At 42.4% G+C, this 60,948-nt stretch overlaps 1 protein-coding gene and 1 pseudogene across 2 annotated transcripts; one reads left to right on the forward strand and one right to left on the reverse strand.

Moving 5' to 3' along the window:
* The first annotated feature begins 10,991 nt into the window (after nucleotides 1-10,991).
* On the forward strand, nucleotides 10,992-24,649 carry LOC104588876 (G-type lectin S-receptor-like serine/threonine-protein kinase LECRK3; annotated as a pseudogene).
* A 2,587-nt stretch (nucleotides 24,650-27,236) lies between these two features.
* LOC104588858 (uncharacterized) lies at nucleotides 27,237-37,166 on the reverse strand. Of its 2 annotated transcripts, none has more exons than XM_010246980.3 (3): nucleotides 36,711-37,095; nucleotides 36,508-36,596; nucleotides 27,237-27,690 (listed from the first exon to the last, which is right to left on the reverse strand). In XM_010246980.3, exons 1-3 carry the CDS (start codon nucleotides 36,871-36,873, stop codon nucleotides 27,559-27,561), a joined length of 384 nt encoding a protein of 127 aa, XP_010245282.1. In that variant the 5' UTR covers nucleotides 36,874-37,095; the 3' UTR covers nucleotides 27,237-27,558. The 2 variants fall into 2 exon arrangements, with proteins under 2 accessions (XP_010245282.1, XP_088744525.1); XM_088888399.1 differs by lacking the exon at nucleotides 27,237-27,690 and adding an exon at nucleotides 33,369-33,650 and having other exon boundaries at nucleotides 36,711-37,166.
* Nucleotides 37,167-60,948: the final 23,782 nt, after the last annotated feature.

Raw genomic sequence — 60,948 nt, forward strand, 5'->3', positions numbered from 1 at the left:
CTCATACTCTCTCATACACTCATAATCTCTCGCTTTTTAATTCTCAACTTTATTTCAAATTTCAACAAGAAGGAGGCTTTACTCAAATGTCTTAAATTAGCAATTTGAGAGGCTTAGAAGATTCATCAATTAAAATCAAATTGAAATATTTAATCGATAAACCGGTAAGGGGTAGCTAATTTTCATTTTTTCTAAATTTTAGATTTTTAATATTTTACATTCAGTAAAATGATCCTTCTCAATCTCTCTTTGCCTATGGTTTCAATGAAGTCCAATCGCAGTATGATAGTTCCAATGTTGGTGCCAATGGCACAATTGACAAAGCTTATCCTAGTATACCTAGGAATGGCAAGAGAAGGACTAGTGAAGTTTAGAAATTGTTCACTATAGTGGTGGAACCAGCCATTTAAAGAGACATGGTATCACACTTGGAAAGAAAAAGACAATTCAAACCAAACACAAATTGAACATGCACTTGTTTTTCTTTTTTTTCTTTTGTAATTTTCAATATTCACATGAAATTTTTTTTCTAGAAAATCTACAAGAATGGATGCTTTAAAAATTCTTTTCTTTCATATAAAGTATAATTTATAAACAAAATTTAATTTCTACTCTTAAATCATAATTCTAAAATTGCACTTGCTTTAGATACTTGGGTTTCAAAGTATAACATTAGTTGTATTTATGTCACTTGACATTTTATTGACAAATCATAGAATTTGCAAAAAAATAATCTTAAGTTTTAGAAGACATGAAGGGCCACATACGGGTATTGAAAATAATTTCTTTTCTATTAGTTTTGATAATACAAGTAATAACAATAATTCTACTACAAATATTTTAAATCCTAATTAAAATCAATTTTAAAAGGAAACTTTTTTTCCTATATTAAGTGTGCATACCATATTTTATTACATATTTCGTATGTAGAAGAAGTTTTAAATATTATTTTGTCATATATTTCAAAAATTAGAAAATGTATTATGTGATATAACCGTTTCTGGTTATGTACCAATTTTTTGTGATGTATCAATTTTTTTTGGTTAAGTACCTCGTCATTTGACCTGCTCCCAGGAGAGGATGGTGGAGCTTCCTGGTGGCGAACTGCCTGGTGGTGAGCTACTTGGTGATGAGCTCCCTGGTGGTAAGCTACCTAGTGACGAGCTCCCTGGTGGAGAGCTACTTGGTGACGAGCTCCCTGGTGGTGAGCTCCCTGGTGGAGAGCTACCTGGTGACGAACTCCCTAGTGGTGAGCTACCTGGTGACAAGCTCCCTAGTGGAGAGCTACTTGGTGACGAGCTCCCTCTGCATGAGGTGATCTCCTCTCCTTTGTAAGCAGCGGGAGCTGAGAGACCTATGAGAACTGAATCAGAGGACCCGGGGGTATTTACCCTACGGGGACTCTCTGATGCCTAAGTTAGCATTCTGATTATAGAGAGCTTGGAGAGAAATGAGAGAGCTAGAGAGCAGGGATTACCTCCATTTTTCCATTCTCTCCCCCCTTTGTCTTTGGGGGTCAGAATCCTTATATAGCGGTGTCCAGTCAAATCAGGCATAATCGCCTCTGTCAAGTCAAGCATAACTGCCTCTGTCTCTCTACCACAACCGTTACTACCAAAGCTGAGGTGGCGGGTGCAGGCAGCTATTGCAGGGTACGGCTCTGCCAGGCAAGGGACAGCTCTCAGGGCTGGCAGGCACGGCGCCGCCTAGCGAGAGACGTGGGCACAGGTCTCCGGATCTATTAGGTACGGTTGTCAGGCAGGAGATCTTCCTGCGATATGCCGAACTGCTCTTCTGTACCGAGCTACCCGAGCTATGACGAGCTGCTTGTAACGAGCTCTGCCGAGCTGCCTGTGGTGAACTATGTCGAGCTGCCTGTGGCGAGCTGTGGCAAGCTCTGCCGAGCTGCCTGTGGCGAGCTATGGCAGGCTCTGCTGAACTGCTTGTGGCGAGCTATGCCGAACTGCCCGAGCTGCCCAATTGTCAAGAGGCTACACTTGGTTTGCATGAGGTACCAGGTGTCACATTTTCACTGGAGGGCCAAATCCGCCCTCATCATTATTTATGTTAAAACTTTTGATAAAGAAAACAACAACTTAAAAATTTATGTCATCAATATATAAAAAATATAAAGAAAATATATTATATATTCAACATTGGTGGAATTTATACAAATATGTATAGTACAAATTTCTTAGGATGCCACCATTAATTTGAAAGTAGGACTAAAGTCTACCAAGAAGTAGGGAACAGGGTGAAGACACGCTAAACTGGATGGCGGGTAAAATCATTATCACAGATGGGGGGAACGGTGTTGGTAAGTAGTGTACTGTCTGCTCTTCCTTCATACACTATGTCAATTCATTCACTGCCAACCCAAACCTGCAATAATATTGAAACCATCATATCATGAAATCTTTCTTTCTGGAATGGGAATTAAAGTATGGGTACAGATTGTGTGCCAAAAAGGTGTGGAGGGTTGGGCAATAGGAGATTGGAACTCTTTAACGATGCCTTGCTAGCCAAAGTTGGGTGGTACAATAATGACAAAGAAGGAGACCTTATGGACCAAACTGCTAATAGGAAACTATGTGAAAAAAGTTGATTTCCTAACATTCTCAATTGGGACTTGGGAGTAGCAGTTCGCCATTTTGGAAAGGCCTCTGTAAAGCATTAACTATATTACGAGATGGATGCTATAAATGTGTTGGAAATGGGATTTTAATGTTGCAATCGCATACTCTGGTTTTGTAGATGATTTGTCATACAAAGAATGACCGGTTCAGGGGGTGGAGGAGCTTTTAACCGGCCCTGAACCGGTTTAAAGAAAATAAAAAAACTGTCGATTTTGTCCAATATGCCCCTACCGATATATCGGATATATCGATTTTTAAAACTTTGTTCAGTATCTTTTAAGTAATTAAAATTATTTTGAAAGAAAAAAATACATACAAACTAAAACAAAATACAAAGGTTTGCACACTATATTTGTATCTATACTCTTTTCAAATACATTGTCGAATCAACACGGCATTCTGACTATTAACAGTATGCAAATGTTTCTCAATTTTTTTTTTTTCAATTATTGACTTTTATTTTAAGAGTTTAACTTTTGATAGGACACTATCGTATCACAAGGCCACAATAGAAAATCATGGCCTTAAATGTACTACAGTGGCCCCACCAAGAAGTCAGATAGACTGCACTTTGTATGTTCGGTGTCAACTAAAATTGTTTACATTGACTGTCACTGTGTTGCGTAGTTTTGGAGTCGTGGCTGGGTCATAATCAACTGTAAGAATTTTGATCTTAAACTTGATAAAATCCTCTACGGGAACAAGAAAAAGAAAAGTACTTCCTGAGATTGTCATGGCTGCAGTACTCCTGTTTCTTCTCATTTCTGTATCTTGTTCACTAGCAGCTGCTCAACAAAGATCATCCAACGTAAGCTTGGGTTCCTCCTTCTCCACCGAATGAAAAGAGGAAGAGCGAGAATGAAGGGACGAGCAACAGTGGGTAGAAAAGAAAGAAGAGTAAGTCTCCAAATAGGGGAAAAAATAAGTCAAGAAGCAGGTTCCCCTCGCGCGGCCACAAGTTAGGTCGGCATTCCAGGACTCCGCCAATAGAGAGAACGAACTACACACCTCTGAATGCTAAGCGAGGAGAGATCTTAATGGCCATTAAGGACTCCTCCTTTGTCAGATGGCCGCTCAGGCTAAGGGTAGACCCGGCAACAAGAATCTTGAATATCTACTATCATTTCCATTGAAATCATGGACACAGCATAGAAAATTGTCGGAATCTCTATGACGAGATCGAAGAGCTTATCCGCCATGGGTACCTAAAGAATTACATCCTACGAGAAGAGAGAGGGCAGGCAGACAAACAGACAGGGGGATCGTCAGGGGGACTAGAGGAGAAATGCCCCCGAGACTAGCAGGTAGAATGAGCAGCCACCTCGGCAGCTAACAGAGGAGAGAGCCAGTTTGTGGAGTGATCAATATGATCACCAGCGGGTCCATCATCGCGGGATGTACATCAGTAGCTGGGAGGACTTTGGTCTGTGAATTGGAGAGCGAAGACGAAAACCCACCAAAGTGACCTCGGCTCAAAGAACCTATCTACTTCACTGAGGACGACGCATGCCGGATCCAATACCCACGTGATGATGCTTTAGTAGTGAAGCTTAGGATCAACGACTTCGAAGTGAAACGCATTTTAGTGGACTTAGGCAACTCAACAGACATACTCTTCAATGAGGCCTTTGGCAAATTGCAGTTGCAGCAAAGCGACCTGAAGCCGGCAGATACACCCTTGGTAAGATTCAGCAGCAAAGAGGTCAAATCTCTTGGTCGAGTCACAGTACCCATGGAGGCAGGCACGTGGCTGAACATTGTACGATTTGAGCACACATTCTTGGTGGTCAAGACTCTATCCCCTACAATGCAATAATAGGTTGGCCTAACACACACGTTTTACGTGCGATAGTGTCCACTTACTACTTATCGATGAAGTTCCCAATTGACTATGGTGTGGGAGTCGTGTGAGGTGACTAGCTCGAATCCCGTAAATGTTATGTGGCCGCTCTGAAAGGAAAAGCAAAGCTAGTGAAAAGCGTCGAGCTCGAGCAACCAGCGGAGTACGCCGAAGAGCGAGCTGCCCCAAAAGAAGAAACGGTCCACATACCGGTCTCTGATGCCGAACCGACCAAAACTCTTCAAATCAGTGCCTCGATCAGTGAGCCACTTCGAACTCAACTAGTAATTTTTTATTTAAAAATTTAGATATTTTTTCTTCGTCAACAGTAGAGATGCCCAGGATTGACCCAAAACAATAGCTCACAAGCTTAATGCCGACCCTTTAATCAAGCCAGTAAGACAAAAGAAATGCAACCTCGCCCCGAAATGATGGAGGGTTGTCGATGAGGAGGTCGGGAAGATCCTCGCGGCAGACTTCATCAGGGAAGTCCATTACCCGAGTTAGGTGGTCAACCCGGTTCTAATGAAGAAGGCCAACGGCAAGTGGCACATGTGCATCGACTACACCGACTTGAATAGAGCCTGCCCGAAGGACTACTTCCCACTGCCCAAGATTGACTACCTAGGGGACGTGACCTCAGGGCACGAGTTGCTGAGTTTTCTAGACGCCTATTACGATTATCACATTTGGATGGATCCTGCTGACCAGGACAAGACCGCATTTGTAACTGAGCTCGGACTATATTGTTATAAGGTTATGCCCTTTGGATTGAAAAACGTTGGGGCAACATTCTATTGCCTTGTAAATAAATTTTTTGAGCCGTTGATCAGCAATAAAGTAGAATGCTATGTTGATGACATGGTCATGAAGACCCAATTTTTGAACTCTTTGTTAATTGATTTAAATGATGTTTTTCAAATTTTAAGAAGATATAATATGAAGTTAAATCCGAATAAGTGTGTCTTCGGAGTCTCTTCGGGTAAATTCGTAAGCTACATATACATAGTCAACTGACATGGCATCAAAGCCAACCCGGAAAAAATAAAGGCAATCCTAGATAAGAGACCACCTCAAAAAATAAAAGAAGTCCAGAGGATGACTGGCCGGGTAGCAGCCCTAAGCCGCTTCATGTCTAAATCGGCAGGCCGATGCCTCCCCTTTTTAGAGCAATAAAAAAGAACAAGAATTTTGAATGGACCAAAGAGTGCTAGCTCGCCTTTGACGAGCTGAAAAGGTACATAAGTACCGCACTGGTTTTAACTCGACTTGAAGAGGGGACAAGTTAAAACTATACCTCTCCGCAAGTGACGAAGTAGTTAGCTTGGTACTGATCAAAGAAGTAGATCGGGTCCAACGACCTATCTACTATGTTAGTAAAGTTTTACAGGATGCAGAGACTAGGTATCCAGAGATCGAGAAACTAGCATACGCGTTGGTCATAGCAGCCCGGAAACTACGCCCATACTTGCAGGCCCACACTATCGTTGTTTTCACCAATAGACCACTGAGGCAGATTCTACTTAAGCCCAAGGTGTCTAGAAGACTAGCAAAGTGGTCCATCGAGCTGAGTGAATCCAACATCCGGTTCAAGCCACAACCAGCAGCCAAAGCCCAAGTCTTTGCAGACTTCATAGCAGAGTGCACATTCGATGCACCGACCCCTAAATTGACCGAGCTCGCTCACACATCAGAGGTGTCAACTAGTGCGGCACTGAACCCGGTCAAAGTAGTACTGACCTAGGACAAGGAGCCCTGGATCCTCCACGTTGACGGCTCATCCAACCAGCGAGGAAGCGGTGTGGGACTGCTACTGTATGGCCTAAGCGAGGTGAAGTTGGAGTATGCTCTGCGGTTCGGATTCGAGGTGTCGAACAACAAGGTAGAGTATGAAGCGCTAATCGTCGGGCTGAACTTAGCAAAGGAAATGAGAGCAAAGTCAGAGAGATCCTGCATAGCTTAAGCTCCTGTTTCATCAGGCAATTTCTAAGTTCTGAGAACGCTAAGGCCGACGCCTTATCACGCCTAGCGAGCACGAGCTACAACACTATGCGAACTATGTACATAGAGGACCTACCTTGGCCCAGCATTCTCGGGGGGGGGGGGCAGAAGAGGTTGCTCCTGTGTTGCAAGCGGAACCAATTTGGATCGATTCGCTCGCTGATTACCTGCTCCACGGGACCCTACTTGCAGAATGCAATGCAGCTCAGAGGATAGAGCGTCAATCATCCAAGTACGTCCTCATAGATGGATGGTTGTACAAGAGATCCTTCACACTCCCCTACCTGCACTGCCTGCGACCCTTAGAAGCTGAGCTCGTACTTCGCAACACCCATGAAGGCTTGTGCGGTGGACACTTGGGGGGCAGAGACCTCGCATAGAAAGTGTTTAAGGCAGGGCTACTATTGGTCTACAATGAAGGAAACGCACTTGAGCATGTCAAGAAGTATGACAGATGTTAGAGGCATGCCAATATTCACCATCAACCTGCTACCAATTTGAATTACCTTACCAGCCTGTGGCACTTCGCGCATTGGGGAACTGACATTCTCGGTCCTTTCCCGCCAACAACTGGGCAAAGGAGGTTCCTAATTGTGGCAGTAGATTACTTTACAAAGTGGGTGGAAGTCGAGCCCCTGGTAACCATCACAGCTCGTAACATACAGAATTTCTTCTGGAGGAGCATAGTATGTCGCTTCAGACTACCCCAGGTGCTGATATCCGACAATGGGAAGCAGTTCAAAGATATTAAGTTCCAAAACTGGTGTGTCGAGATGGGGATTCAGCAAAACTTCACCTCGGTGGCACGCCCTTAAGCGAATGGACAAGCAAAAGTAAGTAATAGGGCGATACTTCGTGGATTGAAAGCCCGCCTAGCTACCGAACTACTATCAAGACCATGACAGGTGAGACCCCCTTCAACCTCACGTATGGTACAGAGGCGGTGATCCCGGCAGAGATCGAGGTACCCACATTGTGACTTGAGGCCTATGATGAGAAAGCAAACGACGACGAGCTTCATACCAACCTGGACCTGGTAGAGGAGGTGTAAGACCTAGCCTACATCCAGACTGTGGCATACTAGCAAAGAGTAGCTCGGTACTATAACGCCCGGGTCAAGAAGTGATAGTTTCTTATCAGCAACATAGTTCCCTAGAAAGTTATGGTACCTGAGCCCGACGTTGGTAAGCTCGGATTGAACAGGGAAGTCTGTACCATATAAGATGGGTGCTCGGGGAACGCACGTATGTTTGGAAGGGAAGCAGGTACATCGAGCATGGAACATTGACAACCTAAGAAGGTACTACTTATGAGTCCACGACTCCAAGGTAAAATTCCCCTAAGTCCATGGGACCACCGAACTGGTCAAAAAGACAACGAGCTAGAGAGAGGACTATGAGTCACTCTCAAAAGCCTAAGGGCCACGGTGTCGAGCTGACAAAAGATCTCGGCAGATAAGTCCTAGTCTTCTCCTCGACATAGGCACGACAAGTTCCAATCACCTCTTCAGCTTGGGCAAGAGAGTAGCTCGTGCATAGATAGGTTGGGTACGTACCCTACAATGTCCATCCACCTCGACATACAACAATACTGGGTTATTCCTACTTGGAGTCTAGTTCCTTAGCTTGGCACTTTGGAATAACCAACACTTAGAAAAAAAAAAATTCACACAAAAGGTTCTTTGAATCACTATGTTTCATTAACAAAAAGTTCCAAGTACATGGCAAAACAAAAAAAAAAAAAACTACAACCGAACTCAGAGGCCCGGGACATACACTATATATAGGGGGTCCAAGAAAAGAGGCAAGAGGTATCAATCAATATGGGGCCCTTTGTCCCTAGTAGCAACATCAGTAGGCTGATCGGTCTCCAGGTGGTCGGCGGCGGTGTCACCTCCCTCTTCCCCTTCCACAGTTTCTTTTCCAAGGAGGTTGTCGCTCTCCTCCTCCTTGGAGTCGGGGTCCGTAGTTTCCTTGAGGGCAATCTCCTCAGTGACCTTTGATGTTGTGATGGAGCTGAGGTCGAGGTGAGGAAATTCACATTGGGTCAACCACCTATTGAGCTTGAAGTCTTTGCGGTAGCCCACCGTTCTGATCTCGAAGAGCAGCTCATGTTGTTCCGGTAAAGACTTATACTCCTAGACGGCCTTGATCTTCTCCGCCTCCATCGAACGAAGCAGGATGTCAGTCCGCTCCTTCACCAGCTCCTCGATGTAAGCTAAGTTCAGTTCAGAGTGAGCCTTGCAAGAAGACTCCTCGGCCTCGAGAGCCCGCTTCAAGTTCATCTCGGACTGGTAGACTAGGGGGTGGATCGAAGAGTTCACCTGACAAGAGAAGAAATGAGACATAAGTATTGAGAAAATAATCCAAGTATAGAAGGATTGAAGGTTTGGTACATACCACCATGCAGTGTGTCGCTGCTCTTCCCCCAAGTTGAGCGGCCAGTAGTTCGACCCACTAAGTGACCTCTTCAGGGAAGACTACGTCTTTTTTCTTGAGGAGACCAAGCTTCAGGCTCAAGACGCTCTGAGCTGGGATATCGTTGCCCGATGGGGCAGCCTCCTGAGCTTGTTGGGCCTCATAAGATGTAGTTTCCTCGAAAATTGGTGTGGGGAAGCCCTATCCTGGTCCCCCTTGACCAGGTCGATTACCAAGGGCTGTTCAGTGTCAGCTGGGAGTTCAAAGGTGGTGACACCAACGCCCGAGGTGGGAACCTCCTCTTGAATGTGGGCCTTCTTGGAGGCCCTCTTCTTCTTCTTGCCCTTCTGCATGCCTTTGAAGAGCTTGTCAGCAGAGAAGTCAGCCATGATGACTACAAGAAAGCAACGAACAAAGTCAGATGCAACATCAAAGTAAAACAAAGTAAGAAAAAGAGTACAACAGTAGGCCGGCCTATGCGAGCTTCTCTTCGATCACGAAGTTCTCGAACTTCAAGCCTAGCTTCGCCCAAGCCCGGACTTCCTCCCGCACATTTTTATCCAACCTAACGTCAAGGTCCTGAATGGCAAGTCTCCAATGGGTTGGAAAAGGCCACCCTTCCACGTTACGGACTATGAAGTAACGCCTCTTCTAGGTCGAGACTTTGTTGGGGAGCTTGTATAACAACTTGTACCTGGGGTGAGGAGACATGTAGTAACTACGCCTATGCTCGAGTAGAACACAGGCAGAATTCTTCTTGATAGAAAGGATCAAGGAAAAAATGTCGAGGTCAAGAGGTCAATTATAGTCATGAAAAGGGGAGATGGTACCTACAATATTACGAACGGAGTTCGAGTGGAGCTGGTCTATGGCGATGTCAAAAAATTTGACGATCTCAATTATGAAAGGGTGGAGTGAAAAACAAAGGCCATCTACGAGTTGTTCCTCGAAAACCACGATCTCGTCATAACCATGATCCCAAGGAAAATTGCCAAAGGGGATACTATAAACGAGGTCGTTACGAAGTCTATAGCGATCAACTAAGGAGAGGAGCATGTCTGCTGTCATCGTAGACGGACCAAAGCTATCTGGCAGGCAACCTCGGTGTGAGGAGGAGGCCGATTTACCAAAATCTTCTCGCTCTCTCCGAGGTGAGTCTACCACGAACGGATTGGGGTCCTCATCCTATGCCGAAGTGCCCACCTCGACAGGATAAGGCTCCACAATCTGTACCGAGGTACCCACCTCGGCCCAAACGGACTCACCACTCCCAGCTAGAAGGCTATTTAAACAAAGGCCAGACATAATGAATAAAAAGGAAACAAACGAACTCACTGAAAGACGAAAAAGGAAGCGAACTACCCCGGATACAAGACACGAGCTGAAGAACGGATGCATGACCTCAACTCTCGGACGCACTTCGAAAGACAAAGGAAAGGGGACCTGGGTCCCCCTATTTATAGCCACCATATTCGGGAACTGACGGTTCAGATCGATGCGATCCTATGGCTCTTGTGAAAACCGGCCACACTCTTTTCGAGGAAAGATTTCAATTGAGCGCAATTTTTGGCATCCGCGGAGTTTATAAACCGCATTGTGTCCACGCGTCCCCAACACACGACCTAGTTTTTCCATTGAGCCACATGGGTTACATCGGTCCGTGAAGGGATGGGATATCTATAACATGGATGCCCAAGTCTTGCGGAATGGATAGGGCGAATTTCAAAAAATTTCTCCCATCTTTGCAGGGAATCGAATTACCTATTTTAGAAAACATATTTTCAAGGATCAATCTTGAATCAAGAACCAAATCAGATCTGAACCAAAAGGAGTAGGAGGGAGGATATACCTGATACGGAGAAACAGTATCTCCCAATGGAGGTGTTCACGCCCAAGCAAGGATCCAAAATCTGCTCCCACTGAAGATGGCGCAGTGAAAGATGGAGCAGTATCAGCAACGTTCTTCCAAAAGAACTTGACTCCTTGCAAGAATCAACTGGATGGCTTGTGGTACAGCTCTAACCAATATTTTCCCAAAAGATTGGAATCAAGATCAGATTTGTTTTCTCCCAAGAACTGGAGATTGAACTAAAGGCAATGGCGACGGCAGGAAGGAAGCGGCAGGAGAGAATTCGCAGGGTGCAGAAAATCTCTCTTTCTGTGATTTTCAGCTCTAAAGAGAATTGAACATCAAAATCACTAACTGTATTCGCCCCTTTCTTCTTTCATAATCTTAAAGGGATCAGCTCCTAATCTCATTAGGAGTTGCTAATCCAAATCATATTTGGATTAGAAGTCCCTTTAAGTGATAAGGGATAACCCTTATCTTATCTGCAGATCAGATCAGCCATCTCCTAATCTAATTAGGAGGTTTCTAGATCTAAATCTCATTTATATCTTAGACTCTCTAAGTGGATAGGGTCTAGGCCAAATCCTATCAGCTGATCCATCTCAGAATTCGCCCCCTTTAATTGACTGTTCAAATCAACCCAGTTCGAAATGGGCTTAAGGCCCATTTAAGGTTATGTACTCAATTAGCCTTCCAAACTGCTGCCCAGTTGGGCTTCCTTGTATGGCGTGGGACCCAAGCATTGATCTATACATCAGCTACATGGATTCAGCCCAGCCTTTGTTACAAGGTCTGGCCGAATACACTATTATGGACAGTGCACCCCCTGAAAACCCATCTTATGGGCTCTATGGGCCCAACACTTACCCTAACTGGTCCCTGGGCCAAGCCACCTTGTAACACGCAGGGACTGTGGGCAGATGCAAGATTAGCCCATCAGGTATTATCCTCAATGGTCTTACACTTAACCTCTCAGCCCATAATGATCATACACTGCCCGACAAGAGAGGACCTCTCCCTCGGCTACAAGGAACAGTGTTGCACTCTCTAAGTATATGAATCCCGGGAATTAAAACCTTTTTGCAAACCATTTTGAAACCATAACACACACACACACACACACACACACACATATATATATATATATATATATATATATATATATATATATATATATTTTTTGCAAAACAAAATCTCAACAATTGAAATCGGTTGCCGGCAGTCTTGGTTTCCATCAAAGAGAGTGCATCCCCGATCATTACCTTTGTCCGACAAAGGGGCTGATCCTATCACTATGATCACCCACTTAAATGAATTCTCAGACTGTCCCAACAAACTCAGGTTTTGACCCCCACTAAGGATCTCACTGATTGGTACATCAAAGACAGTCCAATTCGACATCTAGTGTAGTATCATAATCGAGTCTAGGGGTTAGGTGTAACTTTCAAGTTTTGCCCATCTATCTCCAAGGTCCAGGGCAATACTGGAAATCTTGTCCGGTTCAAAGGTTCTATTAATCCTACACTGTATGTACCTAGGGTCTCACCCTGGCAGTTGAGACAGGCCACCCCAACCGACTTGGTGGCACCACAGTGTCAGCCTTGTCAGGATAGGTCTCCCCAGACCGATCCACTGGCTTTGAACGTTCTAGACTAACACGAGTCTCATTAAGTGTCCAATTTAAGGATATTACACCAAAACATACCAAGGGAACACGAATCAAATATGCACTTTTATTCATTTACAATAAACTCATAAAGTACATCATTCTTGATTGAAGCTAAGGGCATACAAAACTGTCTAATAGCTCCCTCTTGCACTTAGGTCCAATCAGGTACTAGCCGGAGTCCCATGCTTTCCACGTGTTTCTCAAACACTTTCTGTGATAGTGGCTTCGTCAATGGGTCTGCTACCTTCTGAATCAGGATGTCCCCTCTACCAACAATCTCCCGCAGTACGTGGTACTTCCTCTCGATGTGCTTCGACTTCGAGTGGGCTCGTGGCTCCTTAGCCTGAGCAATGGCTCCATTGTTGTCACATAACAATGGGATGGGTGATGTGCTGAACGGAACTACTCCCAATTCATGAACGAACTTCTTCATCCACACGGCTTCCTTGGCAGCTTCACTTGCAGCACTGTATTCGGCCTCGACTGTGGAGTCTGTTGTGGACCCCTATTTGCTGCTTTTCCAGCAAACAGCACACGATCCTATTATGAAAACATATCCAGATGTAGACTTTCTATCATCTGGATCCGATTGGAAATCCGCATTTGTATACCCTTTGATCTGTAGTGAACTACCATCGAATACCAGACAAAACTCTTTTGTCCTTCGAAGGTACTTAAGTATGCATTTCACAACAGTCCAATGCTCCTGCCTTAGGTTGGCCTGGAATCTGCTTACTACACTCACTGCCTGGGCGATGTCAGGACGAGTGCATAGCATGGCATACATGATGCTCCCTACGACTGAGGCATAGGGAACATCTTTCATGCTCTCGATCTCCTCAGAGGTCTTTGGAGACATCTTCTTGGAGAGATTGACTCCAAGCCTGAAAGGAACATTTCCTTTCTTGGAGTTTTCCATACTATATCTCTTGACTACTTTGTCAATATAAGCAGATTGGGATAGACCTATTATCCGCTTTGATCTATCTCTATAGAGTCGAAGACCCAGTATATAGGAGGCTTCTCCAAGGTCTTTCATGGAGATTGCTGTGATAGCCATACTTTTATCGTACTTAACATTCCTATATCATTCCCAATGAGTAGAATGTCATCTACATACAGAACCAGAAACGTAACCTTGTCACCATTGGTCTTTCTGTAAACACAGGGTTCATCCGGGTTTTGCTCAAAATCAAACTTTTTGACCGTAGAGTCAAATCAGATGTTCCAACTTCTAGAAGCTTGCTTCAATCCATATATGGATCTATTCAACTTACAAACCATGTGTTCCTGACCCGCAGCTACAAAACCTTGTGGTTGCTGCATATAGATATCTTCAGTAAGCTCTCCATTCAGGAACGTAGTTTTGACATCCATCTGTCAAATCTCATAGTCATAGTAAGCTGCTACAGATAGTAGGATCCTAATGGAGTTAAGCATGGCCACGGGCGAAAAGGTTTCCTCATAATCGATGCCTTCTTTCTGAGTGTATCATTTTTCCACCAGACGATCTTTGTAAGTCTCAACCCTGCCATCGGGGCCCTTCTTCCTCTTGTAGATCCATTTGCAACCAATTGCTTTTACCCCGGAGGGCGGATCCACTAGAATCCAAACTCCATTGGTATCCATTGATTCCATCTCAGCTCTCATGGCATCTACCCATTTAAGGGAGTCTATGTCCAACATAGCTTTCGCATATGTTGCGGGATCCTCTTCACTAGTCAAGGTTTCGACCAGGTAACTATCCTGATCGTAACCAAAACGGACCGGTGGCCTGGACACCCGGGTAGATCTTCTAGGTTGGTCACTACTTGGAACTTGTGGGACACCTCCCACTGCATCTGAGCTCTCCTCATCAAAAACAATTTCCTGGCGTAGATTGTCCAGGATGTAGTCATTTTCCAAGAATTGTGCATTCCGACTGCAGAACACCTTCTGCTCACTTGGATCATACAATAGGTAGCCCACTGAGCCCTTTGGGTAGCCTACGAATAGGCAACGGCTGGTCTTGGATTCCAATTTGTCCGGATTCGTTCTTTTAACGTGAGCCGGACAATCCCAAATCTTCAAGTGTCGTACACTTTGTTTCTTTCCGGTCCAAAGCTCATAAGGAGTCTTAGGAACCGATTTGGTTGGAACCCAGTTCAGCACGTATATCGCAGTCTCTAATGTGTATCCCCAAAAGGATGTGGGTAACTCTGAATGGGTGAGAAGTGACCGGACCATATCCAATAAGGTCCCATTCCTCCTCTCTGAAACACCGTTAAGTTGTGGTGTAGCAGGAGGAGCCAACTATGATACTATCCCATTGTCCTTTAAGTAGTCCCTGAATTCGTCAGAGAGATACTCGCCACCTCGATCTGATCGAAGGGCTTTAATTTCTCTCCCTAACTGTTTCTCGACCTCTTGTTTGAACTCTTTGAACTTTTCAAAAGATTCAGACTTTGTCTCATTAGGTACATGTAACCATATCGTGAAAAATCATTGGTGAATGTAATGAAATACACGTGTTGGTTACAGGTCCTAACATTCAGGAGACCACATACATCAGTATGTATAAGGTCAAGCGTGCTTGTACATCTTTCAGGCTTACCGTTAAATGGCCTCTTTGTCATCTTACCCTGAAGGCAAGGCTCACAAATGGGAAGATCTTCTACAGTTAGAAAATCCAAAGGACCATCCTTTGCCAGTCTTGTGATTCGGTCAATACCAATATGGCCAAGTCGGTAATGCCACAGGCACGTGGGATTAACTGTATCACGTGCTCTTTTCTTGGGGATTTCGGCCGACGTAGTTTCAGCTATGTTAGTTTCTAGAGAAGGATGTAGAACATAGAGACCGTTCTCCAGTTCCCCATATACGATGAATTTATTGTTTCTTTTAATAGTAATCGTATTACTGAAAAAGACAGAATATCCATCCGCACAAAGTTTTGAGACAGAAATCAAATTTCTTCTTAGATTTTGCACTAAAAGACAATCTTTAAGTACAATATTTCCTTCTCTAAATTTCAATTCTACGGTGCCTATTGTCATAGCTGCAACGCTTGCAGAAGTCCCCAAGTAGAGCATCACTTCTCCATCATTCAGCCTTCTGCTTACCTTGAACCCCTACAGTGAGTTACACGCATGAGTTGAAGCCCCGGAGTCAATACACCAGGACGCAGAAGCCACCAATAAGTTAGTTTCTATGACGCAAGATTCGAAATTACCTTTCTTGGATTCCAGGTACTGAGGACAGTTCCTCTTCCAATGGCCGGTTTGTTTGCAGAAGTGACATGCATCTGCTGCCCTGTCCTTCTTCTGCTTCTTGGGCTTTGTAGTCTTCTTCTAAGGCTTCTTTGCCTTCCTCTTTTTCATGCCATTTTGTTAGCTTCAACAAGCATCACCACAGGCTCATCCTTCTTAAGTAAGTCCTCGACCCTTTGCAACATATTGCTTAGCTCTTGGACGCTGACATTCAGCTTGTTCATATTGTAATTTAATATGAACCCATTGAAGGAAGAGGGCAAGGAATTCAGAATGACATCTACTTGAGTCCCAAGATATAGCCCGGATCCAAGGGCTTCCAACTCGTTAATGTAACCCATCATCCGAAGACAATGGTCATGAACTTTCTGCCCCTTGGACATTTGAGCGGTCATGAACATTTTCAAGACCTTCTGCCGAGTAAAACGGTTCTACTCTTCATACATTGTTTTTAGACTATCCAATATGTCCTTAGCGAGTTCAATCTGATCGAACTGCCTATGTATTGAGTTGTCCAAAGAAGCAACGACATAGCAGCGGGCTAGGGAGTTTTTATCCTCCCAATCTTGGAATTCTCTCCTACAGGCTTCAGAAGCCCTATCACCCGGATGTTCCGGGGCAGGAGACTTGACTACCTTGTCCAATTTTTCAGATGTTAAAACCAGCATTAGGTTACGGTACCAGTCGGCATAGTTTGGGCCCTTAAGCTTGTTGTCGTCAAGAAGCTTTGCAAATTGTCCGTTTGCCATTTTCTGATAAAACAGCAAATATCAGTTCACAACCTTATTTGATTCATGTTCAAGTCACAGATATGGATTTTAATCTATGTTCCATTCCCATTTTTCATCTCTGATTTTTCCCTCCTGCTCAGGGATGGAGACAGCGACTTGTCTCTGGAAATGTGGGAAACCACATAGGGTGCATGGAGCCAACTGTTTCAGCTGCAAAACCCCACCACCTTTCTGTGAAAGATCATATCCACTCATCATATGAGTTTTTCCTTTGGCCTCTGTCAGACAAGGTTCAGAGTCGTTTTCAGGTAAACCTCTCTGTCCAGTGAGTGCTCACCCATCATATTCGTGAACGCCAAGGTACCGTGAGAGTTCTCATTTTCTAGTGAAGCCTCTCCCACATCGGTCTATGACGCCCCTATCATCTTATGAAACATTTAGACAAGCCCAACAGCAAATGGGTAGCCCATTTTCTGGTGCGTTTCCTCATTACTGAAGGACCCATCCTCATGCTAATGATGGAAGGCCTTTAGAGAGTTCATCACATGAATCTCCCTATCACATGCACTCATACTTACTGGAGGGAACAAGAATTACGCCCTAGTTTATTTTAGGTCAAACCAGAGTGGCTCCCACTAACTTTCACAAAGCCAGATTTCAGTGGGTCTAAACCGGCTAGGGTTCCGCACGTAACCTCTTCAGGAGGTGTAGGGCCCACCATTGAGGGAGGTTATCAAATGACCAGTAGGGACACCATGGCAATGATGTGCATTCAGCCATAGTGTGCGCAAGAGCCACTATCGAATCTGCATGGGCCAAGCACTTATGGCCCATGAACGTAGCACATCACACACATCCATACATCACATGCAGGGAGGAATTGATCCAATCAATTAATTATCTGTAATAGCCCATTTGAAGCCCATTTTAATTCATAACATTAACAATTAATATCATATAGGAATATGGGCTGAATCAGGGTTACCCAGTTCAGCCCATATAGCTTGTTTCTTTGAAGTGGGCTTTTGGCAGTTTTAACAGTTTAAAACTGGGCCTTACAGGTTGGGCCGAATTAACCATTTAATTAAACATCAATCCTTAGGCCAATTTGTGGGAAAATTAGGGCTGACTTTCAGCCTTGAATAAACCCTAGATTCGGTCCAAACAAATTGAAGCAATCTTGGTACGAATGGGTCTAGGGTTTGATCTTTAATTAAATCTTTAACTCAAGAAAATAATCTGAAATTAAAGAACTGATAAAAGAAAACAAGAATCAGTTAATCCAGGGCTGTCCGTACAATCCATCCTGCAAAACAGAGGTTAGATCACAGAATGCAGTTTCATAGACTGCAAATCGCAGGTAGCGAATGTCCCATCTGTGAAATCTCCTTCCCTGCGCCGCCATCTTCGATCCAAAAATAAATTAAATAGAAAACATAATTTCTATTATAATTACATCAGATCGAATATCTAATACATTGAGTCTAAAAATAAAAAAAATATTTACATAAAAATGTAATGAATAAATCAAGAAACTGCAAATCTTGCAGGTTCCCTGTGCAAACCAAGAATTTGATCTCCTCTTGTGCGAACAGCCCATAAATCAAGAAAATCATAAAGAACTATTCTAAACAATAATCAGATTTATATAAAATTAATTTCAGATTATTTGCCCATTAATTTTGGGAATAAATTTCCCAAAACCCATATCTACGCAAATCGGGTAGAACACCTTCTGCCCATTTGCGCAGGTTCAGATCTGAATTAAAATGATTCAAGATTTGAACCATGGCTCTGATACCACTGAAGGGATGGGATATCCATCACATGGATGCCCAAGTCTTGCGGAATGGATAAAGAGAATTTCAAAAAATTTCTCCCATCCTTGCAGGGAATCGAATTCCCTATTTTAGAAAACATATTTTCAAGGATCAATCTTGAATCAAGAACCAAATCAGATCTAAACCAAAAGGAGTAGGAGGGAGGATATACCTGATACGGAGAAACAGTATTTCCCAATGGAGGTGTTCACGCCCAAGCAAGGATCCAAAATCTGCTCCCACTGAAGATGGCGCAGTGAAGGATGGAGCAGTATCAGCAACGTTCTTCCAAAAGAACTTGACCCCTCGCAAGAATCAACTGGATGGCTTGTGGAATCAAGATCAGATCTTGATTTCTCCCAAGAACTGGAGATCGAACTAAAGGCAATGGAATGGCAGGAAGGAGGCGGCAGGAAAGAATTCGCAGGGTGCAGAAAATCTCTCTTTCTGTGATTTTCAGCTCTGAAGAGAATTGAACATCAAAATCACTAACTGTATTTGCCCCTTTCTTCTTTCATAATCTTAAAGGGATCAGCTCCTAATCTCATTGGGAGTTTCTAATTCAAATCATATTTGGTTTAGAAGTCCCTTTAAGTGATAAGGGATAACCCTTATCTTATCTGTAGATCAGATCAGCCATCTCCTAATCTAATTAGGAGGTTTCCAGATCTAAATCTCATTTAGATCTTGGACACTCTAAGTGGACAGGGTCTAGGCCCAATCCTATCAGCTGATCTATCTCAGAATTCGCCCCCTTTAATTCACTGATCAAATCAGCCCAGTTCAAAATGGGCTTAAGGCCCATTTAAGGTTATGTACTCAATTAGCTTTCCAAACTGCTGCCCAGTTAGGCTTCCTTGTATGGCGTGGGACCCAAGCATTGATCTATACATCAGCCACATGGGTTCAGCCCAGCCTTTGTTACAAAGCCTGGCCGAATACACTGTTATGGACAGTATACCCCCTGAAAACCCATCTTATGGGCTCTATGGGCCCAACACTTACCCTAAGTGGTCCCTGGGCCTAGCCACCTTGTAACACCCAGGGACTGTGGGCAGATGCAAGATTAGCCCATCAGGTATTATCCTCAATGGTCTTACACTTAACCTCTCAGTCCATAATGATCATACACTGCCCGACAAGAGAGGACCTCTCCCTCGGCTGCAAGGAACAGTGTTACACTCTCTAAGTATATGGATCCCGGGAATTAAAACCTTTTTGCAAACCATTTCGAAACCATAACACACACACACACACACATATATATATATAAATATATTTTGCAAAACAAAATCTCAACAATTGAAATCGGCTGCCGGCAGTCTTGGTTTCCATCAGAGAGAGTGCATCCCCGATCATTACCTTTGTCCGACAAAGGGGCTGATCCTATCACTATGATCACCCATTTAGATGAATTCTCGGACTGTCCCAACATACCCAGGTTTTGACCCCCACTAAGGATCTCACTGATTGGTACATCAAAGACAGCCCAATCCGACATCTAGTGTAGTATCATAATCGAGTCTAGGGGTTAGGTGTAACTTTCCAGTTTTGACCATCTATCTCCAAGGTCCAGGGCAATACTGGAAATCTTGTCCGGTTCAAAGGTTCTATTAATCCTACACTGTATGTGCCTAAGGTCTCACCCTGGCAGCTGAGACAGGATAGGTCTCCCCAGACCGATCCACTGGCTGTGAACGTTCTAGACTAACACGAGTCTCATTAAGTGTCCAGTTTAAGGGTGTTACACAGAAACATACCAAGGGAACATGAATCAAATTTGCACTTTTATTCATTTACAATAAACTCATAAAGTACATCATTCTTGATTGAAGCTAAGGGCATACAAAACTGTTTAACAGTCCGACCATAAAACCGGGAGGTGAGCCAAGAAGAAATCGGGCCAACCTGCTTGCGCTAACTGTAAACTCCTCGCACCGGGGTTAGGACCCCTGGCACAGGGAGTGTAGGCAATTGATGAGGGATAATTTGGCCCGACCTAGCAACTGAGGTACACGTGGATGCGATCAGTCAGTTGGGTGACAACTCAACAAGAGAGCCTCCCCAGTAGTTCGGGAGCTCGGGACCTTGAGCACCTCGGCACCTAATTTAGTTCGAGGCCAAAGGACCGAAGTGCTAGTTCGGAGCCAAAGAACTGAGGTGCTAGTTCGGGACCAAAAAAACAAAGCGACTCCAGAAGCTTCCCCAACGGACTCCGAATCTCCCGGGATCACGACGTCTAGTAACAAGGCTCATCCTCACCCAGTCCGAATTAGAGGAAAGTGATAAACCTTATCAACCGGCGCATCGCTCTCCTTCAAAAATGTAACGGATCTTATATATGCAACTCGAGGACCCCGAAGACTTTTCGTATGGTTCACGGCTACTCAACTATATAAGGGCATCGATCCTCAAGGCGAAGGTACGCGCGATTACTCACATTCAAGCTCTCTAGCATTCATACTTAGCTCGCAAACATAGAATACTGATGTTAGACAATGTATGCCCTTAGCTCCAATCAGAATGATGTACCTTATGACATTTAATGTAAATTTATAAAGTACATATTTGATTCATGTTATTATGGTGTGTTTTTGTGCAATACCCTTAAACTGGACACATATGAGACTCGTGTTAGTTTAGAATCTCCATAGCCGTTGGATCGATTTGGGGAGATTTATCCTACCAAGGTTGACACTGATGTGCCGCCAAGTTGGTTGGGGTGGCTTGTCTCAACTGCCAGGGTGAGACCTGAGGTACATGCTGTGTGGGTTTTCTTGAAACCCTGAACCGGACCAGAATTCCAGTATTGCCCTGGACCTTGGAGATTGATGGGCAAAACTGGAATGTTACACCTGACCCCTAGACTCGGTTATGATACTGCACTAGGTGTCGAATTAGGTTGTCTTTGATATGTCAATCAGTGAGATCCTTAGAGGGGGTCAAAACCTGGGTATGTTGGGACAGTCCGAGAATTCATCTGAGTGGGTGATCATAGTGACAGGATCAGCCCCTTTGTCGGACAAAGTGAATGATCGAGGATGCACTCTCTCTAATGGAAGCCTAAACTACAGGCAGTTGATTTCAATCGTTGAAATTTGTTTTGCAAAATATATTTATATATATATATATATATATATATATATATATATATATATATTATGATTTTAAAATGTTTGCAAAAAAGTTTTAATTCCCGGGATCCATGTGAGTAGAGAGTGCAACATTGTTCCTTGCAGCCGAGTGAGAGGTCATCTCTTGTCGGGCAGTGTTTGATCATTATGGGCTGAGAGGTTAAGTGTAAGACCATTAAGGGTAATACCTGATGGGCTAATCTTGCATCTGCCCACAGTCCTTGGGATTTTATATGGTGGCTTGACCCAATGACCACTTAGTGTAAGTGTTGGGCCCATTAAGAGCCCATGGTGATGGGCTCAAGGGTTCACTGTCCCCTACAGTGAATTTGGCCAGGCCTTGTAACAGAGGCTAGGCTGAACCCATTTGGCTAATGTGTAGATCAATGTTTGGGTCCCACGCCATACAAGGATACCCAACTGGGCAGCAGTTTGGAGGCTGAATGAGCACATGGACTTAATGGGCCTAAAGCCCAATTCGAACTGGTTTAATATGATTAATTAAAGATGGGCGGTTCTGAGATTTAGTTCAGCAGATAGAATAGGGAATTATCTCTATCCACTCAAAGAGTCCAGATCCAAACAAAGATTTGAATTAGGAAACTCCTAATAAGATTAGGAGGGTTGATCTTTATCTGCAGATAAAATAAGGGATTATCCTTATCTCTTAAAGAGAGTCCAGATCCAAATACAAGATTTGGATTAGAAAACTCTTAATGGGATTAGGAAAACCTCTCTTTAAAGTTATAAATAGAGGAGGAGGGTGAACCCTTCAGCACCTGATCAGATTACAAATCCAAGAGAGAAGACAACTCCAGTTAGACTAATGCCATCTTCTGCTCTTGCCTCCTTCTATTGCTACCGCCATTGCCAGTTCGATCTCCACCTGTAGGAGCGATCAAGAAAAGTTCTTGATATCAGTTTTTGGTGAAAAACTTATCTGAAGTCATGCACACTCACCCTCCATCGAATTCTTTCTAAAGAGTTTAATTCTTGCTAAGGAACCACCTGCTGATTCTGCTCCACCCTACGCTGTGTCATCTTCAATGGGAGCAGTCTTTGGCATTTTCCTTGGGCATGAATACCTTCGTTGGGAGTTACTGCTACTCCGTATCAGATATATCCCTCTCCTACTTTTTGATTTCAGATTTGGTCCGATTTAGGTTCAAGATTGATTATTGAAAATCAATTTTTTAAAACAGAGAATATGATTCCTACATAGGAGAGAAAAATTTTTGAAATTTCGCCCAACCTACCTGTAGAGTTCAGCCATTATGATGGATCTCTCATCCTTTCAACTGACTTAAGCATCGGAGCGACCTCACTAGGTCTTCCACCCCGATCCCTCTCAGTACTGTTTTACAGATTGATCCAGGCAGTTATCCAGCTAGGAACTTCTAGATCGCACATCATCAATATGTAATTCAACGAACGATTATTGTGATGCAAGGGGTTGTGTGGCATAACTGCATATTGTATTCTCATGGATGAAAAAGTTGAATGCAAATGTCTGCCCAGTTTCGATTTCATTGATAGAAATCAACAGACGCTGGGTTGCGTGAGGAAATTCAGTGCAGAGAGTTGTGGAATCCAGAGCCAAAACATCGAGTATGAGATGTTTGCTTTGGACCGTACCACATGGGAAGTTGATCCTTACGTTGTTTTATGGACCATTACCACTGAAGAAGATTGCAAAAAGGCGTGTTTGGAGGATTGCAGTTATGAAGCTGTAGTTTTTAATCAAGAGTGCAGGAAGCAGAAGCTTCCGTTGAGATATGGGAGAAGAAATCTTGATGAGTCGACCATGGTTTATATCAAAGTGGGAAGAGGAAGCGAAAGAAATGGCACGAAAACAAGAAAGAACAACGAAAAGACATTCTGATAATCGGAGTGGTATTTCTCGTTCGTGCATTCATTTTGCTAGCGTTGTCTGTCGTTATTAGTTACAGAACCGTGTTTGGGCTTGTATAACAGGATCTTGGATCAGAGAAGTATAGGACTACCCGAGGAGATTGCTCTACGGTCATTTACTATCGCTGAACTACAAAAAATTAGTGAAGGTTTCAAGGAAGAGACGGGCAGAGGCTCTTTTTGTACAGTTATCAAAGGAACTTTACCAAATGGCCAAAGCCAGGAGGACCGTCGCTGTCAAGAGACTGGAGAAGATGTTGGATGGAGAGGGGGAGTTTCAGACTGAGATGCGCGTGATTGCCAAAACCCATCATAGAAACTTAGTCCGATTGGTTGGTTACTGCAACGATGGTCCTAATGAAGCCTCTGGTGTACGAGTACATGAGCAATGGATCACTTGCAGATCTCTTCAGAAAGGAAAGACGACCAAATTGGGATGAAAGGGTGGGAATTGCTTTGAACATAGCTACAGGTATTCTATATTTGCACGATGAATGCGAGACCCAAATAATCCACTGCGACATAAAGCCCCAAAACATACTCATGGACGAGTTCAATTGTCCAAAGATCGCCGATTTTGGATTGGCAAAGCTGTTGAAGCCAGACCAAAGTGGGACCTTTACAGCAATCAGAGGGACAAGGGGATATGTGGCACCAGAATGGCACCGGAACATGCCCATAACAGTAAAGGCAGATGTCTACAGCTTTGGGGTCGTCTTGTTAGAACTAGTATGTTATCGTCGCAGTGTGGATGTTAATGTTCCTGAGGATGAGATTGTTCTTACGGATTGGGTCTATGACTGTTTCAAGGTTGGTGAGTTACAGAAACTAGTTGGTGATGAAGTGGTGGACAAGAAAAGATTGGAGAGGATGGTCAGCGTGGGTCTGTGGTGCATTCAAGACGAGCCATCACTTCGGCCATTCATGAAAAAGGTGGTTTTGATGTTGGAAGGGACTGTAGATATACCAGTTCCTCCTAGTCCTTTTTTTAGTACCATCTAAGTCATGTTGGATTTTTTTTTTTTTCTTTTGGTAATAAGGTTATGCTGGATTGAGTTGAAGGTGAGGATTCAGTTATTCATACACAGAATGAGTTGAAGGTGAGGATCCAGTTAGACTGTTATATATATATGCACGGTTCAATTTGATCCAGTTTATGCAACTTCACTTGTAGATAAGTTTGTTTGTAATAACTGAAATGATCACAGAAGTCATCTCCATTTGGTTTTCTAGCAAAAGGTTCTTTGGATTGAAAACGAGTCAAGAGATTATGGATCAATGGTTCTTTCCTTCATTTTTCTTAAACACTCGTTTTGGAATTTCTCAGAAAAATCTGTTTGTGGGCTAGCATTCAGGCTCCATTGTTGTGGCAACTGGCAACTCCTTTGCCACACCTGTGTAAAGAATGAAAATTCAAGAAGTGGGTTCAACAAGGCAATTTAACAGGTTAATAAATGATTCAGAATATTGGACTGGTTAATTCATCCCTTGACATGGCTTCCAAGAATATGTTCAGAAAGTCATGTAGCATATAATAAAAATAAATAAAATGAAATTTGAGTAGCCCGGTTCAGAAAGAAATCAGAAAGGTTTAGAGAGAATACCAGTGAAACCGTGATCAGTTGAAACCTAGAAGGTTTACCATTCACCATGAACAGCTTGGCTTCTAAGGAGATGCCTTAAGACTTCAGACTTCTAAAGTTATTTTTTGCTTGAATCCTTCAAATGTCAAGTTGACTCTTTTCCTAATTTTCCTTTAAGAGAGATCAAGAAACCATTCATACAAAGGAAAACTACCATGTCCCCATGGCCGCTATTATTTTGTTTCTCCTCTGCATTTTGTTCAGTGACAGCTGCTAAACAAGGATCATCCAACATAAGCTTAAGCGCCTATCTCCTCCCCCACCACCAACTCATCACCATGGCACTCCTCTTTGGTTCAATTTACATTTCGATTTTACCCACTAGGCAATCACTTCACTATCAAGAGTCTGGATTGCAATAAGTCCTCAGAGGTTGGTTGTGTGGACAGCAAACTCAGATGACCCACTGGTTCCAGTAAATGCTACATTACTCTTCACAAGAGATAGTAGACTTGTCTTGCAAACCATGCAAAGCCAAAGCAAAACCATTGTTTCAACTGCCCAAATTGCTTCTTCAGTTTCCATGCTCAAGTTGGCAATTTTGATTTTTAAGGTTCTCCCAGAAAGATCATATGGCAGAGTTTTGATTATCCAATTGAAACCACTTTACCTGGTCAGTGTCTTCTAGCACAAAGAACTGTTTTCTAGTGTCTCAAACTGATCCTTCAACAGGAAAGTTTTGTCTCAAGATGCAAAAAGACAGAAACCCGGTTCAGTATCAATAGAAACACCAGACATAACCCCCTACTCTCATTGGTCTTCAGGAATAGATGGCAAAGGAGATTACGTCACTTTAAGTATTGATAGTCACCTCTATTTTCTCCATAAGACTGATTTCAGTATAATATAGAATGTGACTGATGGTGGGTTTTCTACAAACAGATCGATAGTCTACTGCATGATGGATTGATGGGGATGGAATCTTTTGAATGTATTTGAACAGTTCAGGTAGGAGTAGCAATTTTCCAATCAATCCAGTATCATCAATCAATAATTGTGAACCCAAAAGTCTCTGCAGCCTAAATGCCTACTTTGTCTCATGGATCAAAAAACTGTTTGCATCTGCCTATCTGGTTTCAATTACATTGACATGAGCCAAACATATTTCAGGCTGCAAGGGGAATTTCAATGCTGAGAATTGTGGAAGCAAGAAAGTACAGACCAAATATGACATGTCTAAACTGGAACGTACCAAGATGGAAGTATTCAACTTTATCACCTGTAGCCAATGAAGATGATTGCAGAGCTGCCTGTATGGAGGACTGTGACTGCTAAGCTGCACCGTTTGGAATATGTTCTACATTTGGTATTACAATAACTTTTTCCCTCATAATTCATGGAAGGCTCCAGATTTCTCACCTTCCTTGGCTTCTATTTTGGCTCTGATCTTCCATTTTATGTGATCCTCACAATCAGGTCCATAGATGCCTCCTTATTATCAAAGGACACAGAAATATTCCCAACTCCAACAGCCCAACTTACACTGCCTGTCCCAAGCCCAGGTAAAGGAGGTTGCATCAGGTTGGCAGCTAGCATTAAAACTTTTGCCAAACTCTTATGGTCATGGATCCTGACGATGGTTGCATTCTCTATGAACCAAACATGTAATTGAGTGAAATATATTACAGAAAACAGAAAGGTTGTAGGCATAAAGAGATGTAGATTGAACAATAAATATGAAATATTTTTAATTCATCACCCTTCCACCTAGCAGAAACCATGGAATTTAAAAGAAAAAGAAAGATAAACCTGAAATAATGTGTTAAAGCATATGTAGTTAGATCAGTGTTTTAAAAGGCGTAGGAGGCGAATGCCAGAGGCGCTGACACCTCTGAGGCATACGCCTCTTGCGCTTTTTTCATGAGGCGTGCTAGAGTCGTACACCTCAGGCACCTCATGCACATCTGATATAAAAAGAAAAAAGAAAAAAAAAAAGGAAAGGAAAGGAAAAGAAAAGAAAGGGAAGGGAAAGAAAAAGAAAGAGAAGAGAAAAAGAGAAAAGGAAAGGAAAAGAAAGGGAAGGGAAAGAAAAAGAAAGAGAAGAGAAAAGGAGAAAAGGAAAGGAAAGGGAAGGGAAGAAAAGATGAGGGGAAAGAAAGTGATTTGCCCCTTGCCCCTTCGGCTGGGGGGTTTCAACTAATGTTATGCATCTTTATTCTTCTTAATATAAAAGATTTTTATTAAAAATAAAGAAAAAAAATGAGATCCCCCCTTCCTCTTCATCCTCCTCCTAAGCCCCCTCCTCTTAAGGAGGCTTACGCCTCACACCTTTAGGTAGTGGAATGCCTCGCGTCACGCCTCCGCTTTTTAAAACATTGAGTTAGATACATAAAGAAAGAGAAATAAGTCATTGTATGTATTAAAAGATAATGATTGACTTATAAACATCTATCCATGAAATGACTATGGATACAACTGCAGTCAAAAATGAAGGGGAAACTATTTTCCAACCAAAACACACAGAAAAGTAAGACCCCCAAGAATCAGGTTGCAAATATCTTGCCACAGTTTATTTTCCTTGAGTAAGCAACCAAAGTTAGGGTGAAAAAGGACAATATCATACTTCCATCAACTAGTTGGGTCTAAATTGTTTGAGAGAAGGCATATTGCCTTCTATATCACATTTACAAGCAGAAACCCCAGGTCTCACATCTCTTCATCAACTGCATTTGCATGCTTTGTTCAAAGCATCAAAAACACCCTGCAATGTTACTTCTTCAACAAGCACAACCTTGTCCCTTGATTTAGAACCAGAACCTATAGATACCTGCCTTTTCTTCACCCCTATAACCTAAAAGAAAAACCAAAGATTGTGTAAGTCCCATAATTGGCTGTGGTTCAAGAGACAAGATTACAAAAGAGGACAGTGTATAGCAAAAAGATATATCCATTCCCATGGAAAGAAAGATGCCAGTTGAAACACTATGATTTAGTGGATATAAATCTATCTGATTATCTACAAAAAAATGGCAAACCATGTGATCAGAAAGCCAAGCAATCAATATATATATATATATATATATATATATATATATATATATATATATATCATCATCATCATCATCTAAGCCTTAACCCAACTATATGGGATCAGCTACACAAATCCTGTTTCACCATTCCATTCTGTTTGGTATCATAATTAATAACATTTACAGACAAAATGTGTGGCACTTACAACCATAACTGTTAAAGCAGCTTTCTTTTCTCATTTCTAAAACCACCCAAAACAAAGACATTCCAATGGATATTGAAAGATATGGATCTTGGGAGGCTAGAGAGATGGAAGCATGCCTTCAATGGGTTCAAAGGATAGCAAACAGCATGGCTGATGAACTAGCCAAGAAAGGGGTGGGGAGGGAGCAAATCTTTTAGGCACAATTGTAAGGAAAGTTGTAGGGGAGACAAAATCTTGCTGTCTCTCCCACTAATATTTGTAATATGTACTTTTTAATCTACATTACTAAAATGCTCAGTTATTAATCAAAAAATGAAAAAAAAAAAGATATGGATCTTGGTCAGTCACCAATTCATGGAGTGACCTAGGTCTTCTTCTTCTTCTTCTTTTCTTGAAAATTATACATTTCTTATGAAAATTATGTTTATTAAAGAAATATGATTATGGAACCAAGGGAACTACTCTAGGATACATATTTTTACTTGAAAAAAATCCATCGCCTAGGCAACTAGGTGCCCCCCTGTCGCCTAGCCTCGCCTTGGCGCCATGAAAACTATGGTCAATTGATGGCTAAAAGTGCTCCTCAGGTGGAAGCTCAACAAAAATGCATAATAGTAAACCCAGAGACACCAACTCAAGGATCAATTGAAGCCTAATCCCAGTTGCTTGTAACTCAACATTAATCTAGGTTACCTTTAATTGGATAGGTCAGGTTAGGCCATGTTAAGCGGCACATACAAGAAATCCCAGAAATGTCGGAGATCATTGCACCATTAGAGATGCAACATACCATATTCAGGGTGAAAACATCATTAGTTAGGGTAATCACCATGAATTATAAAATGAGATAAGTGTTCCCTCCAGAAATCAAACAATTAGATTTTCTATGTAATTTGGATTTAAAAGTTAGGCTTGACATTTCTGTAATCATGCTGTACTGACCGCTTTTAATTAAATTTAATAAAATGAAATATATTTTCTGCTGATCAAAAAAAAATGGAATCACAGGATACTTTGTGGAATCAACACAGTGGAATACAACAAAGTCACAAGCAACATAGTAGTGGAATCAACACAATTACTCTGAGTTGCTATGTAATTTGGATTTAAAAGTAAGGTTTGGCATTTCTGTCATCATGTTGTACTGACCGTTTTTAATTAAATTTAATAAAATGAAATATATTTTCTGCTGATTAAAAAAATAGGGAATCAACAGGATACTTTGTCAGTGCAACAAACCTTTTTTTTCTATCAGTAATAACGAATTTTATTAGATATCAAACAACAAAAGAAAAAATGCAATACAAGAAGAAATCAATTGCCCCCAAAGAATGAACAGCCAAACCCACGGGCCAGACCATTAGCCTACTGAAACAATGTGCAAAGAAATCCAAAACCAAGAGGCTTGTACCCCAACATTCTCTCAAGTCCTCCATTCAAGCTATCAGACAGTGAGTTCACTGATCTTAGACCTTCACTCTCCTAGCCCCCCAATGTGATGATGCAACAGCCAACAACACCTCCATCCATCATCCCCTACACAATCACTTGGGAATCCCCTTCAAGTTCCACCTAGTAGATCCCAAGGAGTGCATCAACCTCAGTCCCAGAAGCAAGGCCATGATCTCTACTCTGATTATTCTTTGGGCCCTACCAAATAAGATCATCCCCCCACCACCAACAGTCTCCAAAATGTCTCAAGTACCTCAGAGAACAGTCAACAAATTGAACTTCATTATTAGAATCGTTACATGAAATGATGAGAACAATCTCTCTCATATACACATCCAACAGACTAGAAATAAAAGATGGGTTGTTTATCAATAAATAAAAGAAGAAAATCACAGAAGAATAAGCAGAAAAGCACCAAACTTTATATCCAAGAAATAATCAAGGGTGTTCTTTGCATGAAAGTTAGAAAGATAACAAAAATGTATAGTAGAAATCTGCTGAATTAAAAAAATATAAAAGAAAAGTAATTTCTTGAAGAGAGAAGGAAGAGAGAAGGAGAAGAAGAAAAGATGGAAAGAAAAAGAGAGCAATGATCTGGCCGCCCCCTTCACTTATTATTTATACTAAAATAATAGAACAGTACAAAGACAACTATGCCCTTATAGGGCAGCAAAACATAAAACAGCATATATAACACTCAAAAACATAATAAAATTTGGACTCACATAACTACTATGGTTCCCACCTCCTATCTAACAACTAACATAAAACATCTACTCAGAAAAACATCATAAAACTAATTAATCTTCAACATTCCCCCTCAAGTTGGGAGTAAATGTCACACATTCCCAACTTGCATAGATCATGTTCAAGCTTCCTCTTTGCCACCCCTTTAGTGAGAACATCAGCCAACTGCAACTCTGAAGAGACATAAAGCAAACAAACTTCTCCGGTTGTTACCCTTTCTCTTATAGTGTCTATCAACTTCAATGTGTTTTGTCCTATCATGCTGAATTGGATTGTGGGCAATATTGATTGCAGCCTGATTGTCACAGTATAACATCATAGGTTCATCTGCTTTCACCCCAATCTCACTCAAAAGAGATCTAACCCAAAGAAATTCTGAGACACCATGAGCCATGGATCTATACTCAGCCTCTACACTTGACCTTGCAACAACCGCTTGCTTCTTACTCTTCCAGGAGATCAAGTTTCCACCTACAAAGGTACACATTCCTGATGTAGACCTCCTGTCATCTAAGCATCATGCCCAATCTGCATCTGTATAGGATTCTAGCTTCAGATTCTCATGATTTGAGAAAAGAATGCCTCTGTCAGGGTGCTTTTTCAGATATGCAAGTATTCTCTCAATAGCTTCCCAGTGCTGAACCCGAGGTGCATGCATGTACTGACTCACAACATTGACAGCATAAGAAATATCTGGTCGTGTCATACACAAATACAACAATCGACCCACCATTCTTTGATATCTCCCCACATCCTTTACCAACTCACCATCCACACCATTAATTCTGTGATTTGAATCAATAGGAGTGTCTGCTGGTTTGGTCCCCAGCTTCCCAGTCTCTCACAGTAGGTCAAGCACATACTTTCTCTGTGAAATGAAGATCCCATGCTTGGATCTTGCAACTTCAATCCCTAAGAAGTATTTGAGCTCACCAAGATCTTTGATCTCAAATTCTTGCTGCAATGATTTTTTGAGATCATTAGTAGAAATCACTGATTGCAGATTTAGTTGAATTCCTTGTGAAGGGAAAGAAGAGGAAGATGAAGATTTCAGCAGGAGAGAAGAAAAGAGGAGGAGAAAAGAGTAGGAAGTCAACCAGGATTCTTAGATTAACCCTAGCCGCTAACCCCTCATTATAATTTATACTTAACTTAAATGATGAGATATTACAAGGATGCCCTTAGTAGGGTTACTAATGTAGTTGAACAGTCACAACATAAAAACATAAACTAATGGGCCTAAAGTCCAACAACTTCCTAACTAAATAACTTAAAATAAGAATAAAAACAACTATGCCCAATTCAACATCATCGATCTCCTCCAGATCATTTCCTATCACCACTATATCATCCACATACACAATCAGAATTGACATCAGAGCATCTCTCCTCTTTGCAAAGAGGGTGTAATCAGGCTGTGTTTGTGTGTATCCAAAACGGATGAGTGCCCCTTTGAACTTGTCAAACCAAGCCCTAAGTGACTATTTCAGTCCATATAGAGATTTTCTGAGTTTGCACACCTTTCCTTTACCAACATTTTCATAAAAGCCTACTAGAATGTCCATATGTACCTCCTGTAAATCACCATTGAATAAAGCATTTTTGACATCAAGCTAGAACAAGGGCCATGAATAGGTGGCTGCTAGAGATAAAAGGATACGAACTAAACTCATCTTAGCTACTGGTGCAAAGGTTTCCAGATAACCGACACCATAGGTCTGAGTACCCTTTTGCTACCAACCTTTCCTTATACCTCTCTATCTTGCCATCAACCTTGTACTTCACTGTGAATACCCATTTACATCCGACTGTCTCCTTATCTAGGGGGAGATCAACTATTTCCCAAGTTTGGTTTTTGACCAAAGCATCCATCTCATCTTGCATGGCTGTTTTCCACTTAGGTTTGGAGAGAGACTCAATAACATTCCTGGGTATAGACACAGAATCTAGGGAAGAAAGAAAAGCACAGTAGAAGGGTGATAAGGCACTGTAGGAAAGATGGTGTGAAATGCAGTGGGCTGTGTACACTTTCTCTTCCCCTTACGAAATGCAATGGGAAGATCAAAGTCAGTGAGATCAGCTGCAACAATGGTATTAGGGACAGAAACATTTCATCAGAAAACATAACAGGCTCAGGCTCAAGAGGAATACCTGGAACTGTATCTGCCGAATCTAAAGTTTCAGAAGGACTGACAGAGTGGTGTGGGTTGAGGATGTATGGAGTCAACCATCATCTGCCGGCACTGATATTTCTGTGAGGCTGCCCGTAGTGGCTCAGGTAATGAAGCTGGAGGTGCAGGTGTTGGCTGAACTGATGGAGGCACCACAGAAATAGGAAGAGGAACAGATTGTGAGTTCTCCTCTCCAAAACTCTCCCCCTGAGGAGAACCACTCGAGAAGAAGAATGTGGATTCAAAGAAGGTAACATCCATAGTGACAAATCTACTCCTCGACACTGGGTCATAACAGCAATACCCCTTTTGGTTCTGAGCATACCTAAGAAAAACACATTTCTTGGCGTTGCGATGAGGGCCAAAAATGTGAACAAAAGAAACACAACCAAAAACCCTCAGAGGTATATGAAATATCTCTCCATCTGGAAAAAAAATGCTAAATGGCACCTTAAACCCCAAAGTCCATGAAGGAACACAGCTAATCAAATGCACGGCTGTAAGAACTGCATCTCCCCAGGACTGCATAGGAACTGAAGCACACACCATAAGACTCCTTGCCACCTCCACAGTGTGTCTATTTTTCCTCTCAGCAACTTCATTCTATTGCGGTGTATATGCACAACTGCTCTGATGAACTACACCATGTTCTAAGAGATACGTGGTCAGGTCCTCAAAGTACTCTCTGGCATTATCTGATCTAAAAGCCTTAGTTCTCACTCCAAATTGTGTGAGAACCATCTGGTGGAACTATCGTACCAAGTTAGGAACCTCATCACATGATTTCATCAAATATATCCAAGAATATCGTGTATAATCATCTACAAACAAGAGAAAGTAACAGAATCCTCTCATGGAAGGGATATGATATGGCCCTCATACATCAGTGTGAACAATATTAAAAGCAGAAGTACTTCTTTTATTACTTGGTTTAAAAGACTATCTACAATGTTTTCCTAACTGATAACTCTCACACTCCAAAGTAGATAACTGAACAGACTCAAACAACTTTGGGAAAACACATTTCAAAGAACTAAAAGAAAGATGTCCCAAGCGATTGTGCCAAAGCATAATCTGGTTCACTGACTCTGACCCACTACTACTGTTGCTGCTAACATGAAGGCCCTGATGTCTCGGAATCTCATTCAAAAGGTAGACTCCATTCACCTCACGACCACTCCCAATCATCTTCTTTGACTCCAGATCCTGCAAAATACAATTACCAGGAATAAAGGTCACGGAACAATTCAATTTTTTTGTCAAAGAACTAACAGACAGTAGGTTGGTATGAAGTCTAGGAACATGTAAAACAAAAGACAGAGTTATATCATTGGTCACTCTAACTGTCCCCTTCCCAGCAATGGGCATATGTGAACCATTTGTTGTAGAGACTGTCTCTACCAGAGCACAACTGATAGGAACTAAAAATGGTAGGGGCATTAGTCATATGCTCAGATGCTCCTGAGTCTATAATCTAGGGAGGTCCTTCCTTACCTGAAGTGGATGCAAGATTTGCAGTTGTATATGAACTACCTATATGTGCAAAGGAAGTGGTGTAGTTGGCTCCTGCATTTTGCTATCCATCTGCAAGGCTAGAGCTAGGTCAATTTTTTCTTACTCATAAGCTGTCCAAACCTCTCCAATTTTGTTCTCACTACTGCTACTGCAATGGATTCCTAATTCGTTTGGGAGAGAGGAGCTGAAGAGTCTCCTATAATGGCTACATTTGCATTTCCCTTCTTGTTTTTTATCCGATCAGACATAAGATTTGGATGAATATTCCAACAAGTGTCCCTGGTATGCTTAGGCTTCTTGCAATAATCACACACCAAGTCCTTCTTATCTTCCCTTCTAGCCTCACTATTCCCCCTGTCTCCATTCGGCTTAGGTTTTGTTGTACCAACCATAGTCGACTGGTCAATCCCAGGTTGTCTCAGCATTACATTCCTCCTACTCTCCTCTCCAGAGACAAAGGCATAGGCCTGAGAGAGTGTCACACCCTCCCTAGAAAAAATATGCTGCCTAGCAATGTCAAATTCAGGGTTCAGCCATGCCAAGAACTCAAAAACCCTATTCCTCTCTACTAGTCTGTGATAAGTTGTTGCATCATTTACACTTTCCCATACCACAGTTTCTAAGTGATCTATTTCCTGCCATAGGGTTTTCAGTATGGAGAAATACACAGCAAGAGGTTTTTCTCCCTATTTCATACTTATCACCTAATTTCTTAAATGATAGGCTCTGGCTTCATTTTGCTTCTGAGATTAGGTTTCAGTCACTCCATCCCAAATCTCCTTAGCAGTATTAGCCCATAGGAAATTTTTTGCAATATGAGGTAACATAGAATTACATAGCCAGGACATTACGATGTAATTCTTCTGCACCCATCGGGAAGAGTATGTATCAAGTTTCTTCTCCTCCCCAGTGAGATACCCTAATTTTCTACAGGCACCAATAGCCATCTTAGCTGATTATGCTCACTCCAAATAATTTATACCATCAAGTTTTACTATAGTAATGATCCCAAACCCAAAAATATCACTATTACCTTCAACACCCAGTCCTACAGTACCGGTAGATTTCATCTCGGTATTCCAACTCTCCATCTTACTTCAAACAATTCAACAATAAAAAAAATAGATTAGAGACCTTCAAAAAATAATTTAATATCACACACACAGAAACCAACCCTTCCGAAAGAAGAAAACCCTAGCTGGAGGGAAATCTCTCCTCCCCACGCCTCCCAACAGAGAGAAAAATGAATTGATCACTCCGGGAGGCCTAGAAAATTCCAAAAACCAAACCATCATCTTCAGAAAATCAAAAGAAAACTAACAATACCTGAGCACCCAAGATCAAATAAAAAACAAGGAGTCCAACTTTTCTAGGACTCTTCCCCGTACTCTAGTTCTTCCTGATTTTGATGCCAAACAGTAGATCACCTTCCTGATGCCTAGATCCCCCCCAAAACTCCAAGAACTGGGCAATCTATAGCAGATTGATCAACCCTTTACTATTTCATGCAGTCGGCTGATCTAGGGCTGCATAAGAATGCTTCAAGAAACCCTAGTTGATGCTCTGATACCAAGTAGAAATCTGCTAAATTAAAAAAATATAAAAGAAAAGTAGTTTCTTGAAGAGAGAAGGAAAAGAGAAGGAGAAGAAGAAAAAATGGAAAGAAAAGAGAGCAATGATATGGCCGCCCCCTTCACTTATTATTTTTACTAAAATAATAAAACAGTACAAAGACAACTATGCCCTTATAGGGCAGCAAAACATAAAACAGCATATATAACACTCAAAAACATAATAAAATTTGGACTCACATAACTACTGTGGTCCCCACCTCTATCTAACAACTAACATAAAACATCTACTCAGAAAAATATCATAAAACTAATTAATCTTCAATATGTATGAACACTCATCAAAGGGAATAAGCATGAATTTTGCACCATTATTTGTTTTTTCATATTTGTATAATGAAATATTATCGTTGTTGCTACTGGTCCCATAACTTTTTTTGCATAACAAATATATATTGTAACAGAACAAGAAGCAAATCCATTCCGTTTCCAACAAACAAAATCCCAACTTTTTCCTGGTTCAAGGAAGAACAATCAATTGCAAGGTTCAATATTTTTTTGCCTGCAAAACAATGCATGGTAAAATGCATCAAAGATGTCAACTAGTTTGCATTCACTCTTTCTGCTTCTCCAGAGTTGTTACCATTTTTTTAATATCTGTTTGTTTTTAACATCCAGAGGTCAAGTATGAATGAGCCAAGATCATAATAGCTCAGGTCAAAGTTTAAGTAAATTTTATGAAATTGTCAATTGCTTAATGCTTAGCCGGTGAGCAATGAAATCTACCATAAAATCTCTGATTCCCTATTGGGTATGCTTCCCTGTTGATAAATTATTTTGAGTTTCCACGCAAATCAAAACTGTTTCTTATCAAACTAATCTTTCTCCCAGATCACAAGAAAACATGAAAACATTTATTCACCAAAATATGTCAAAGAAGAACACGCAAATAAAATCCCTGAGAATGAAGGACTCACAGAACTAATGTACTCTAGCAGCGCTGCGTTTGCTTCTCCGTCCTTCGGGGGAGCATCTATTTGCACGCCAAGTGCTTCATCATTGAAATCTGGTTTCAATTGTTTGAAAATCAAAACACATAAAATTAAGAAATCTTTTTTTAATTTTACCAGAACAGAAGAGAATACACAAGTAAAAACGAATGAAAGAGAAGTGGGCAAACCTGTGATCGTGGCGACCTTGGAACCTGGTTTGGCATGGATTGTGATTGCAACCGAAGAGGGTGGCACAAGACGGAGACAGGCGGGGAAGTTCGTCTTTGCAGCGGCGGGCTGAGGAGAGGCATCTTCTTTGCTTTTTGCTTTACCCTTTTTAGCCGGAGCCATGTCTTTCTATCGTCGCTTTTAACTTCCGATTTCTAACTTCCAATTAAGTAATTAATTTCACCGTCGATTAGGAGGGGAAACGGAGGGCGGAAAGAGAAGGAAAGAGAGAAAGAGACTGGAGAGTGGAGACTCAAATATGCCTTTACTCTGATGCTCTCCTCACTCTCGATCTCTCTTTCTCTTTTGCTTCTTCTTTAGTCTTTACCTCTTCCGGAAGGCTGCTTGTAAAGTTGTAAGTTGTAACATCGATATTCGATACCATGCAACTCCTTCTTCACCCAGAGACAAGGTGGACGTACGAAAATACGTGCAGCGAATGTATGCAACTCTTGCTTTTCACCGCTTTAGAAACAAGGTAGGATAGGCTTTGGATGCTCATCATCCAAATAATTTAAAATGTTTTGATGTTTGATACGAGATCTTGGGTAAGGCAATTTTTTTGGGGTATTTTTAACTTTGGAAATTTCAGGGGAGGACTAATTTTGTAATCTTGATTTCGAATTTTCATTGGTAAAAAAAGAAAATTATTTCTTTTATGGGTAAAAGTTAAGCTAAAATTAAAGAGAATAGTAGAATACAATAGCTTAGGTCCAACAGGCTGGGATATTATCCCAATTCCCAACAGCACAAAGAAATCCGAAGATTTTGCCACTTAGGCAGTTTAAGCGAGCAGATAGGGTAAGATCTCTAGTTCTAAACAAATTATTCACAGATCCAAAATCGTTTAATAAGTTCAGAGTTTTGTCTAGATGATGTTGTATATCCCAGTCAAAAAATTCTTCTATCCTGCAATTGCATCTGCAAGGGCTTTAGCAACCGTGAAAATGGTGAGGTCTGTCCAGCCATAAACTTTGAAGAACCGCCACACATTTTTGTTACCCATAGCACATAAAGATTTAAAATCCTTGTATAAAAAGAATAATGGCATAGGTTCCTATATCATTGTCAAGAAAGCCCCCTATATCACAAATGATTTTTATAGAATTGTTTTCATTATTTATAGATTCCCTAGTAGGGATGTTAACTATCATACTGAGAAGGGAAAATTCCTGATCAGTACCATGTATTTTGGCTCGAGTGACATTTTGGTCCTTGAACTTTAAAATGTAATAATTCAGTACTTGAATTTTCAAAATATAACAATCTATTACCTGTCGTTAACCAGTTCATTAATCAACCGTTAAATGACATTGGAAAAGTCAAAAATGCCCTAAGAATGCCACCTAATTCTCTTTATCAACCATCCAACATTGCCAATAAAATAAACAGTCCCAAATTCTAGATTCCTCTAAACAATTATCAAACTTTTTTGAATAGAAGATGCTAGGATTTGGGACTGCTCAATTTTTTGTCAATGTTTGGATGGTGATAAAGAAAATTAGATGGCATTCGAAGGGTATTTTTGACTTTTCAAATGTCACTTAATAGCTGATTAACGGGCTTATTAATAGTGGGTACTGGATTGTCATATTTTGAAAGTCCGGATATTGGATTGTCACATTTTAAAAGTTTGAGTACTGAATTGTCGCATTTTAAAATTCGGGGACCAAATTGCCACTCGAGCCAAAGTACAAGATACTGATCAGGAATTTTCCCTATTAAGAATGGGACTTTCAGTTTTCTTAGGATCAAAAGAGGATTGAGCAAGTCATAGGCTTATTTGAATTTGATTTAAACTCCAAGATATACTTTTCTCACCATTGTTGAACAAAACGCTATTTCTGCCCCTTCCCCACCCCCCATATGAAGTACCAAGCTATCACTATCTAGGAAAGGATTTGTTCCACTAGAAGCCTATCAGAGTATTTGTTGATCAGAAAATTTAAGGCTTCAATGAAGGAAAGTAAATTTGGAGGGAACGAAATTGACCAAGGACTTGCGAAGAGAATGGCTCTTGCAAACGGACAGTGGAGAAAAAGATGCATAGTATTTTCTAAGGGGCGTTGACACATGGGGCATTCTGAGTGATCAGTTATTCCTCTGGTAATAAGGTCAGATTTACACAGGAAAAAAAATTCTTAACAAAAGCCAAAGAAAAAGCTTGAATTTTGGGGAATTTTTAGTTTCTAAACAGATTTAACCCATTTGGAGCTGATGATAGGGCAGATGTTATTCTTGGAATTCCATGCATCATCATCAAATTTTTTTGGTTGTAAATTGCCCATTTTATGCCTTAGTCCAGATGAAAGTATCTTGATGATTGCTGGTGATGGGAGTATTATAGATGAGGTCAAAAATGTACGGGAAATGGTATTGAACAGCTTCTCTATTCCAATTAGAAGAGTCACTCACAATGAGCTGATGAGCTCCTTGATCATAATTCATAAGTAGGTTATTTTCTTTCTGTCTTGGGCCATAAGGAGCTGAGAAGCTCCTATTATTTAAGATCCATTTGAAGTCCCAGGCTACAAGATTGGAGTTGCAAATTTTTACTCCCAAATCCAGACAAAGATTTTGCATGGCTTCCGTAAGGATTTTCCAACCTTTAGAGGACGAGGCAGGGGTTTTTCTAGGTAAAGAATTTTCACCATGAAGACACTTTCCTTTTAAAACTCTCACCCACAGGGGAATCAAGTTCAGTTAGAAAGCACCAAGCAAACTTGGTCAAGAGAGCTATATTCCTAAAAGACAGACTTCCTAATCCCAATCCTCCCCTAGTTTTGGGGCACACAGCTTATCCCAAGCAGCCCATTTGAGATGTTTTTTATCTCCTTTCTCATTCCACCAAAATTGTCTCATACTTTTCTCCAAAGAGTTTATCATTTTCTGGGGACATTTAGAGACACTCATGCTATAGATAGGAGTTGAGTGGAGCATTGAGTGGATTAAGGTTTGTTTTCCAGCATAAGAGAGGGAATTTGCTTTCCATTTGCTTAGGCGAGCCTTAAATCTATCCACCAAGAAATCAAAGGTTTGGCTGCTTCTTCTATTCCAGAGGATGGTCATACCAAGGTATTTACATGATGGGTCAAGAGAGGCCATATGCAGTTGTCTTTTGATAATTTTTGCCCCTTTGCTAGGAGTGTTTTTGCTGAAAAAGATTCCAGATTTTTTCCAATTTATGGCAAGACCAGAAAGATCCTGGAATTGATTTAGCAGATCCTTAAAGTTTGCTGCTTCCTCCCTATTATCCCTATACAGTAGAAGAACATCATCAACAAACATGAGATGGCTTATGGAAGGGACATCTTTCCCCACCTTGATTCCCAGGAGTTTGCCTTCAGCATTAGCTTTGAGAATCGGCCTAGAGAGGCCTTCCATAGCAATTACAAACAGGTAAGGTGATAAAGGATCACCTTGCCTAATTCCTCTAGGGGGAGCAAAAAATCCCTCTAAAGACCCACTTATGAGGACATAGAATTGCACAGAGGTGACACAAGTCTTAATCATCTCACACCATTCTTTCGAGAGAACCAAGAGATGAAAGGGCCCACCAAATGTAGTCCCACTCTAGAGAGTCAAAAGCCTTTGACATATCAAGTTTTAAGGCCATGTAGCTTTTCTTTGTTTTCCTTGCTTTTAGATTATGGAAAATTTCCTGGGCTGGGATGATATTATCTTGAATTAATCGCTCTTTCACAAAAGCAGATTGGAAATGAGAGTTTCATTTCTCAAGCAAGGGTTTCATCCTGTTTGCTAGGAGCTTTGAGATTATTTTGTACAGGACATTGCAAAGGTTGATTGACCTATAGTGATCGACTCTGGAAGGGAATTTGGTTTTTGGGATGAGGGAAATGAAGGTATGGTTTATATTATTCAAAAAAAATTTGTTTAGGAAAAAATCTCTCACAAATTCATGTATTTCCTTTCCCATTAGAGCCCAGAAATTTTGGTACACTAGAGCGGGGAAGCCATTAGGATCAATAGATTTTAGACTGCCCTAGAGAAAAGACTACCTCCTTAATCAGCATATCAAAGAAACCATCTAGACATGAGAAGCTACTTTGTCTTATACTTTGGAATTGATCCTCAAAGTAGTCAACAAAGATTTTAGCTATTCCTTCTTGATCTAAAACACAATTGTCCTCCTTATCTTTGATCCAATCAATTTGGTTTCTTTGCCTTCTAAATTTACAACTCTATGAAAATAGCTTGTATTCCTATCACTCTCCTTAGCCATAATTGTCTAGATTTCTGTCTCCAAAATGATTCTTGCTGATTAAGAAGTTTCTCTCTCATCATGACTAGCTCTTTTATCTTTTGGGTCTGGCTTTCACTAGCATCTCCTAACTCAAGCTCTAGGAGTTTCTTATTTAATTCCTCCACTTTTTTGTTGATCATAACAAAGTTTGTTCCAAATTTTAATTTTCTCTTGATTCGACTCAATTTCCTAGAAATCCTAAAACTAGCAAACCCTGATGTTGTCTAAGGCCACTCTTCCTGAATGATGTTGGCACTGTCAGATTCTAAAAGCTAGCCCTAGAAGAATTTGAAAGGTTTTGGCTTTCGAATCTCAGTTGGGTTTAGAAAGACTTGGATTAGCTTGTAGCCTGAGACCCATTTGGGGCAGGCTTGACCTTTGAGAATGCTAAAAAGGTTAATGTAGTCCACTACGACAAACAAATGGTCCAATTTTTTCTCCTTTTTACCTAGTCTCGATTGCCCATTTAACCATGTCTTGGCCCCCCAGCAATGCTGACTTCTTGAAGTTGGAAGAAGTCTATAAAGCTTCTAAATTGCCTGCCCAATCTAGAGTTTGTAGGGGTATAATTGGATTCATCCTCACTATTACAGTCATTGTTAAGATCCAGATTGAAGTCTCCAACTATGGTGAGAGGGGTTGAATTGACTGAGAGATTGAAGATTTCTTTAAATGATTGCCAAAATTCATTTTCTAATTGCTTATTTGGCTCTCCATATAAACAGCAAAGAGTTCAAGGGACATTGGCAGGGAAAGATTTGACATTAACAATTATGAACCTAGGAGAAGTTTTCAGGATCTCAACTTCTATGTTTTTCTTCCAGAAAATGGCTAACCCCCAGATAAACCTATGGCTTCAACGAAGCATGAGTAAGGGTAGCTTATTCTTTTTTTGTAGAATCGTCATTTTATGAGTTTGAACTTTTGTTTCTAAAAGGAAAATTAGGTCAGGCGCCTCCTTTTCAAGGAAGGGGAAATCCATCATATGGATGGCCAAACTATGCTAGACGGCTGGGCGAAATTTCAAAAATTTTCTTTTACCCTTCCGGGAATCGTATTCCCAATTTTAGAAAAAAAACTGCATCTTTCAAGGATCATTCTTGCATCGAACTGAACCAGATCTGAAACCAAAAGAAAAGGAGAAGTATACCTGATACAGAATCCACAAGTGTAGCTCCCAAAGTGGTAGTTCACGCCCAGTTAGGGTACCAAAACCAGCTTCCACTGAAGATGGCGCAGCTTGAATTGAAGCCGGTTCAGTAACACAGTCCTTCAGCAAGAATTGTAATCCAACAGCTTGGATCGAGCAAGGGAGGTGAGCACAAATTGGATATGATATTTTCTTACAAAAATCAGATATCATAACTGATCTTTATTAGTTCAAAAACTAGAGGTTGAACTAGGGTTTAGGGTGGCAAGAGCAAAAGGAGAGAATTGAGAGCAAATGAGATAACTGGAGCAATTTGCTCTCCTCCTTCTATAAGCCTTAAGAACCAACACTCCTAATCGAATTAGGAGGGTCCTAATCCAAATCTTTATTTGGATCTGGACTCTTTAAGTGAACAAGAGTTATCCTCATATCCTAATTGCCGATCCAAACCCATATTCGCCCATGTCACATGACTGCTTAAGCTGTCATGTGACCACTTCATTAATCTAATTAATCAGGGGCTTTAGGCCAATTAAGTAAGTGGCTCATGACCCAAGATAGTTGTTGGCCCATTTGGTTTTCTTTGTATGGCGTGGGACCCCAACAATGACCTCACATAAGCCCATATGGGTTCAGCCCAACTTCTGCAAAAAAGCCTGGCCGAATTCAATGTCAAGTACAGTGAACCGGAAGCGCGTATGGTGTGTCCGGAAGCGCGTCATTAAACACTCTGGAATACCAGTTTAAACATTTATAATTTTTATCATTTCTCAAACAACTACTAACGTAGTAAATGGGTGAGAACGGGTCGTATCCATAGGGAAGCAAGTGAAAAATTAATATATACTTAGATCCGGACAAGAGAATGCAATCAGGAATGGTAGAAAATACGAAAATAAAATCTATTATTGCTGAAATTAAATGCTTCAAATTTAAATAAGACAATAAATAAAAATCAAAATTTAATAAAGTATGGGAATCAACAAGGGAAATAAAAGAAATAAAAAAAAATGACCTAGAATCTGGATCTGGTAGCGGTAGTTGCAAATCGGCCAGACAACTTGCAGAATCCCCTCCTAACAAGAACCGGGCGTCCATCCTTTCTACAACCCTCGAACCCCTCGAGACACCTTAACCTTGAACCGAATGAATTCAGATCTGCAAAATAGAGAAACGAACAAGAATTAAATCTAAAAGATTGCAGAAATAAAAATAACAGAAAAGAAAATAAAGAAAAGAAAAGAATGGTTGACCAGATCCAATGGCGGTAGTTGCATAATGGTTGAATAGCTTGTAGGAACCCCTCCTGATATGATCTAGGCATCCTCCCCTTCTACAACCCTTGAACTCCTCAAGAAACCTTAGCCTTGTTAACTGGGTGAATTGACCAACCCCTTCTCCAGGGCCCCTAGGGTCTTTTTTATAGAGAAGAGTGAATATAATTGGAATTAGAGAGAAAGATGGAGTGACAGTTGGGTTTTAGCAAAAATATGGGTGCCCTGGGGTTTAGAATGAAGGGTTAGGATGGTTCTAGGGTGATCCTAAGGCTCAGAAGAAAAGGAGAAGGCACCCAATATTATCTAAGGCTGAGATTTAATGGCTAAAGGCTGAATGGTGAAGATTATAAGTTAGAATGCTAAAAAGAGAGTGCTCTATAATGGATGGTGGAGATTAGAAGGGATGCAAGGTGATGATTTACCAGTTAGGGGCGGCTAGGGTTTGTTAAGAGTGAAAAGAATGGGTTAAAAGGCGCCCTAGGGTTTGCTTAGGCGTGGGGAGCATGCTAATATAGTAGGAGGGGCGCCAAACTGGGTTTAGCAGCTAGGAGGCGCCTTCCAACTTTTAGTTTTTCACAAAAACACCCCCTTTCTCAGTTGGACTTCGCACCAACTTCCCAAAATTTGCATTTCAGCCATGAAAACTTCCCAGTTTTGCACAGAATTTGCACAGGGACCCTCAAAGGTCACAACATTGAAATTAACTAGAAAAATGACACAAGTTGACAACTCTAAGGCCGAAAATACCATTGAATTGATGCCCATAAGGCATCAAAATGTAGGGTTATCACAGTACCAAAATCGAGTCTAGGGGTCATGTCTAACTTTCCAGTTTTTCCCACCAGTCTCCAAGGTCCATGACAATACTAGAAAATGGTTTGGGTTCAGTGTTTCAAACAAACACACACTGCATGTGCTTTGGGTCCAACCCTGGCAACTGAGACAAGTTGCCCCAACCTTCTTGGCAGCACATCAGTGTCAGCCTTGGTAGGATAAACTTCCCCAAGTCTATTCAACGGCTGAGAACATTCTAATCTAACACGAGTCTCATAAGTGTCCAGTTTAAGGGTAATTACACAAAAACACACCAATTATAACACAAATCAATTATCTACTTTCACTCAATTACAATAAATGGATATGTACATCAATCTGATTGGAGCTAAGGGATACACTATCTAACATCTTTTTCACATAATTCATAAAATTCAAATTAAATGGTTTCCTACAGACGCCTCTACAATTCCAGGCAAATATAGAGAATCCACTTAGAGCGGTTAAGGGATGAAATACCTCTTCAAAGTTATGCCTTTGGTTTGTCTCATGAACCTCTTCCATTATAATAGATGTGTCAGCAACACTCTCATTCTGACGATCAATAGCCTTGGGTCTTTCAGAGGACGAAGGAATTTGCTCATATGGGATACTTGAAGGACCAAGGTCACTAGCATGCAAGTTTCCATAAATTCTTAAGGTAGAAAAGGTCTTCTTCCAAGGCTCTTCTTGGCATTTTGTGGCTTGGATCAGGGCTCATGGCCCAACTAGAAGTACCAAGAGTTTGGTTCGGGTTCAGATGGATCAAGTTAACAAGTTGCCCGCTGGCAAAGAGAGTAAGAAGGCTCAATCTGACTCCACTCGTGGCCCTTTCGAATTGTTCGAGGATTCTGTTAGCCTGGGAAAAAGGAGTGTCATGATTTGCAACCCACCAACTGAGGTCTTCCCGAATCTAAACTTCTAGATCTTTTGGAGCAAGGTGATAGGTTCATTGTACCTAGTCATTCTCTTCAATGCTTGTGCAGCAGTCACGTTGGTTGATCGCCTCTAGGATGTTCGATTAATGTACAAGCGGGAGAACTCTGAATATATGCGGTAGAAGGTGCAATTGGCCAAGTTTTAGGCTGTGGGAGAACGATCGGCCACACTAGAGAGAGAGGTGGCTGAGCTTAAGGCATAGCTAGCCGAGCAGGCCAGCGTTGTTCGGGGGCTGAGGCAGGAGATCTTTGCGCTGAAGGCGGAGTGGGAGAGGTTGAAGCAGGAGGCTGCCGAGGAGGTAGTCAACCGATATAAGGCATCAGAGGAGATGTAGTTGCACATGGACGAGTATGCCGAGGCTTCTTTCACAGCCGGATTCAACGTCTTTCGCTGAAGGATCCTTCGTCGCCACCCGGAGCTAGCTGAGGAATCGTAGGGCTGGGGAGCTTGCGATCCATATACTCCATAGGGTTCCGCCGAGGAAGCCAATGAAGAGGTTGGGAATGAGGCTGAAGCTGTTGATGGGGCTATAGACTATATTGCCAAGGATTGAGCGGTTGTTTCTTCCTAGTTATGCTTTTTCTGTCTTTGTTGTGCTCTCTTTTTTTTTGTATTGGCTCGGTATGTCGAGCCTTAAACGATGTAATGGAATTTCTTAAGTTAAATATCAACTCTTCTTTGTGTTGACTATATACATGCATCTTGTTGTTATTGCTATTTTCACTTGTGTGTTTTTCTTTTTCTAGCCAAAGCATGGCCAGCCGGGCTGTTGTGCGTGCCGAGTCGAGCTATACCTCGGTGTCTCATTACTTGTACGATTTCCTTTCGTTGGCCAAGGCATGGCCGGCCGGGCTACTATGCGGTTCGAGCCGGACTGTGCCTCAGGCATCCTCTTCATCCTTACACAATTTTCTTTTACTAGTCGGGGCATGGCCGGCCGAGCTATGCCTCGGCTTTCCCAGTCTTTTGCTGACCAAGGTGTAGTTGTCCAAGATCTTTCGGGTCTCGGGAGCCTTTGGGGCCCTTCTAGGGCTAGCCGTTTGACAGCTAGCTCAACCGTTAATCGGTGGTTGTGTGGAGTTCCATGATCGCCCTCAGGCCTTGGTGGACGGGGGTGTTCTTTCTCCACATTTAGGCTCAGCCGTGGTCAGCTGAGTCTTGTAGCTTAGCCGGCGATGCGCTGCCGATCCAGGCGTTATAGACTCGGTCATTCTTGGGTCGGCGAAATCGACTTGGTCGATAGTGCGGCTTGTGCATGTGTAGTGTGTGCGGTGGGCGTGTATGTGCTTGTAGGTTGGAGATGTAGCTTGAGAAAAGAGATTTTTATTGCTTTTAGATTGTCTGGTAATACATCCTAAGATTTTCTGAGTTCTAGCTCCTAGGTATTGGTGGGTCTTTGAGGTCTTCAAGTCTATAAGTACTCGGTCCGAGGACCCTGGTGACTCTATACGACCATTCCCAGTTTGGTCCAAGCTTGCCTTCTCCTGGTGCAGGGACTATGACTCTGTGTAGGACGAAGTCGCCTGTCTTGAATTCGCGTCTCCTAACCTTGGAACCGTAGTGCTTTGCCATCCTTCGCTGTTGTGCAACCATTCTTATATGTGGTCGGACCCGGGCTTCCTCTACTAGGTCCAACTCTGAGCGTAGATCTTCGTCATTTTTCCCCTCGTTGAATAGCTCAGTCCGGAGAGTTGGGGAACCTATCTCCATGGGGACCATGGCCTCGGCCCCATAGGTCAGGCTAAAAGGGGTCTCTCCGATGGTAGCCCATGAGGTCATCCTGTATGCCTAGAGAATGCTCGGTAGCTCCTCAACCCACCTTCCCTTGGCTTGATCTAAGCGCGTTTTCAAGCCGTGTAACAGGATGCGGTTGGTTACCTCAGTCTACCCGTTACTCTGGGGTCGGTGCACTACAGTAATCCGATGGTTGATTTTTAGGTCGGCACAGAGGGCTTCGAACTTCCTGTCGGTAAACTGTGTCCCAATGTATGTGATGAGCACACGAGGGATGCCAAAGCGACAAACAGTATCCTGCTAGAAAAAGTTCTGGGCATTATGGGCGGTGATGTGTGCCAAGACTTCAGCTTCCACCCACTTCGTCAAGTAGTCCACTACTACGAGAAGGAATTTCTTTTGTGCAACCGCGGTGGGGAAAGGGCCGAGGAAGTCCATTCCCCATTAGGCGAACGGCCACGGGCTGGTGGTCAGCTTCAAAGGGGTCGCGGGCTGGTGATAGAGATTGGAGTGCCATTGGCAACTGTCGCACTTTCAAACTAATTGGGCGGCATCCTGCTTCATCGTCGACCAGAAGTATCCCTGGCGGGTTACCTTATGGGATAATGTGCATGCACCGGGGTGATCTCCGCAAATGCCTTCATGTATCTCCCTGAAGACGTAATCTGCTTCGGATGGGGGGAGACACTTCAGGTATGGGAGAGTGTGAGAGCAACGATAGAGTTGGCCCTATATTAGGCAATACCACGCCGCTCTGTGTTGAAGCTTCTTCGCTTCTACTTGGTCTTTTAGGAGAGTACCTTCTAGAAGATACTCGATTATGGGGTCCACCCAAGATGGGTCGTGCCGTATTGGGAGGACAAGAAGGGTCATTGGTGTGATGCTCGACTGGGCTAGTGTGTCCATTTGTTCAATTGAGTCAAGGTCGTTCTGCGGCGAGTTAGCTAACTTCAAAAGGGCATCGGCTCGGGTGTTCTCGGCTCGCGGGATCTGTTGAATATTGAAGTGCTCAAGCTGCTGAATGAGCTCCTACAACTTTTTGAGATTACTCACCATGGAGGGGGTCTGAGCCTCGAACTAGCCATGGATTTGGTTGACCAGTAGCTACGAGTCACTGAAGGCCTCGATTCTTTGGGCCCCAAGGTTCAAGGCAAGACAGAGCCCAACAATCAGGACCTATACTCGACCTCGTTGTTGGATGCCATAAACTCAAACCTGAGGGCATGTTCCAATACTGCTTGTAGAAGTGATAGGCATCAGATGCCTTGTTCTTCTTCTGCTTCTTGGGCTTGGCAGCTTTCTTCTGAGGCTTCTTTGCCTTTCTCTTTTTCTTGCCCGATTTGTTAGCTTTAACAAGCATAACCACAGGCTCATCCTTCTTAAGTAAGTCCTCGGCCCTCTGCAACATATTGCTGAGTTCCTGGATGCTGACATTTAGCTTGTTCATATTATAGTTCATTATGAACGCATTGAAGGAAGAGGGCAAAGAATTTAGGATGGCATCTACTTGTGTGCCAAGATCTAGCCCGGATCCAAGAGCTTCGAGTTCGTTAATGTAGCCCATCATCCGAAGACAATGGTCATGAACTTTCTGCCCTTTGGACATCTGCGCGGTCATGAACAGTTTCAAAACCTTCTGTCGTGTAGAACGATTATGCTCTTCATACATTGTCTTTAGACTATCCAATATGTCCTTGCCTAGTTCGATCTGATCGAACTACCTCTGTATTGAGTTGTCCAGTGAGGCAATGACAAAGCAGCGGGCTAGGAGTTCTTATCCTCCCAATCTTGGTACTCCCTCCTTCGGGCCTCAGAAACCCTATCACCCGGACGCTCCGGGGCAGGATTTTTCACTACCTTATCTAACTTTTTGGAAGTTAGGACCAGTATAAGATTTTTGTACCAGTCGGCATAGTTTGGGCCCTTAAGCTTGTTATCGTCTAGAAGCTTTGTGAATTGACCGTTTACCATTTTCTGGTAAAACAGCAAAGACGTTAGTCCACAACCTTAGTTTGATTCATTTTACCTACATAGATATGGCTTTTAATCTATGTTCCATTCCCATTTGTTCAACTCAGTGATGGAGACGGCAAAATGTCTCTGGAAATGTGGGAAATCACATAGGGTGCGTGAAGCCAACTGTTTCAGCTGCAAAACCCCACCACCTTTCTATGACGGATCATATCCATCATCGTATGAGTTTCCCTTTGGCCTCTGTTAGACAAGGTTTAGAGCCGTTTTCAGGTAAACCTTTCTATCCAGTGAGTGCTCACCCATCATATTCAGGTTACGCCAAGGTACCGTGAGAGAGTTCCCATTTTCTGGTGAAGCCCCTCCCACATCGGTCTATGATGCCCCAATCATCTCATCAAACACTCTGACATATCCAATAGCAAATGGATAGCCCAATTTTATGGTATGTTTCCTCATTACTGAATGACCCATCATTGTGCTAATGCGGAAGGCCTTTAGAGAGTCCATCACATGGATCTCCCTATCACATGCACCCATATTTGCTAGAGAGAACAAAATTACGCCCTAGTTAATTTTAGGTCAAACTAGAGTGGCTCCCACTGACTTTCATAAAGTCAGATTTCTGGTGGGCCTTAATCGGCTAAGGTTTCCGCACGTGTCCCTTTTCAGGGTTGTGGGGCCCACTATGAAAGGAAGGGGTTATCCAATGACCTTAGGGCACACCATGGCAATGATGTGCATTCAGCCATGGTGTGCGTAAGAGCCACTAACGATTCATCATGAGCCAAGTGCTTATGGCTCATGGTCGCAGCACATCATACATCCACACATCACATGCAATGGAAGAGTTGATCCAATCAAATTAACTACTATAAAGCCCATTAACCAGCCCATTTAAAACATAACATTAACTATTAATGCTGACTAGGTATATGGGCTGAATCGCAGTTAGCAGTTCGGCCCATATAGCTTTTCTCACAGGAGTGGGCTTTTGCAGTTTTAACCCTTTAAAACTGGGCTTTACAGGTGGGTCGAAGTAATACCTGCAATTGAACATCAGATTTGGAACTGCAAGTGTGAGAAAATTGGACTGAAAGCAGTCCCCTTCGAACCCTAGATTCAGTCCAAACGGTTTTGGTCCAATCTAGTCCGAAATTGTCCGAAACTGATTTTCAATTCAAGAGTTAATTCATGAAAGATCTGAAATTAATAATTTTTTATTTTAAACAATCATAAATCAAATATGCATTGTTCACACCACCTGCAAAACAGAGGTTAATCACTAGGGTTGCAGTTTCATAAACTACAAAACGCAGAATGCGATTTCTTCATCTACAAATATCCAACGCCGCTTCTTCTTCAATCAAGAAAATAAAAAATTACAGAAATCCTATTTCTATTAATTAATTACATTCTTGATCAAATCCTATACATTCAATCTAGAAAAATAAAAAAATTATTTTACTGACCAAATTGAATGAATAATAAAAAAAATGGTTGTGCAGACCATCTGCACCAAATCTGCACTTCGATCTCCAGGTTTGAATAGTCCATTAAATCAAAATAAATAAAGAACAGTTCTAAATAAATTTTAGATTTAATAAAAATTAATTTCAGATCAAACGCCCTCAACAAGAAACAATTTCTGGAAATAAAAAAAATAATCTGCACAAATCTTGATAGAACAACTTCTGCCCATCTGCGCAGGTTTAGATCTGATTTTCTTGGTTCAAGATTCGAACCTGTGGCTCTGATACCACTGAAAGAATGGTAGGATCCACCGTATGGATGCCAAAAAGGATGCGGAATGGGTGGGCGAATTTCAAAAAAAATTTCCTACCTTCTTCCAACTGGGAATCATATTCCCTAAATTTAGAATACAATATCCAAGGATCCTACTTGAACCATAATCGAACCAGATTTGAACCAAAAGACAAGAGAGAATTATACCTGATCCAAAGAAACAGTATCTCCCAAAGTTGGTGTTCACGCCCAAAGAGGACACCAAGATCCACTCCTGCTGAAGATGACACAGCAATCAGTGGAACGAAACCATCAGAGTGCATCCAACACACTGAATCCTTCACAAGAATCCTCTGGAAACGCAGAGCACCGAATCCTTTCAGTTCCTTCTGCAGGACTGATATCAAGAACTTATTTATTGATTTCTTTCCTTCAAAGATCAAATCTTTTCAGAGAATGGCAGCGGCTGGAGGAGAATTCCTGAGATGAAGATGGTGAATGTTGCTTCTCTTCTCTCTGGAATGTATGAGATCCTATCTCAATTCGCAGGAGGATTTCTTGCTCAAAAACCCTAGGTTCGAATTTTGTTGTATATCAATTAGGGTTTCTCCTCTTTTTCTTATTGATTAAGAAATCTCCTAATCCCATTAGGAGTTATCCCAATCCAAATCAGCATCTGGACAGAGGATGATCTTAATCCTATCTGCAGATTAGGTTTTCTTACTCCTAATCTCATCAAGAGATTACCAGATTCAAATCTTATTCGAATTTGGTCTCCTAAAGTGGATTAGGTTAAAGGCCCAATCCTTTTGCTAACCTTAATCTCAGATCCGCCCCATAAGTGGGTGATCATATCAGCCTAGTTCGAAATGGGCTTTTGGCCCATTAAGTAATCAGTGCTCAAATGGTTTCCAATTTGCTGCCCAGTTGGGCTTCTTTGTATGGCGTGGGACCCAAGCATTGATCTACACACTAGCCACATGGGTTCGGCCCAACCTTTATTACAAGGCCTAGCTGAATTCACTGAAAAGCCCAATGAACCCCTGAGCCCATCACATGGACCCTATGGGCCCAACACTTACACTAAGTGGTCCCTGGGCCAAGCCATCTTATAAAAGCCCAGGGACTGTGGGCAGGTGCAAGACTAGCCCATCAGGTATTATCCTAAATGGCCTTACACTTAACCTCTCAGCCCATAATGATCAAGCACTGCCCGACAAGAGAGGACCTCTCCTTCGGCTGCAACGAACAGTGTTGCACTCTCCACTCACATGGATCCCAGGAATTAAAACCATTTGCAAACAACTTGAAAAAGAAAATACCTATATATCATATATATAAATTTTGCAAAACAAAATTCCAACGATTGAAATCAACTGCCAGCAGTTTGGTTTCCATCAGTTTGGTTTCCAACATGCCCAGGTTTTGACTCCCGCTAAGGATCTCACTGATTGGCATATCAAAGACAGCCCGATCCGACACCTAGTGAAGTATCATAATCGAGTCTAGGGGTCAGGTGTAATTTTCCAGTTTTGCCCATCTATCTCTAAGGTCCAGGGTAATACTGGAAATCTGGTTCCGTTCAAGGATTCGAGTAATCTCATACTGCATGTGCCTTGGATCTTACCCTGGTGGCCGAGACAGGCCATCCCAACACTTGGCGGCACACCAGTATCAGCCTTGGCAAGATAAATCTCCCCAGACTTATCCAATGGCTGTGAACATTTAAAACTAACACGAGTCTCAATAAGTGTCCAGTTTTACGGTCTTACACAGAATCATACCAAACAACATGAATCAAACATGCACTTTAAATGTCAAAAGTACATCAAATCATATTGAAGCTAAGGGCATAAAAAACTGTCTAACATTATCTTCTCCGGATTTGCTTTGATCCCTCTCTATGTAACCATGAACCCTAGGAACTTGCCGAAGCCAACCCCGAAAGCGCACTTGGATGGGTTTAGCTTCATCTTGTATTTTATGAGGGTGTCGAAGATTTCGCGAAGGTCGGCCAAGTGATGCTTGACCTTCTTTCTCTTTACGAGCATATCGTCGACATATGCCTCTACATTCCGGCTGAGTTGTTCTTTGAATACCTCATTCATCGGCCGTTGATAAGTGGTGCCGGCGTTTTTGAGGCCGAAGGGCATTACCTTGTAGCAGTACAGGTCACGGTCGGTGATAAAAGTTGTTCGCTCCTGGTCATCCGGGTGCATCTAGGTTTGGTTGTAGCCTGAGAAGGCACCCATGAAGCTCAGCAGCTCATGTCCCACCGTTGCATCGACGAGTTGGTCGATCCACAGCAGGGGGAAGCTGCCTTTCGGGCAGGCCTTATTTAAGTCAATGAAGTCGATGCAGATTCTCCACTTTCTGTTGGCCTTCTTCACCATTACTATGTTGGTAAAACAGTCGGGGTACTAGACTTCCCGAATGAAGCCGGAGTTGAGCAATTTACGTACTTCATCGGTGATCACATGTCACCATTCTGTGGCGAAGTTTCTCTTTTTCTGCTTCACAGGTCGGTAACGGGGGTCGATGTTCAGCCGATGTGTGATAACTTTAGGGTCGATCCCGAGCATGTCCACTGCCAACCAAAAGAATACGTCGGTGTTGTTCCTTAGTAGTTGCACAAGTTCTTCTTGGAGGTGATCGTCTAGTAGGGAGCCAACTTGGACTGTCTTCTCGGGATCTTCTTGAGAGAGGGGGACCTGGATGAGGTCTTCCACGGGTTGGCCACGTTGTTCCTTTACCTCATCACGTAGGTCATAGGCCTCCGCCATCAGTGTCTCAGCGGTAGTACGTGGCCCTCGACAGGAGAGCTGATAGCAATGCCGCGCTACTCTCTCCGCATGCCACCCCTATGCTGTACCTAGTAGGAAATTTCATGGCAAGGTGGTATGTCGAGACTGCGGCCTGCAGAGCATTGAGGGTTGGTCTTCCAAGGATTATGTTGTAAGAGGAGGGGCAACGCACCACGATGAAGTCTACCATGGCCGTCGTAGTGATGTCACCATCCCCGATCAAGAGGGAAAGAGTTATCCTCCCAATGGACAGGAGGGACTCTCCCGAGAATCCCATCAAGGGCGTGCTAACCGGTGTGAGCCACTCTCTGTCGATGTCGAACTTTTTGGATAGTACATTGGCAGAGCTCCTTGTGTTGACTAGGATTCGCCACAACTCGAAGTTTGCCACCACGGTTGTGATGACCAAGGCATCATCGTGTGGTGTCTGGACCCCTCGGAGGTCATCATCGGTAAAGGTGATAGATGTGCTAAGTTTCTTCCTATGACCTCGGTTGTCGATCTCGCACAGCCGAGCATATCTCTTCCGACCCGTGCTACTCTCCCCTTCGGCAACGGTTCCCCCTGATATGACGTGGATAACGCCGGCTGGGAGACCTCAGGGCGGCGGTTGTTGATCTTCATCCGTTCTCCGCTCTTCTTTGGCCAGCTTCTCACTTCTGTCAATGAAGTCGTTGAGGTAACCATGCCTAATCAGATCTTCAATATGGTTGTACAGGTCGAAACAATTCTCTATATCATGGCCGTGGTCTTTGTGGAACTCGCAGTATTTGTCTCGATTCCTCTTGTTACTTTGTGTCTTCATCTTCTCGGGCCACCTAACATAGTTGCGGTCAAGGATTTGCATCAGAATTTCAAACCGGGGAATATTGAGCGGCATGAAATTCCGGTAGGTCGGTGGGGGCGTCCGAGGTCTATGGTATGGTCGGCGATCCTATCTCTTATGATCTCTATCCGATCTCTCGGTCTTTCGTTCAACGGTGTCTCTCCTCTTCTTGTCGAGCTTCTCATCTTCGTCTCTGAGTTGTGCCTAAGCCTCCTCGGCTTGATATACTTCTACGCATGGCTCATTAGCGAGACTAGCGTCTGATGAGGATTTTTGGAGATGGAGAAGTTGAACGGTGAAGGGCGGAGACTGTGCTGTATGGCCGTAACTGTGACTGATTGGTTCAAGTCTCTAACCTGGAGTGCTTCCTTATTGAACCTCGCCAGGTAATCTCTGAGGGACTCCGCCTTCTTCTATCAGATTTGCATGAGGCTGGTCGAAGTTTTCCAGTTCTTCTGGCTAGCAGTGAACTACGCCAGAATTTGGGTCTCTAGCTGGTCCCATGATGTTATGGACCGTGGTGGTAGGGAGGAGTACCACACCAGAGCTAGGCCTTGCAGGGTGGCTACAAGGGCTTCGCACACCAGTCCTTTCGACGCGCCGTGCAACATCATCTGAGCTTTGAGTGCCGCAATATGGTCGAAGGGGTCAAAGTTCCTGTCGTACTTGTCGAACTGGGGGGCTCGCCATTCAGCAGGGGGTATCTTGTCCATGATGTCCTGGACGAAGGGTAGCTCCTTGGTGATATGCATGGTAGCCCGCGCGGGCTGGCCCACGGCGGGTGCCATGCTCTTGTGAGTCTGAATGCGTTCCAATTCTTCTAAACGTTGTTGGAGCTCTTTGATCTTGGCATCTCTGTTGTCCGGGGCCGTAGAATGTGTGGCCTTCTTCTTAGGTTGCATAGGGTGATCCTTTACTGTACTTGACTTGGCAACAGAGACCACAAAGGGCGGCGTCCTCTTGCCAAGCCTTTCTCTGGCTGGGATCCAAGCCGACTGGCATGTTTGGCTGCGGTGATCCTGCTCGCGGGAGCGGGCAGTAAAGGCGGGCCTTCGGGTTGTGTCCTACCTCTCTTGCTCAGACCACGCTCCCCTTGCATCAAACCAACGCACATTGGGGTCCTCGGTCCGAGGATTGTCCTTCGTGCGCATCGGGAAGTGAGGGGGGACAGACCTATTAGGTTGCACGACAAACCCCAACGCCTGCATAAACCAGAAGATCTTGTCGACCTTCTCTTGCATAGCTCAGAACAACGATGGGTCCCCGGCGGCCGAGGGTTGTGGGGCTTCTTGATGTGAGGAGCCATGATGTCGGTTCTCCTGAGATGGGGAACAACCTACTGATCATTCGCACTAGTTTTTTGGCATCTTGATTGGTTTTGGGGCTATGCGGCAAAAGATTTTTCGGGAAAGCTTTTTGTGTGTTCCCACAGACGGCGCCAATCTAATGCTACTTAATCCGAGGTGGTGCACGAACTGAGGAGAGCAACCAGATAGTCCTTGCTGATTGGACGGTGCCGATTTTACAAGGACAGTGTCGCGCTATGTATTCTGCGATCAAGAGAAGTCAGAGGCCCGAGGATCTGTCCCCGGGTAGACACTCCAACGTTCAAGTTAGTGAGAGGGCGGTGAATGGTCGGGCCGAGGAATGAAGGTGCTGGTCCGAGCAAAGTAACAGTATGGGTGCTAGAAGTTGGGGGGCCCTTACCTCGAGCATGGAGTACCTTTTTATAGCTGGAGGTCCATCTCCTGGTTGGATTAGGGTTCTAGGATAATCGGGATAAAGCTCTCCGCCGAGGTTACCGAGGTAGAGTCCTACTCCTCGGCGGAGTTGTCCTCCCACCCTTATACGTAGTCGGGCTTATCCGCATGGCGTGTAGCTAATATGGCTAGAGGGATAAGGCGGGGGACCATGGTAGTAACATAGCTCGGTCGGGCTATGCCGACATGGCCGAGTTGAGGTGACGTGGTCGGGCTAGGCTAACTTGGTCGAGCTATGACTGGGCGGCCACATGTCTGTCTGGGCCAGCTCAGCCATGACCCCAATAGGTATAGAAGTCAAAAGTTGGATCCCTTACCTTGAACGGGAGGTACATTTTTATAGTCAAAGATTCATGTCCTGGTCGGATGAGGCTTCCGTGGTTGTCGGGATGAGGTTAATCGTTGAGGTCTTCAGGAGAAGACCTAATCCCTAGCAGAGTCCTCATCCGTACGACGTTCTATTGCCAGGGTCATGCTTATCCACATGACGTGGTGCAGATGTGGCTGGAGAGATAAGATAGGTCGCGGAGGTGATGCGATGCTGATGTGATTAAGGAGATAAGGTGGGTCGCGGAGGTGACATGGTGCTGATGTGGTCGAGGAGATAAGGTGGGCTGTGGAGGTGGCGTGGCACTAACGTGGCCGAGGAGATAAGGTGGCCACGTAAGCGACATATGGCATCTGGGACCAGCTCAACCATATGTTGGACAGTTTTGTATGCCCTTATCTTCAATCAGAATGATGTACTTTATGAGTTTATTGTAAATTAATAAAAGTGCATATTTGATTCATGTTCCCTTAATACGTTTCTGTGTAATACCCTTAAACTAGACACTTAATGAGACTCGTGTTAGTTTAGAATGTTCACAGCCGGTGGGTCGGTCTGGGGAGACCTATCCTGATAAGGCTGACACTGTTGTGCCACCAAGTTGGTTGGGGTGGCTTGTCTCAGCTGCCAGGGTGAGACCCTAGGCACATACAGTGTAGGATTAATTGAATCTTTAAATAGGACCAGATTTCCAGTATTGCCCTCGACCTTGGAGATTAATGGGCAAAACTGGAAAGTTACACCCGACCCCTAAACTCGATTATGATACTGCACTAGGTGTCGGATTGGGCTGTCTTTGATGTACCAATCAGTGAGATCCTTAGCGGGGGTCAAAACCTGGGTATGTTGGGACAGTCTGAGAATTCATCTGAGTGGGTGATCATAGTGACAAGATCAGCCCCTTTGTCGGACAAAGGTAATGATCGGGAATGCACTCTCACTAATGGAAACCAAGACTGCCGGCAGCTGATTTCAATTGTTGAGATTTGTTTTGCAAAGTATATTTTATATGAGATATAAAAGTATATATATATATATATATATTATGGTTTCTAAAATGTTTGCAAAAGGTTTTAATTCCCGGGATCCATATAAGTAGAGAGTGCAACACTGTTCTTTGCAGCCGAGGGAGAGGTTCTCTCTTGTCGGGCAGTGTTTGATCATTATGGGCTGAGAGGTTAAGTGTAAGACCATTGAGGGTAATGCCTGATGGGCTAATCTTGCATCTGCCCACAGTCCCTGGGTGTTACAAGGTGCTTGGCCCAGGGACCACTTAGGGTAAGTGTTGGGCCCATAGAGCCCATTTGATGGGTTTCAGGGGGTGCACTGTCCATGACAGTGTATTCGGCCAGGCCTTGTAACAAAGGCTGGGCCGAACCCATGTGGCTGATGTGTAGATCAATGCTTGGGTCCCACGCCATACAAGGAAGCCCAACTGGGCAGCTGATAGGATGACTAAGTGAGCTCATAAGCTTAATGGGCCTAAAACCCATTTCGAATTGGACTTATTTAATAAGTTAAATATGAGCGAATTCTGAGATGGATCAGCAGATAGGTCTTAACCCTATCCACTTAGAGAGTCCATATCCGAATGTGATTCAGATCTAGAAACCTCCTAATAAGATTAGGAGAAGGTTGATCTAATTTGCAGATAAGATAAGGGTTTATCCTAATCACCTAAAATGATGTCTGATCCAAATATGATTTGGATCAGCAGTTCCTAATTGGATTGGGAGCTGATCTTTTAGGATTACAAAAGAATGAAGGGGCGGCAGCCTTTAGAGAGATAGATACTCACATTCTCTTCAGAGCTGAAATCCCAGAAGAAAGATTTCTGCAATCCCTGTGAAAATCTTTCTTGTCGCCTCCTTCCTGCAGCCGCCAGACATCCAGTTCGATCTCCAGTTCTGTGGGAAAAAGCAAGATTCGATCTTGTCATCAGTTCTTTTAGAAAGAATTGATAGGAAGCTGTGCTCACGTGCCATCCTGCTATTTTTTGCGAAGGACAGAGTTTTTGGATAAGAACACTGTTGATTCTGCTCCATTCTACACTGCGCCATTTTCAGTGGGAGCAGTCTTTGGATCCTTCCTTAGGCGTGAACACCTTCGTTGGGAGATATTATTTCTCCGTAGCAGGTATAATCCTCTCCTACTCCTTTTGGTTCAGATCTGGTTCAGTGTATGGTTCAAGATTGATCCTTAAAAATATGATTTTCTAAATAGGGAATGCGATTCCCAGTTGAAGGGAGAGAAAAATTTTTGAAATTCGCCCCTTTATTCCGCAAGATTTGGACGTCCATACGATAGATCTCTCATCTATTCACCATAACCCAAACAACTTTCATGGGTTTCAATAGTCTGACAAGATAGCAAGGATGAGCCTATTTGTTGGGCTCATTCAACATTATACCCAAACTTCAGCCCTTGTTATAATGGAGTACCTCTGGTCTCTACCTTCCCTCCACTTAGCAAGCAACAACCATTGGTCAAAGACATACCAGGGCCCATTGTCCCCGACGTTATCATAGTCCTCTTGGTATCTAAAATGAAATTTGTAATAGCCTCTACTGAGAGATTGGACCATAAGACTGTTTTCATTCACTCCCCATCTACCATAGACGTCATACATGGTAATGGTGGCTCTAGGAAAAACTATACCTATCATGCAAAGACGCTAGATAGACCTAGTTTCCTCAGATATGTTACTAGCGAAATCAAAACGTCCACATTTGAGCTATCATTGTTTTGAAGGAGTTGAGCGAAGGCAGCTTCCAGATCTTGGTGCTCGCCTTGGATTTCTTCCTCATTAAGAGTTTGATTTTCCACATTATCCTAAGAGAGAGGACAGGATTAAAGAAAGAAACAAAGAGCCCTCTACAGATGTAAGAGACCCCAACGATGGGTAAGAGAAAACAAACCTGAAAAACGTAGACAAGTGCCAAAAAGACATGAACTCAGTCACTGAGAGGAAGAACTCAGAGCTTTGGGAGACAACAGTGAGACTTTCAGAAAGAGTAGAAGGATATGCACTAGGGTAGTATTTAAGGGAAGTCTAGGATATCTCACTAGAACTAGGAGAGAAGCGATAGCTCCAATAGGTAATGAGTTAATACTGACATAGATAAAAGGCATGGAAGGGACTCCGTAAGGAGTTACATCATAAAGCCTATTAAATTAAAGACTAACCATAAAGAGTAGGAAAGAGATACTTCCCCTTGGTCTGCAACATTCATTGCCAAAGGTGAAGTAGAGGTTTCAAAGCCAATTCACCACCTGTTCATCTTCCCTTCAAAGCCGTTATAAACCCTGAACAAGTAGCAGTTCAATCGATCTAAATCTTTACTAAGTATGGAATGTTTTATAAAACATAATATCAAACCAACAGACGAATACATGCTTAATCTCTGAAAGCAGACATTTAATAAGGTGTATCAGGTTTCAGTTTCCGATAACTCTCTACTTTAAAAAATAAGGGTAAATTATAAATACCCCACACTTGTAATTTGGGATTAGTGACAAGCACCCATAAACTTTTATTTGCAATAAAACCCCTCTAAACTTTCACTTTGTGATAAATACCCCTAGTCATTAAGTAAAATTACCGATGCATTAATTTACAAAAATGCCCACCTAAATCTCCTTATTTTCTTTTTTTTCTCTATTTTCTATTAAAGCCTAGTTGACCAAAAATACCTCCTCAAAATTAAATTAGCTAAAATAATAATAATAATTTTTACTAGCAAAGAAAAAAATGTTTTTTTTTAAATCTTGATTCATTTCATTGACATCAATGTCTCTCTTCATCCTAAAATACAAAAATTATCCACTCCTTTTTCCAATAAATCAAGAAAAATAAATGAAACCATAAATTTATATCCATCGAGAAAAAAACTCTCATTTCATTCGAAAATTGAATCCAGCTAGAAATCTACAACGATCTATTGAGGCAATTAAGAGGACTTCAATGTTATATTCAGAGACCTAATCAAAGCATAAATTACTCAAATAAATAAGAAAATGGATAGTTTAGGGATTTAAAAAATTTAACTTATGAATGAGAATCTTTTTCGAAGTTAACTAACAAAATTCTAACGAAGGAAGGTATTTGTGGCAAAGTGGAAGTTCAAAGGGTCTTCATCACAAATAAAAGTTCAAGGGGTATTTGTCATTGACCCCATAATATGGGGGTTTTTGTAATTTACCAAAAAATAATTCAAAGAGTATAAATTAAGAAAGACTTTTTTGTCAAACAAAAAGAGTGAAATATAAAAGAGTGAATTTAGAAACATTTCCATTTTCTTTACTCATTTTGGGGGTATTGGTTTTTCTAACAAGACAATTGCTTTTGTACGGGCAAGGATAAGGGAAGCTTGGGAATCCAAAACCTCTCTTTAGTGAACAAGACCAACCTCATGAGCCTAAGATGGAGAATTTTGAAGGATAACAATAACATTGTTTGGGTGAAAGTATGATGGGAATAAAAAGTATCATATTTGTATCCCCAAATATTCATTCTTTTACATTAAATTAGCACTTAATTGGATTCATTACTCTTGTATTTCGATTCAGGGCAAGCAAGAGGAAGA

The sequence above is a fragment of the Nelumbo nucifera genome, chromosome 1 (genome assembly GCF_055504915.1).
Source record: "Nelumbo nucifera cultivar China Antique chromosome 1, China Antique-T2T, whole genome shotgun sequence".
Classification (NCBI taxonomy): Eukaryota; Viridiplantae; Streptophyta; class Magnoliopsida; order Proteales; family Nelumbonaceae; genus Nelumbo; species Nelumbo nucifera.

Excerpts from the sequence above, each read along its gene's own strand:
- LOC104588858 (XM_088888399.1), bottom strand. The coding sequence starts at position 36,873 with ATGGCTCCGGCTAAAAAGGGTAAAGCAAAAAGCAAAGAAGATGCCTCT. Across the intron at positions 36,597-36,710 it reads CAAGGTCGCCACGATCACAG|ATTTCAATGATGAAGCACTT; the intron begins GTTTGCCCACTT and ends AATTGAAACCAG. Across the intron at positions 33,651-36,507 it reads TGCTAGAGTACATTAGTTCT|GATCTGGAGTCAAAGAAGAT; the intron begins GTGAGTCCTTCA and ends TGTATTTTGCAG.